Source organism: Platalea leucorodia (genome assembly GCF_965183815.1).
Source record: "Platalea leucorodia genome assembly, chromosome: 3".
Taxonomy (NCBI): Eukaryota; Metazoa; Chordata; class Aves; order Pelecaniformes; family Threskiornithidae; genus Platalea; species Platalea leucorodia.
The window spans coordinates 28,929,570-29,001,658 of NC_138825.1; the positions used below are offsets into that span (position 1 = coordinate 28,929,570).

The window sequence follows — 72,089 nt, forward strand, 5'->3', positions numbered from 1 at the left end:
AGCAACAGATGGACTGTCTATGCAAGACTCTAATAGTAAGGTTAGCACAATCCTAGTAAAATGTAGTAAGTCTATTAAGTATGAGGTGACACAATCTGTATGATTCAGATGGAAAATGGGTGTCCAAATCAGGGTGCAGGTGCACCTTGTATAGAAAGAGCTGTAAAGAAAGTCACGTATATGCACGGAACATGGTTTAGTGCTAGTGTGTTGTCACGGCCATGCATGTCAACAGGAGTGCATTAGGGCACTTGGCAGGCAACATGCCTAACTAAGCCTTTGCCACTGACCTGAGCCTGAAATCCTTCTTTACAAGGCAAGATTAGCACCGGAGTCCCCAGACTATGATCCCAACAACTCTGGTGCCAAAGCATCTACTGAGCTGACCACACGCACACAGAAACAGTGCCTAACAGCTAAATGGACTCCAGGAACCAACCTTGTATCTGGCCAACTTTCTCATAGGCAGAGGAGCATGGGTGCTTCTAATGATAAAAGTACCATTGTTGGGACAGTTTACAATATATAATATGGAGGAAGAATAAAGCACCTGAAAAAGATTTGCTGACTGATCAGGAGCCCCCTGGAACTATTTGAAAACTTGGAAGAAGAAGTTGCAGGTTTCTAAATCACAGTGGTTAAGCACCTTGGAAAGAGTAAATGACAAGTTCTCTATGTGCCTCATTTGTGGCTACCAAATAATTATTGTAGGTGGCGGGGGGGGGGGGGGGGGGGGGGCAGGGGCAGGGGCAGGGTGGTACAGAACAACTGAAACAATTCTCAAAAGAGACACTAGAACATGAAATTCTCTTCTCCCAATACTTGGTATCTAGCTCTTTTTATAAATCTTCTCATACTGGTTTGATCCTGATCCTTAGGCATACTTATGGGACTGGACACCTCTTACCTAATTTTTAGATGACAGCAGCTCCTCAAAAGAAGTTAACTGATGATCTGCTCAGCCCTGGTTTCTGAGCGTGGGCAGTGGCAGAACCGCAGGTGACTGAGGTCTGGCTTAATGCTCCTGCTCTGGTTTTTGCTCTGATTTGAGACACCTAGCACAGGACTTTGGTAGAATTCAGGTGTTCAAGCACAAATTGTCATAATAGGACTTCATCACAAATATAGTTTGAGTGGAGCCTTTATTTTAAATCCTTAAGTCTCTAAAGCTGGGATGTATCTAATCCAGAGATGCCTTAATTTTTATTCTGAAATTTCCATGGCTCACAGTACCTCTGGATGCATGAAGAGCTGTTAGTTATTCTGGACGTTGTTCTATGTGTTGCTATGCTTTATCCACTTATCATTCAGTGCGAAATATAGAAACATTTCTGTGATATGAAGTAAATACCTAAGTAGCACTGCAGTGGTTACCCTTGAACTGGCAGACTAAAAATATAACACTTTGGTACCCTAGATCCTTCAACCATAGATGTTCACTCAGGGAGCAGGCAATTCTGCAGACATGTAGACACACCAATACAAGTGATAATCAGATAAATGACTGCCTTGTTCAAAGGGAGTGTTACAGCTCCTTTTCATGTGTGATAACCCACATCCATAATAGCCTTAGGGACTGGGCTCAATTTCTCAAATTATGTCCCCTGTTATTAGGAGGATGTAGCAAAGTTCTATTGTATGCTTTACTAGAAAAGCTAGTGAACTTAAGTATATGTTATAGATTAAAGCCAAGCCATCAGAAGAATGAACACTTGAATGAAAGACATATGACATCTCAGTTTAACGAGGTTTGTAGGCGATAGATATATTAAAGAAATATTTTCTGAACTTAATTAGAATTACAAAAAAATCAAGAAATGGTAACTTTTTGCTTTCTCAAACATGTAATTGATAATACCTGCAAACATTCAAGCAACCTGTTTTCTGATGCTAATAATGTGAAGGACAATATGTGTTTAAAAAAAAAAAAAAAACAACAAAAAAAAACACAAACCAAAAAAAACAAAAAAAACCCCTAAACCAAAAAAACACCCCACCCCGCCAAACACCCAACCAAAAAACCAAACCAAACCAAACAAAAACCCCTCTGGAGAGTTCCTGGAATAAAAGCAGGAAAAGATAATTTGACATTTGTTATTTCTGTAAGAAACCTCATTGTTCAAAAAGAAGCAGCATTTAGTAGAAACTGATTATAATAATTTTTCTGCTACCTTGTCCCCCAACACACTTCTTAGGCTACTTTGACTTGAGATTTCTGCTGCATAGGAACATCCATGACCTGGATGCTCCTGCATTAGTCATATTGCTGTGCTATTTTCTTGATAGTGTAGTGCATCAATAGCATCCAGCATGGTATGTACGGCATGTTACTGATAACTGTGATTGATACTGCATTGTCAGATTTGGTAAACTGATAATAAGTTACCTGAAGCAAGTACAGTGGTGATCTAGGTAATGCTTGATGTTGTTGCAGGTACTGCTTCCTCCTTTACTAACGCACCTTCCTCTCTTTCACAAGGCACTGAGATCCTTGAGCAGTGTCGCAGTTATTTTGTTTTGTTTTTTAAAGGGCATTTTAGCCAAAGATCTCGGAAGATCTGTGAGCTACTGCCAATTAAAGCTCCCCTACTGTGGGCTGGGTAACTAACATTATGCCCGATTTATTACAAATGACAAAACTGAGACAAAGAAATGAAGACTGTTACCTAAGTAGGCATAACAGTATCTGTCCTATCTCCTTTTCTACATCTTGCAGCAGAGACTTGCATTTGAAAAGCCTTTAACTTATTCTAGATAGTATCATGTATATTATTATATAAGTAATCCTCCTACTTGGATCTGTTTTCCTTGCAGATAAGAACTATTGTTCTGTTTGTTTTTTAAAAAAAATTACTGATTGTAGATTTTGCTGAAACTTTAACTACTTGGGGAAAAAAGATTTAAATGGGCACAGCACTTGACTCCACTTAATTCAGTGTAATCATCGTGTTAGACTATTCGCATTTCCAGGCATTCTGACTAAAAGATCATTAAGATGAGACAAGCAGGTTAAAACTTAGTTATAATCAATGTCAACTGGCACAGGAGCTAGGTATAAGGCTGCTTGCGTTTTGGATCCTGAGCAATGCAGAGAGCAACACATTCTTCTGCTCTCTTCCAGTGGTACCTGGAAAAATAGAAAGAGAGATGATCCAATGTGTATGGGAGGGGAACCATGCACTCAAGCCAACAACTAAAATATTGATGTAGGGGAAAACAAACAGGTTCTGTTCTGAGTATGCTTGTTCTCTTTCCATATTGGTATATCTTGTGATATTTCAGGAATTACTCTTCACTATCATTAGTATAAGCCAAACATCATGACATGGTGGGGAAGAACGTATATCTACTTATGGATGAACCAAGGGGGAAGGCATCTGTTCTGATCTCTGTGACATGAGGATTTGAACAGAAACACCTCAGTACAAATATTATTTTAAGGAAATAAGTATCTCTGAATTCAGTAGTATTTTTCTTGTGGTCATCACTTTTGTATTAGCTATTTCTGTGCCAGTTGCAGAGATCACAGAATCATAGAATGGTTTGGGTTGGAAGGGACCTTAAAGATCATCTAGTTCCAAGCCCCCTGCCATGGGCAGGGACACTTTCCACTACACAAGGTTGCTCACAGCCCCAGCCAACCTGGCCTTGAACACTTCCAGGGATGGGGCATCCACAGCTTCTCTGGGCAACCTGTTCCAGTGCCTCACCACCCTCAGAGTGAAGAATTTCTTCCTTATAGGTAATCTAATCTAAATCTACCCTCTTTCAGTGTAAAGCCATTACCCCTTGTCCTATCGCTACGTGCCCTTGTAAAAAGTCCCTCTCCAGCTTTCTTGTAGGCCCCCTTCAGGTACTGGAAGGCTGCTATGAGGTCTCCCTGGAGCCTCCTCTTCTCCAGGCTGAACAACCCCAACTCTCTCAGCCTTTCCTCATAGGAGAGATGCTTCAGCCCTCTAATCATCTTCCTGGTCCTCCTTTGGACTCGCTCCAACAGGTCCATGTCCTTCTTATGTTGGGGGTCCCAGAGCGGAAAGCAGTAATCCAGGTGGGGCCTCATGAGAGCAGAGTAAAGGGGCAGAATCACCTCCCTCGACCTGCTGGTCACACTTCTTTTGATGCAGCCCAGGATACGGTTGGCTTTCTGGGCTCCAAGCGCACACTGCAGGGTCACGTTGAACTTCTCATTGACCAACACCGCCAAGTCCTTCTCCTCAGGGCTGCTCTCAATCCATTCTCTGCCCAGCCTGTATTTGTGCTTGGGATTGCCCCAACCCATGTGCAGGACCTTGCACTTGGCCTTGTTGAACTTCATGAGGTTCACACGGGCCTACCTCTCAAGCCTGTCAAGGTCCCTCTGGATGGCATCTCTTCCCTCCAGCATGTCGACGGCACCACACAGCTTGGTGGTGTTGGCAAACTTGCTGAGGGTGCACTTGATCCCACTGTCCGTGTTGCTGACAAAGAAAGATGTTAAACAGCGCTGGCCCAATACCGACCCCTGAGGCATGCCGCTTGTCACTGGTCTCCACTTGGATATTGAGCTGTTGACCGCAACTCTTTCAGTGCGACCATCCAGCCAATTCCTTATCCACCGAGTGGTCCATCCGTCAAATCCATGCCTCTCCAATTTAGAGACAAGGATGTCATGTGGGACAGTGTCAAATGCTTTGCACAAGTCCAGGTAGATGATATCAGTTGCTCTTCCCTTATCCACCAAATGGATGGTCAGAAATCAGCGTGCAACAGTGATGCATACAATAAAAGGTGCCTGCTGTACAGATCTGATAAACGTCTTAATCTAATATGAACTGTGCTGGCAGATCTCTACACATGCGTCGTGCCATGATTTTGAAAACACATGCTCATTGATTGGACTGCAGGATTGGGAATTAAGACAAGTGATTTCACAGAAGTGGTAGAAGTAATGGTGAAGGGAGGAGGTGGCTATGCGTTGGAATCACAGGTGCAGAGAACATTTCTGTGCACAGCTGGATGGTTTCAGCTCTTTCAGCAAGTGTTTTCAGTGCTGTACAGAAGGTGCAAATGTCAGCACTATTACTTATTAGATTTTTCCTGTAGGAAAGAAGGCCATTTTTATCATCTGCCTATAATCTGCTGCATTGCATTACCAGTGAGTATAAATCATCCTTCATCTTCTTCATGGTGGGCACTTTATCAGCTTATGACACTCTTCACAAGAGTTGGCAAGTACTCTCCCTTTCCATTCTCTCTGGAAACTATTTTCACTGGGTTTTCCTTTACATATATCCCATGTGTCATGATTATGAAGTAGCCATATGCATCCTACTCCAGGAATAGCACTGTGTTCTTAGTCTGAACCCAAATTCTTGCTGTGTTGATGTTGATTAAGCCTGGTCTGAAGCTTAGAGTATCTGCTGTGATTGCTGATTGGTGTATTCGTGCTGTCTACCTTTATGCATGGTGTTTTGCATGCTGCTTTTTCTTGGTAGTGTTTATTCTTTTTTTATTTTGCCCACCTTTAACCGTAAGAGGTGAACTAGAATGAATGTCTGGCTTTGTTTCCTCCTGAATGCAATTCTGCCCTGAGGAATAATGGAGGCTATTGCAAATCCTGCATTCACAGACACTTGGTGTTTCCGCACCAGCTGATGCCCAGCCTGGTGCGGACCAAATACACAGAATTTTTGTTGGTGGAAGCTGGGAAATCATGCATTGAACCACTGTTCTTCTCTACTCACATAGACTGGGCACGGACAAGCAGGCTGTCACCAGCAGATAGAGTCAGGGTTTTACCATCCATGGTAACAGTAGATGTGCCCTCCTGAAGGGAAAGCACAGATAACCAGCTTTTAATTTTCCATGTGCTGTTACTAGCAGAAAGAAAATGTGGCAGGTAAGTATGGAAATCTTTCCCACTGCAAGAGCACTTCAAACCTGCCCTGTTTCATGAGGCCTAGCTAAATATTCAGCTGATCTTCCCTGCCTGACACTATTAGCATGAATAAGAACATGCTTCATGGTTCATTCTTCTCCATCATAAAGCAGCAACCCATTGCCTCACTCTTGGGGGTACACTGCTACCAATCTAACCTAGCAGCCTGCAAGTTGGTACAGCTCTGGAAATTACAGAGATAACCTCCTGGAGTACTTCAAGCTCCTCTTTTACTTTTCTGATTCCTAATATCTTTTCAAGTCTTGAAAAGCAGTTCACAAGTCAGCAGGGAGCTGACAGAAATTGCTAATAGGAGTCCCTCCACACTGGAATGGACTCGTCATTATCTTGTCAAGCAGAGGAGCCAGGTTCTTGCCAGCAAACAAGGGCTTGATTGCATAGGCTGTTGTAAGCTGCAGTGTAAACAAATGTCTTTCAAGATTATTATGTCTTCAATTAGTATTTGACAGTCCCTGTGAATTTCAACAGAACAGGAACTAATAGAAATATCTGCCTCCCAAGCTAGGTGACTTGTGTAAATGAAAACTAGCTTTTCTCTGTTTTTTCCTTTGGTCTGCAAATGTTTCCTAGAAGCCAGTTGAATGAAGGGCATCTGGATCACCTACTTTAGTATAAACAAGTTCTTTAGTGCTTTAGTATAAACAAGTTCTCAGTTAGATTTTTTTTTTTTAGCTTAGTCTACCTGATTCCAGTTTGACTTCCGTATGAGGACAAATGCTTCACGGCAGAAGTAATAGCTGATGCTTTTTTATCACTCAGAGGCATTCTGATATATTTACAGGATTATACCCTAGGTAGGGGTGTATTAAAATCCCCACGAAGACCTGATGAAGGATGCCAGTATCTCTGTCTTCAACATACAGATAAGACTACTTTTAGGGTGGCAGTAGTTTACAGTTATTTTTCATCATAGTTTAAAGCTGAAGGGTGGTGCCTGTTGATGATCTCTTGTATGAGAAGGAAGGTAATCGTTTTAATTTCTGTTGCTGGTGCTAGAAGGCTTTACTGCTGTTCAGTCTGCTCTGAACTGAAACATGAACTCATCAGTTAACAAGTGTGAATTGTCACGTACCAGCTGCCATATCCAGATATCTGAACTCTTTTTACTTTTCTCAGTACTTCCTGGTCCATAAGCTATAACCTTTAAAAACAAAACAAAAAAAAAGAAACAGGGAAGAAAAGTAACGGATTCATCCTAGTGACCAAAGTGTACATATTCATCTTCCTACAGCATTTAAAACATTCTATTTTTACAGGAAAATGTTCATAGAAGATGACGTTATTTTTAAAGACATTAAAATTCACATTACGTTTGGTATTCTCATATTGATTCCTGCTGATAAAAAGGGAACTGATCACACCTGCCACTCCTTATGCTCCTCTGCATCCTCACTTATCTATTCCTTCTGCCTCCTCCCACTCTCAGCTTTGCATCTATATCCTTCCTGCTTCTGTTCTTGGAACAGGCACTTCCTCCTCATGAACTCTGGGCCCTGTCAAGAGCCTGTTGAAGTAGAAAAGATTCTTCCATTAACATTAAAAAAGCTGCAGACTGGACCTTATTTTTCTCATTAACTGCCCTTTCTCTGTTCTTCCTGACAGTCCCACACTCTCTGTCACTTTGCTGTCAAAGGTATTGGATTCTTCAGAGTGTGATTCCACGTAACCCAGGGAAAGAATGTGTTTTGTAAACTATCGTGCATACAGCGCAGATATCAAATGGTGACAGCTTCATTTACACCCAAACTAGACTGTGTTTGACTAAACCGAGAAGTGCAACACTTTACCACAGCCCAGGCTTTCTAGTGCTGTCCAGTTTTCCTTGTTTCCACTTTATGTAGATTGAGGGTGAGGAAAAAAACAGTGTATTTACACACCCAGATTAGAACCGGCACCAAGAATGCTGTTCAAACATAAAGGGAAGCCGAATGCACTTATTAGTATTTGCACCACGCTGGTGTTTCTGATTTGGAAAATATGGGAGGGTGGGGGGGTGGAGAGAGTGAGCTGTTTTAATCCCAAAGGAAAAGAATGGAAATAAGGTTCAGGTTGATTCCCTGAATGGAAGTATCTGAGCTAGGAAGCCCCTGCCCTAAGCTAGTCAAATCGGTGGACGAAGACAGGCACTTCCAAAGGGCAGGGCAGGCTAAGGCTGAGTTGTTCTGTAGGGGTGTGTAACTTTCTCTGCTGACTACATATTGTTCCCGGGCCTGGATTCACTCAGTCTGAACAGTAGACATCTATTATCTGTACCCTTAAAAATATCCCTCTCTTTCAGAGAAGTTAGACCTCCCTACCTCTGTTTCAAAGTTATCTCCAAACATATTCAAGGATTTCTTCTGTTTTATTTCACCACGATGATCATTTAACCAGCCTTGGAAGGAAAACGGCTCCATAACAGAAGCGGAGTTTAGTGGGAAAGGTGTTTCTTTCAGGAGTTCATCTGTAAGCAAGGCAGAGGGCTATCAGTGACACTTGCTTCCCTTGATCTTTGCAAACATTTCACTGTCGTTTACAGCTTGAAGAGTTCAATTTACAGATATTATCTAGTCAAAAGTCAGTTGTAACAGCAAACAGTGCTATGGTCATTATCAGGACTTCCTACCTGAGGTTGTAAGATGCATGTATTATTTGTGTATCTTTATGGAGTTCCTTCTCTGAAGCTGTTGTCAGAACTGTTGTGCACCCATGCTTGTTAAAAATGCATTCAAACAGTATACAATAGACTACCCAGTTCTTGCTGGCATATTCTTCGTTCTCTTTCAGGCCAGCTTTTGCACTGGTAAAATCTGATGTATCATCTCTGAGCCTTTGCTGAGTTACTGCTTACATATCCCCATGTAAGTGGAATTAGGCCCTTAGAACCAGCTTACTCTACAACTTTCACATAGTTAGTACTGGCTTTTATGTTTCTTCTCCTCTATGTGTTTTTAAATACATTGACCACAGTAGAACAAACCGGTTATCACAACCCTAAATATAATAAAATGCCTTTTTTGTGGTGTTCCTGGAGTTGTAGCTGGATTTAATTTCCCGTAATTCTCCTTCATAACTGATTTGATTTAAAATAGCTGGAGAACCAAATGCAGTTTCAGTGTAGCTAGTGAAATTCAAGATTTGTTCTATGTGTTGCTGGTATATGAAATTAGCTTTAGTTATTTACTAACTCACAGTGCAGAGACAGTGCAATTGCCTTGGTGACCCTGTGTAGTTTGTTCTGAGATGCCATGGGGGAACACCCATAGAGTAATTTCAAGTAATAATGCCAACAAGATGCAGGAAAAACTCACTAGATGGCTGTCTCCCAAATGCATTGAGGTAATAAACTCACAGCCAAATCTTAGTCTCGGTACTAGTAATAGAGTAGGTCTTTTTAAAGTATTATTGTATTCATTATGCAATGTTCTTCTGGTTCTTTTCTAAAGCTGTATTTCACTGCTCTGCAGTATTTTGAATGTATCATTTCAGTTTTTTGTGGAAGGCCATTTTGTATGCAGTCTTTGAACAGTATGTGAGAAGGTCAGTGCATCCAAGGGATAGCAGTGCACTGAATAAGCTGCTGCTGTTTAATGGATCATAATAAGCACTGCATACCTACATCCATCTTCAGACAATCTGGATGGGTTGCTAACCCTTTTATTGTAGAAACAGGTTTTGCCATTCAAATTTCTTCTCTATCATATTAAATTAAATGGAAGAAGTCAACATGTTTTCTGCAAATGATTTGTGTCAGCAATGCCTCTTTCAGGAAATACTGAAAGCAATCTGAAGAAATCTGCAGCAAAAGAAGGAATTTTTTGTTTGAAAGCTTTTTGCCTTCGAGCTTCTTTTTAAAAAAAAAAAATCCTCCTTTTACATTATTTAACTCAAATACTTAACACACTTTTATTGAAAAGCAAAATCCTCCAGAGAAATTAAGAAGCACCAGAAGGAAAAAGAAAATCTTTACATTAGATTTATTTTAATCTGGGCCTGGAAACATTAAGAAGATCTAGTCTGAACATGCTATATTTTATTGCTTGATAGCACTAAAAAGTAATGTTAAGGTCATTGGTGATTTATTTTCACACTGCAATATGTCTGATTTCACCACACACACACCCCCCCCCCCCTTAATTTTCACAGGTTCATCAAACTTGCTTTGGAGGTAATTAGGAATACTTATACACTTTGTCCTTACATTATGGGTATGCTCAACTACAGCTGTATTGGAAAGTCATTTTTTGGCTGGGGCAAGATACCAAATAAAGGTCTAAAATATTATGGTATATATTCACACACAGCAGAGAAGAAGAAAGACATTTTATCAGAAAGTACTCAGTGCAATTAGCATTCCAATAAATTTTTAAATATTTTGTTTTATTAATAGTAGCAATCTTTACCATCTAAAGTAATATGAAGATGATAGAGTTTTTTTCTGTTATCAGAATAAAATGGGTCACTCTTGAATTTAGAAAAGCCTTTTGGAATACAAGTTAGTTACTCATTGGTAGGGCTTTCTACTAAAATGCATGTCCTAGTTGAGATAGTTTAAAAAACAAACAAACAAAAATCACAAAAACAGGGTATATAGCACCAGGTAGGGTAAGAGACGTATACCGAGGAGCCACGGGTGTCCTGCTCAGCTTGAGGGGATACACCTCCACAGGTTAAGAATTCCAGCATCAAGCTAACAATAAGTTCATATGCTGGAGAATGGATAGCAAAAAGCTGACTCCCGAGGGTGGCCACTGTGATGATTTAGGCAAGCAGAACTATGAATGCTCCCCATGAGTTGCAAGGAATTCAGGGTACAAAAAAGCCAAAGTACTTGTGTTCTGACCAAGAAGCAACACAAATCTAACAATGAAAAGTAACTATAAACTTCTAAGTTTGTAGCTTAACTTCTGTCACTTATTCCCCATAAATATAATTTTGCTAGTTTTCCTCTTTCTAGTGATCTCTGACTCCAGCTGTCCTGATCAACAGGGACAACACGCACAGGACAACACTAAACAATGACCTATGCATACTTAGGGCCAATGTAAAGTGTAATACATCCTACACTTAGTGTGGAGCACTGTCCTTTCTTGCTTGTGATGTACAGGCACTTTCTAACAGTTTCATTTACTTCCAAGTAAAGGTGGACTTTTTTTTATTTTTATTTAGACTGTAAGTTCTTCAGGACAAGAGCTGGCTTTTGATACTTGTCTTGTCAGCAGGCCCTGGTCTGTGATGGGGTTTTAGCTTATTACTAATTTTGATGTTAATGACACTTGCCCAATGATAGCATAATGGCCTTTGAAAACTGAGTCTGCATGAAATGAACCTTTAGTGTGGTCCAGTACAATGACTTGATTACCTGTTACTGCAGAACAAATAAGAGAGCTCTGTGATGAAGCACCTGACATATGTCTGACATTACTGATAGCCTACTTGACTGAGTCCTCATTTAACCCTGATACTTATCCCTTGCATGATGCTGAAAGCTGCAGGTGCCCTCCTAGCACTTGTGAACTTGAGCTAACGAGCTACAATGAGGAGGGGATCCAATATTTTGTGATGCCATACATAGGAGAGTTGAAGCCTGGTGCTTCCAAAGGAAATAAGTGTTTATCAGGCTAATGGCTTATATTTAGGTATTGTTGCATATATTTCTGTTTAGCCTGTATGTTAGCTTTCAACAATATCTCAGGAAGTGTGAGTTGGTGTGTTTCCGGAGTTCTTATGTTCTAGTAATACTGTGAGACAAGGAGACAACATGTTTAATGATGGTAAAGGTAAAAATATGCCAGCAAAATGCAAGAAGATGGCAATTCTAAGCTAGTCAGCTAAAAGTGTTGTGTATGTTTCTCCAAGTAATATATCACTAAGTGGAACATCAAATCTAATATTTTCTTACATGTTGGAGATCCATTTAAATAGTTCAATAGTAAAGCCCATTTTTGTAGATAATTACTATTAAATATTCATATCACAGCAATGTGTTCTTTGGGTTTTATAGCTCTTTTCAGCTTTAAATTAGAATGTGATGATATCATGTTAAGCTGAAAAATACATCATGTTTACTGAATGCGTTTGTAAATATTTAAAAAAGGAAATCACAGGGTTTAGAAGAAGTTGATTTCAGTTAAACAATAGAGACTGTACTGAGCCTAAGAATATAAAGCTGTGCAAAAACGGAGAGAACAGCTTGCAAGAAAACAGCCAGTGAATGTCCAGGTAGTTACAGCCTCAACAGAGACCGTCTAAGGAAGAGTTTGAACTTGCTGGGAGGACTGTACTTCTGATAGCAGTAAAAAGGACAGGTAAAAGAGGACTGCCACTGACCTACCAGGTATATGTGGGTGTATTTGCTTACCCCAAATTCACTGTTACATGAAGCTCTCCCTTCCCTACCCCAGTGACATGCCTAAGCTTTCTCATCAAGAAATCAGACCATCTCATTCTCCCAAAGTGTTTCTTGAGCCCTGCTATCCCCAAGCTCTTCCCATAGATCTCTTGCAAACCTTGTTTCTTTGAGATATGTTGCAAAGGAAAAGAGCAATAAAGCACATGAAATACAATATATTGAAATAGTGTCAACTATCAAACTGATTACATGTTGGCTTTATGAGAAACTGTATTTTTCAGTAACATGCCATCCTTCACTTCTAGGCAGCACATTCTAGATGTAACATCTTCAAATCTTTAAATCGCCTTATATGTTCTTATTAATTATGAAAGCCCCTCCATCCTAAGTCACTGTGCTGCTTCAGAAACAGTCTGTTCCTGCATGCTGTGGCCTCATCTCCATGCAAGGACATGAGAAAGTCCCTTACAAATGGTGTCTCCCCCTGTAAAAGCAGAAGACATCCTTATCTAAAGTGGAGCAGTTAGATCCTCTTTGTTTTGTTATCTTATAACTGAGCATAAAATGGTCCAGACTAGGGATAAGGAGCTCGCAAGTTATTTTAGAATTGTGTATTCATTTATTTCTGTCCACTTTCTAATCATCCCTTCCATTTCTTAAAGAGTTCTATATCACAATGAATAGTTCTGATGTGACAGTTTTTTGCAGCATTTTGCGTTTAATTGCCAATGCCAGCAATAATACATACCCTGAGATGTTTTTCCCATATGTTGCCTACCTAATTCCTATGAAAAGTCTGTTTTATTCTCAATGTTAACAGAAACGACAATGAGACTAGTAGGAGTTTAATACCTCTGCAAATAAAACCTGTGGACTGAGGGACGTAATTTCAGGCATCTTGGTTTGAAAAAACAAGTAGTTAGCTCATTCCATATAAAAACTGATGGTGGCTGATTACTTTGGGGGTAGTTGGCTCATTTCGCTGTTGTTGAGTATAGGTGCAGAAACATTTAGCTGAAAATATAGCACTCGCTTGGTGTAATCATACATTTCCCTGTGTAACTGTATTTGTTTTTGTAGCATGCCCTGAGAATTGGCATGACTGCTAATTTATGACTTGTCCCTGTAATTATTTCCAGGCACCTTTTTCTTTGTGTTATTAAATCTATGCTGGAAACTAAACAACATTTTTTTTTTTTCCTCATTGAAACAAAGAAGTTTGATGAGGAAAGCTTTGAAAAATATTTTGATAATAGAGAAATACAGCCTCCTCAAAAGGAGGTATCACCAGCCAGAAGGAAGGGAATAAACTAGAATGACAAAATTGCGAGATTTAGGCCATAATTCTGTTTAAAGGCTCTTCATGATATAGCTAGGTCATTGTAATAAAGAATGATACATTGTATTGAGAAATACTGACCACTCTTCCAATCCTAAAATCAGGAATCTTAATTTTTGTTTCTGAATCTGCCTTTTATATGACTGGGCATTTCATTAATCGTCTTTGTGTGTAACTTCTGCTTCCATAGAAGAGGAATAGGATATTTCATTATAACAAGTGTTGAGACCTCACTACATTTGTGAGACAAGGATTTGTACAGCATATGTGAGCTATTACTGCTAAATAGCCTTAGAAACACTAGTGAAAATGTCAGACTGATTCCATTAATAAGTTTTTTGTTTCAGATGTTGCTGTCTGGGGAGCATTCAGGAGTGTAAGGAAGAAAGAAGCTACATTATTAGAGAAGACATACCTGCTATGAAACTGCTCTGAGCTTTACGGCTCTTAAAAATATTAGATTTTTTTTTTTTTCACTGAAGTCTGAACAGAAAGGAAAACAACTTTATAGGGCATTTATTCCAATTTCCCTGATAGGTTTATTATATACATTATATACTAAAGGTCAGTAGTGGCTTGGTTCCCATGGTGAAGCATTAGGAGAGCTCTTGGAGATTACAGCTTATGTTCTGCCTCTCTTTGAGTAGGCTCAGCTGAGAATATTGTGTGAGAAGCACACTTCTTTCTGGAGACTTTTCTTGGTTTTTGTTTGGTGACTGTTGTCATTAGCAGTTCTGGGCTCTGGGAGTCTAATGAACTTCCCGGAGTCTTCCTGGCTCCAGCGAACGTGCAGCCTGCAGTCCTGGGTTTTGGATGGTACATTATCATTTGGGATTAAAAAGTTTAGCAGAAGTTTTCATATGGCACATTATAGCAGCCATAGTCCAGATGTTGTAATTCTGCTTTATTTGTGTTTTAAAGGTTGCTGACTTAGGTTGGTTCGTCTGAGCTCTTCGTCTCCAGTACTGGCTATATACTCATTGGGGACTGGTGTGGCATGGAAAGTTGTTAAATATGAAGGGAGGGGAAAATGGATGAAGCCAGTGAGAGGTTGCATGGTTATACAGGATTGGAGGTGATGATGATTAGATGATAGAATAGATGATTCTATTCCCTTCTTCCACCTATGTACCCTTTGCAGTTCGGGTGGGCTTCAGAAGAGAGATGAACATGACTTTGAAGTTACTTAAATTATTTAGGTATGATGGGATAAAGATGAACAGTGTATTTATGTGGGCATCTTTGCCAGAACAGAGACGATGAGGATGATAGGAAAAAGGAGTAGATTCAAGCTGTTGATAAAAGTTGTAGAGAAAGCGTCTCAGAGAACTGTACAATTATGGTGGGTCTAGACAGTTTAAAATGATTGACTCTATCAGTTTGAATACTGTTCAGCTCTGGAGACCTCCCGGTGGCTCTTTGCAAAATAAATTCCCTAGAGGAACACTCCTTAATATCTAAATGCTCATATGCTGATTCTTTTAATACAAGTACTCAAAGCAGAAAGAAGTAACATATTTTAGAAGAGAAGGAGCAATCTACCTAGATATGTTGGAAATCCTTAAAAGATGAGAGAAAAAAGAATCAAATATTCAGTTTTCTAAACAGCTTCATAGAAAATAAAAATTATTTCCAAAATCATCATTCTTATTTTAAAATAACCCACAGTGATAGTATCTTTAGAATTATTTCAACACACCTACAACAGAAAGACACAAATATTTACACAGCTATTTTAATTTCAAAAGAGTGGCCCTATATTTGCTCTAGTGTAAATGAAGACAGAATTTCTTCCTCTCCTTGTTTTTATTTTTCTGAGGTAGTTTTAATTGAATTAATATTGCCCACTAGCCAGTTATCATTATTCTTTAGCCTTTTCTTATTTTCAGTTATTAACACTCTTCTCTTTTGATCTGCTTGTTTTTATACACCAGTGAAACAAGACTTAACAGCAAATACTGTCTACAGAGGTTGCACTGGATTAGGTACAGAGGATGACAGTACGGAAGCTCATTTTTACAGAGCTGAGCTCACCCTTATAACTTGCTGAATAGCACTACTGAAACCAGAAAACATTTGTTTATAGACCATGCCCTAAGCTGTATGGTACTCCTACTCCAACAGACTGAAGAAAGCACCCAATTTTTCATACTCATTCAGATCCTTAGGTTTTGTCTGCTCTGAATCATAAGCATGGAACCATGCTGTATTCCAACAATACTAACCAGTTTTCAAGTCCAGACTGTAAATTACCCTAGATATATCTAGAATCAATTAAAGTTTTGCTAGTGAAGTTACTACAGGGCTGGTTTTTGTATTATATATTGTATGTCCACTGCCAATAAAACTTTTATGGGAATTAAAATTTCATTGATAATTAGAAGTGGATTAATTAATTTGGACAAACAAAACCCTGACATTCTACCTACACCACTAATGTTCTTAAAGATCATTTTTAAACAAGCCTAACTTAGGAAAAGTCTTTTTTGCACTTTTCCCCATCAAATTTCGCATAAAAGAAGCCTGGAATATTTCAGTGAGCATGGCAGGATAAACTTTTGAACTTCTGGATACTTTTGAGAACAATATTCAGCCATCACTGTTTATTAGAGCTGGGTTTTTTCTGTCTGAACTGTCTCTTGTCCTCTTGACTATAAAATCAGGATGAAATAAAAACTTTGAGAGAATCTTGCTTCCAGTCTAGTTCAACTGAAAGTAGCAAGAGTTGTTTTGATAACTGTGATTCCTCATGTCAAAAATTGTGTAAAGTAAAGAAAACCAACCTATTTTGAGTGTTCCATATTTAGGCTATATCCTAAATATATTCACCCTTATTGATAAAAGGAGGGGAGAGTTTTCTCAGGCTTTATTTCTACACGTGGTAACAAAAGATGGTACTTGAGTCCCTCTTCTAAAAATGTATTTTTTTTTAATAGCTGCTGCTGTCTCTTCATATATTCTGAGTACCCTGCTTTCAGAGGGATTTGCCCTACTGTTGGCTGAGCCAGAAACCATAAATAAATCAAGAAAAAGTCTGGACTTAAGTTGTTTTGGTTTTGTTTTTTTTTTTTTTTTTTTGGTGTGGTGCTTTTTTTTAAAGCAATTGGAGCTTGATTGATTCCATTTATAGCTTTCCTCTATGAGTGAGCTGCAATCAAGGGTTTCTTTCAAGATGTTTTTCTTCAATTTTATTCCACTTCTCTCTAAAAAGGGCAGGCACTTTTAAACTGAGGGGATTCTGGATTTTCAGAAGAGAAACTGAAAGAAGAGGCTGAAACCCAGCCCTCCGCATAGGCCAGCTTGAATCTTGTTAAAATATGTCTTGAGTGAAACATCATGGGAAACTGGTGGTAGCTTGTTATATGTTACAAGTGTCATGCTGATTGCTGAATTCTACTTCTTGAGGAAAAAAAAAAAAAGAGCTGCTGAGGGAATAATTCCAAAGCATTATTTCTCTATAGGTTGGGTATGCCCCCAGAAGGAACATATTACCAGCTTACTCATATCTCAGTCAAAGTTTGTTTGATTTTTCTTTTTTTTTCTTTTCTTTTCTTTTTTTAAAAAAACAAACAAACAAACAAACAAACAAAACCAAACAAAACCCCACAAGTCTCATTGACAGTTACAGAAGCTAGCTAAACTTCTGTAACTAAAAATCTGGGGTATTTTCCTCATGTATAAGACACTGCTGAGACTTTGAGCTTCTTGTTGTTCATGAGAACTGAAAATTGGAAAAATGGAGCTGTTCCCCAGGCTGAAAGCCTGCCATGTAACTTTGTTGACTGCTTTTTGCTTATAGCAAGAGTTAAGCCAAGAGCATTTCAAATATTTGTTGTCTTGACTTAGCGGCTAATCCAAGAGGAAAATCCATTCAAGGAAAAAGATGTAATGAGATCTGAGCAAAATAACTACATTTACTTGCTTTACTTTTTTTGTCTTGAAAAAAAATTTTTTCAGCTTTAATGGAAGACTTTCATGCCTTTTGGCCTTTTTACAGCTTTTGAATAAATTACAAGGAACAAGCTTCTGTACTGGATTTATCAATAACAATTTCTCAGAGTTCTGTGTTTAAAAAAAAAAAGTGTCAAGATGTATCATATTCTGATTGATTGTCAGGTTTGTTCTTCAGCTCCAATCTGCAAAAATATTAACAATATAAATCTGCAATTTTTTTTTTTTTTTTTTTTTTTTTCACTGATATGATTAATTTGTCACTGGCATACAAGCTCTTAGCTCAGACTGGTGAGGGATGTTATTGGAAATCACTGAACAAGGATAGTATGTGTGAGATGATATTTTTTTTATTACAGCAGCATCTAGAGGCTTCATCTGAAATTATATTTCCTCTGCTACACACTGTATGAACACACAGTGAGAGACAGTACCTGCCCTACCTATCCCCCCATCCAAAAAAAAATACCAACCAAACAAAAAACAAACAAACAAAAAAAACCCAAAAAACCAAACTACCAACACCCAAACATGCCACACAGGTGACATGCTCAAATTAAAATAAACACATTTTGATGGTGCATATAAAGAAAAGTAAGATCTTGGAGATGACAATATTTTGTTTGTAAGAAACACAGAGCCTTTTTCTGAAGAGTACATTTCCTAGTCAGTCAAAGAGCCAATGCCAAAAGCTGGTTCAGCTGCAAAGTCTTGCAGGCAGGGTTTCTGACTGGCTTACCATTTCCTAACTGCAAGGGCTTGTAAGGTTGCTATCCCATACATAGGATTCTTCTGTGAACGTTTCATTTTGGTGACAATGATTTAGTCAACTATTTTTAAGAAAGGTGATGTTCATGCAAGAAACATCTTTCCCCTATTTTAGGATTTGAGTAAGAACTTTGTTCCATTATTGAGACAGTGGGCAGTGACATTTTTATGGTGACTATCAAGCTGAGAAATGAGATAGATGTGGAAATAATGTTTCACTAGAACTTTTGTCTCTATTACACTAATTCATTAAAATCATCTTACTTAAGACATTTGGGAATGAATATGGAGATTAAGGACAACGGGTTCCAAAAACTTCTTAGAGAGGGGAACTAAAATTTATCTTTTACTTGTGGCAAGAGCTATGGAATTTAAGTTATGGGTGTGACCAAAGGATGACATTCAAGTTTGTCATGTCGTTGTAAGGGTAGCATAGTTGGGTATTATGGCTGTGCATGTGTGCAGCGCACGTGAGCCATAGATTTCCTGGTTGGTGCAGGACGTACCCCAGTCAGTCATCTGCATAGATCAGACAACAGACTGACTTGAAACAACAAACCTAGTTGAGCAATGGGATTGACTGAACTGGTGGCCTTCACAACTGCATTTGGCTAACTGGTGCAGGAACTTTCCAGGTGGGAATCTCAGGCTGTCCTGGAGATCCCACAGGCAGCTCCTGCTTTGCTTATCCTGCTTTGTACTTTTCCATGTGTCGATTAAGAACCTGGCAATGTCATGGAGACTCTCCAGGTAGGTCATGCAGCAGAACTGACCAGGTTGCACCTAACTAAAACACTTGCAAATAGTCCATAGAAACTGGTCCTGAAGGTGCAGAAATGGTCACATAGTGTAGTCTTTTGTACGTAGTTGATGCAGGTGGGTGGTATTTTGCACATAGTTTACCGTAATCAATAGCAATGGATCATGCACAGGCAGGATGTTCGTGTAGAGCTGTGGGCCAACGCGATTGTAAGATTTCAGCAAAACAAGTTTCCCACTGAAGTGCTGTTGCAAGTATCCTTGCAATAGAGACTTAAGTTGCCATACAGAAAGCAAGCAACCATCATGTTTGAGAGATCTGATTCCTAAAGATACTAATAAATTAGTTTTCTTTAACAGTCACTTTCTCTGTGTCCTATGTCTCTGTCCAACAGACTCAAGAGTGGAGTTAGGACTGGAGCATCTACTCCAGTGTGGAAGTTGCAATCACTATCCACAAACACAGGCAAAATAAAAAATAGGGCAAGACAGCATGGAAATAAAATGTTAAATGGATCAGACCCAATATGAACTAAAAGTATCTGTCTTTCTCCAGGTGTCCTTATTGCCCAAGAGCAGATCACAGTGTATAGTTTTATAGTTAAAGGAGTACAAGTAGGTATAGGATGTGTAGATTCAGCTCACAAAAATCTCATTCTCTGCAGTCAGAAATGAAATTTTGTTAGTATAAGACTTGAATGGCATGCAAGGATAGAGATACTGAGATTTAGCACTGTACAATTACCTGATAGGTCATTATGATGGCATCACACAAATAATCAAGATGCCACTGGTAATCACGTATATGGATTCTATTTGTGGTTGGGATAATGAAAGGAATTACTTCCCAAAGTAACTTTAATTTACATAATCAGAAAGAAAAACAGAAACTTAGTCATTTTATGTGGAGAGAATCATTGCTGTTCAATCAGATACAATAATTGTTCCAATTCTGAAATTAATTTGCATTACCTGGATTTGGTTTTCCAGTTTGATACTGTCTTGAATTGAAAAACCTGGAATAATAAACATTTAAACACCAGTAAAAAGTCATGTTCATGTTCTGTAGGTTAACAAAGACTAGGCAGTAATACTGGCCGTTAAGCTTTGTGCTGAGAATGGATGTGTCAGATCCTCAGCTACTATCACATGTATTCCACAGGGCTATACCTATTTTATTGAGAGACGGTTTATCTGAAAGTCCTCCAAAATTCATGTCACTAAACAAGTTCTTTGTTCACCTTTAGCAACTGTTTAACAAATTGATTAGTTAACTGATGACATTCACACATTTCCTAGAAAGCAGCTCTCTACCAAATTTGCCAGTCCTGATTATTCATGAACAAGATAGATTAAAAGTACTTAGATTAAAGCAAGAGTGAAAGAAGCCCTAAGGCAATTTAGTGTTTTACCTAGTTAACCTAGCATCAATTCAGTGTTAATTTTTCATTCAATTCTTTTTGCACTTAGCAGCAGTGTGCTTTTACTTGTTCAAAAAGTATGTTCCAGATAGATGTGAGGAACACTTGATTTTCATATTTTTTACAATCTGATTTAATGAGTTTGGGGTATACAAGACATAATTAAAAATTTGTAGAGCAGCAATGAACTTTTAACAAGTCTATGTAAAATGCAGCATAAATAGAAAATTAACTGTGTAAGTCACAGACTGATGAAGATCTATGAGATCATTTTAACTGTTCTTTTAAAATTTACACAGAAAAAAGCTTACTCTTGAATTATTGGTATAAGTTGAGTGCCGAGATCTTCACAGTGAAACCATTTTTCAAAGAGGACATTAGTTGATTCTCCAACATAGTATCTGACAAAGTAAAAACATTAGTCAATCCTTTTATTAACTAACTGATCAGGCAATTTCAGTCTTTTCAAGAAAATAGCCACTTGATGTTGTGTAAAAGCGTGTTATTCTCAAGCATGCTGTACTTTGTTCTGAAGAATGGTTATTTAGGGAAGCTTTCTGTTTCCCTGGTTAGCTGACTTGGTGGATGGGATGCTCAGACTTCTATGGAGGGCCTTGTAGTTCTGCTGATCAACCACAGATAAGTCACCAAATTCCTTTAGCAAACTTTCCAGATTTAATCCTGGAAATGACTGATGCCATAGTCCCTTGGGACCAATAATTCTCACTTTGGATGTTGTTACTGCAAAAATAACTGTTTCCAGTAACTGTAACAAAAAATAACCATTTCCAGTAACTGTTTTCATGCAGCTATGAGATAAATGCTCATATTTAAGAGAGTCCACTGGCTTATTGCACATGCATGGACTGATAAAAAAACAAGGTGGCTTATGGATTTGTTTGCAAAAAATAGATGATTGTCAGCTGTGTAAATTTGGAAGGTATTTATGTCACCCCTCTGAAGAGTAACTTAGTGCTGCACTTGCATTATTTGATGTCTTAACAAATAAATAAATTGTGCTGAGATCAACAGGTCAGGGTTGCTGTAATCTTTGGAATGGCAAATATAGAATTTACCTACAGATTTAAAAAAGACTGCATGGACTGGCAAGGGAGTGATGCTCCAGTGCAGTCACTCATATTGCAACTGATTGTAAATAGGTCCTATGTGTCCTTTGGGTTAAAGTCACTGGAATGTGTGTTTGAAGGGCAAAACAAGGCTTATCTAATTATACTGTGCATATTTGTGTATTCATGTCTGTCTTATGTATCTATATACATATTGTCCAGAAACCTTCTAAGAGCTCCCCGGCTTCACAAGGTTTGCAAAAACAGGGTACTTGGAAGAGAGTAACATTATTAATGTCTCCAATATGGAAAAAAGCTGTGCTAGGAGCACAAATTTTGAACACGGAGAATCTATGGAGAAGAGAGATGTTACAAATGTCTCGGCTGGGAAAAGGCTTTGCACCTGGGAAAGACTTTGCACCTTACTAGGTGTTAAAGAATCCAACCACACAAATAGCATCAAACTTAGTTTTTTCTGTACTTTTTTGCCACGGGATTAAGATTAGCTAGTGTGTTTTTCTTATAGTACAAAGCATGTAATCATTACTTAGGCTGGGGCAGGCTACTTATTCTTCGCTTGTACACTAATTGGCATGCTGGGGCTCTGATTTATGACTGAGGCTTGTAGGCATGATAAATAATGGAACAGTAACATAATATTAGACCTTGAGTCAGCATACTTCAAAGTTTATTATGACTTCCTCTTGTACACTCTTTGCTGCAGGTGGCTGGGACTGAAAAAAGTTTGAGAAGATTAGAGGTTCTGGTTGTAAATCCCCATCTCTCCCAGGAGCACACAGAGAGACAGTGTAGGTTCAAAAGTATGACATGATTGTTCATTTCCAAAACTTCAGGTGTCTTTGTTCATCATGCCAGTGTGAAAACAAGGGCACTAAGAACCTAAAAGTGATTTATTTTCAGGCACCTGATTAGATATTTGTAATTAAGAGTGTGCTTTGTTAAGCCAATTATTTTTTTCCACCTGCAAACCATATGGTAGCTTTTAGTTTCATTTCTCCACAAGAGCATGACTATATTGGAGTGTGAATCTCTAGATCTACCTGGGATCCCTAAAAAGGCATTCAACATCTCTCTAACTCATACCATTCACAGACTTGATGTACAAGGTAGGTTATTTACTTAAATTTACCTAAAGCTACTTATATTCCTTTATTACAAATAAACATTGTTATCTGAATCACTGGCCAATTGTTTCTAGCTCAAAATATCTTTGTAATAATATAAGTGCTCACAATCCATAGACCTGCAACGAAAGGAATAAAAGGGACAAGTGCATAGATGAACAATGTTTTAAGTGAACTGGATTTGTCTTTAGCTTGGAATCCAATCAGGTGTTTTTTTGAATGGTTCCTTTCTGAGTTTCTTATTTCTTTCTTTAGCCTTTTTTGTTTGAATGAAAAAGTATATCTTTCTAGTTCCGCATATTCGCAGTCTTCCTGCTGTGACACTGCCCATGCAACAGTCAAAACTGTAGGCAAAATAACAGAAACAGTACATTACAGGTATTACCGCAGTTTTAAATCTTTATAAATTACATGAATTACCTGTAAACTCTCTTTGCTCAGTTGTATCTGGTCAATAGCAAAGCAGCTTTTCTAATTTAGCTAATGTTACTGCTGTGAGTTGCCTTCTTAGACTTATGAATTCTGTATGACCACAGGACAATGCTTAGTCCTGCTCCCACTAGAATACAAAGTAAACCTCTCATTTCTTTGCAGATGTTGTTCTCATAAGGCAATAAAAGCTAGGCAGAGGTGTATGTAGGTAGAGGTACCATGTAGAGGGGTTCGTGTTAAGAAAATTGACTTTTGTTTCCAGCTTCCCACACACTTGCCAAGAAAGCTGCTCTTCATCTTTTTGCTTCCAGTGCTTACAAAGGAATTAATGTTCTGCTTGCCAGAGTTGATATTAAAAAAATCTTTTTTGATTTGTGTTGTTACAGAGCTCTGATATTTTAAAACTTAAGGTAATAGTTGTAGGCAATACATAAGTAGATCGCTATAACCACAACATGCGTTTAAGACATTTCAACATGTTCCTTGTTTAACTAAATCAAATGCTAAATGAAATCTCTGTTTATATGTGTGTAGATAAATAGATGTGTGGATAAAATTAGTACAAAATTGCCAGCGTGAATCTGATAAATTATCAAGAAAGTAAAATACAGTATTGTATTCATATGAGAAATTAGCTTATATTACAAATCCTAACAGATCAGCCAACAGTTTATACTTCACCTGAGCCCATCAATTTCTGTCTTTAATCTTTCCCTCTCAATCACAAGACCCACAGTGTTTGCATATCTCTGAGGAGAATGAGGTATCCTAGCAGGTAGGAGGAACATCTGTTCAAAGAAATGGGAAAGCATCAGTGTCAAGAAGTTTTTGGTTTTTGTGTTGTCCTTCCCCTGCCCCCCAGCCCGCAAAATCCTCTGCTCCTTGCCCCACTTTTTCCCTACTCTTTTTTGATCCTGTCTTGCTCCTTTGCAGCTGTACCCACTTTGGTACCAACAGCCGGGCAGATACTGTTTCTTGCTTTCTCAGTGAATGATGACCATTGACTCTGCAATCAGCACTGCCTTTAGGGCAGTCAGGTGCTGTCCTCCCAGTTTGATCATCATTGCTAGACACAATTGAAACGAAAATCTCACCAGCTACGCATCTGGAATTTATAAATTTACTGCAATTTCTGAGTAGCAGAAATGGAAATAAAAAGCAAGTTTGTTGTCAGCTCAAGAAAATATCTAAACTAATCAACAACGTGTATCTCTCCAACACAGTGAGCACCTGTGATTGCATGACATGGAGTGTTATTCTCTCCAGAAGTAATTAACAAATACGAGGGGCTACTTACTCATGCAAGTGACAAAGTGAATAGGCAACATTTGGTTGGGAGAAGTCTATTACTGAAGTTTGAGAATAAACCTTATTCCAGCAGCTGTCTGACTACGTAGGAAGGTCGTAAGCCTGTACTGTACTGTTCTTCAGATTTCTTAGCCAGGTTTGGGCAAGTCATTACAATTTCACTGTCTGCAAAGCAGAGCTAATGATAGTGCCTCACCAGGACTAGTGTCAGTCTTCCCACTAAGGACATTGTGTGCTCCTTTTCATTAATGCTTCTGCTACATGCCAAGATCTCAGCTGGATGTACTTCTCCAGTGTGAAGTGTATTACCAGAATCTCACCGTCTCTAGGTTTGAAAACGTAGATCCGTTTCTTCATTGAAAATGTCATAATACTTTTAATGACATCAAGCTATCGGGTCTAATATATGTCTTCCATTTTAAAGGCTGGCCCCACTAGATCTAATAATACTTTTAAAGACTGAGTGCAGTTCAAGCTTGTGGCAGTTGTAGCACATCTAATAACTTGTACTAACACCAAGTAAAATATCTAGTCATGCTCTCATTAAGAGCACTGCAATCTATGCTTTAGCAAGTCCACTACTATAAGGAAGAACAACTGAGTGCAGCTGGATACATTTTATCCATAAATTGCTCTTTTAAAACTGTTCTCATATTGTGATGGTTGCAAAGGCTAGCTGTGAGGACTAAAGAAGGCTGAAAATAGCTGAATCTCTTCACTTTCTAAGTTCTAGGCAGTTCGCTTACTGGCATACTTGGGTGGGTGGGCAATATGTACCTGACAATGTGTTAATAAAAGACTGACCCACTTGAATTCACACGACGGATTCCATGCCATGCAGCTGAATAAGAACTCCTCTCAGTAGATTCCTGACTATCTGAATGGGTATCCCAAATGCCCAGAGAGATTTTTATCTGTTATTGAAATCATGAAATGTTGAACACAGTGTATTGTAGTTTGCTGTTAATTACATGGAATTTGCTATACTGCATTGATTCTTTTTTTTTTTTTTTTTTTTTTTTTTAATTCTGATGCCACGTCTTGTGCAGCAGGGATAAATTGATTTTTAAATACTTCATAAAAATATTCATTTAACATACCTATGTACAACAATAACAGAAAAACAATCCTGTTTTACCTCTCCTTCTCGGATGACAATGTCTTTTTGTTTCCCCTTTTCAATTATCTTCAAACACATATCTCCTTTAACCTGGTAAAAAAGCTGAAAGAATAGGAAAATAACATTAAGGCAACTACTCCAAAACATTCTGTACTTCATATTCTGTATATAAAGGGTACATTTACAAATACATTCAATCTGTAATTGCAAATATTTACAGATTTTTTCCTAACAATAAATAACAGACTTCCAAGCTTTGTTGCTTTTGAAAATGTTACTAAATATGTATTATTTCCATTATCTTACATACATTTGACAATCTATCTAAGAAGTCTGTAACTGCTTATAGAGCTGTTCTGTGAACCCAGTGGAATTCCATTGCACTGCCTTTACTCCTGGGAATTACTCTTTTTAGGGCTGGGACGTTATGGTTCAGACATCCATCAATTACACTGTGTATAAAGCTTCATTTCAGATGTAGCAGGGTCTTCAGTATTACATTCAGTCAAATTAAATGTCACTTTTCCAAATAAGCTCCAAATATGCATGCACAGGTTTTTTGGGTGTGGGTTTTTTTTCATTTTTAATGGAGATTTCTCATATGGGAATAATTGCCCATTTGGAAGCTGTTCTGCTTTATTTCTGTGGATACCCTCAAAGCCCAGCAACAGCTGCTCCTCTTCCTACTGTGTATGTAAAAGGATTACATTCGTAGCATGTAGAAGGACAGAACCACTGAACCTATAATTCTGTCTTCAGTGACCTTTCCACAGCTCTGTTTTCCGAGTAGCTTTGTGTGGCTCTGAGGTGTTCAGACCTAGCCTCATGTTTCATGGCAGAACTGTGCTATGATCTGTACGCAGATCTCTCTTTGACCTGGAATAATAGGCACATTTTTCCTTGTTTTATATAATACAGAGCAATAATACTTCAAAAAGTCAACTTTAATTTTCTGCTACTCTCTGCCAAGCTTCTATGTGCTTTCCATGTTCTGTTTGCCATATCTAGAAACCAATCAGATTAATTCATATAATTGCTAGTGCAGCTGAAATTGTCTGAAACCTGATCAAAAGTTAGAACTATAATGAAAATAATTTTATTTATAGTAATTCACTACAATTTTAGCAAAATGGAAAATAAATAGGGGAAATAAGAAACCAGCGAAGTATATAAAAACCCCAAACTAAACCCTTTCCAACATTAGAAAAGCTTAATCAATTTTTTTAATCAGGATTATTTCCAAAACAGTTTTGAAATACTAATACATGCCCCTGAGAATTCAAGAAACATAAGAAAGAATAAATATGCTGCCAATGGAATGACACAGTAGAGAGAACGGAAGATGTACTGGGAAAACGAGCTCATGCTGAGAGCTCTTACACAAGTGAAAAGTTCACCTTGTGCCAGGGACATCACCGTGGATAAATTATAACTCCTGTCTAGATGGCCACAGTGCCAGGCTACTTATCCTCCTTGCACTCCATCTCCCCGTGTTCTTTTCCTGTCATTTTCTTTGGTGTTACTGAATGACCGTATAAAATGCTATAGCAGCCCTCATTACAGAGCACATCGGGCAAGGCTAACTGCTCTTTGTGCAACATAAAGTGATTTGAGTGGGGAAATGATCTCTCCTTCATTTCAAAAAAAGACTTATCTAAGACCTTAAGATCCTGATGGATTATCACACAGGCCATTAGTAATATGGCACTCGTAATGCTGAAATTGAAAGATCCTTTTTGAAATGTTGAGCTTTGGAGTGTTATCTTCCCTATAACTGCTGAGGGAGCTATTACTGAACGCATGTACAGGACATGTAGAAGAGAGAAAGGACAACAGAGGCAGAGGCTTCTTCTGCTTGTGACCACAAATCCCATGGCTAAGCAACTTTCTGGTAATGAGAGACTGGGGAGGGGAAAGGGGCCATCCAGTTCAATAGCCAAGCATCGCAGTCATAAGGAAAGATTCTGAACACTGAATTTTGAAATAAAAGAATAGTTTTGCAATGGGAAAGGAGGAATGAGGTGGGTTACACATTGTCAACAAAAGTGTTTTACTGACTGAATTTCAGTAGTACCTTTCACTATAAATTATGGTCTATTCTTCAAAACTTTTTTGAAAAATGTGTGAGTGCTTCCGTCATCCATAAATCATCCGATGTAACTGTGATTAATACAAGTGGCAGTAATTATTGATTCTGCTGCTGTGCTTATATTACACCCTGAACTTTTTTCAAGACGACTGTCAGCTGTTTCCTCAGTGAGTTACAGTCCATGCCCATTTCACAGGACAGGTTGGCAATACAGTATTGTACTGTCTTTTTGCTGGAATGTTATTTTTTCTAAATGCTGACTGAACTTTGCATCCTGGGCAAATCTAACCTCTTCCTAAGTATCTCCTGGAGAAATCAAGGCCTGAGTAAGGAAGTACTGGTGTGTGTGTGGGTGTGCACACAAGTGTATGTATATGTATGTGTATACACAAATACGTATGCATATATAGATGGAGAGGAAGTCAGTAGAGTTCATGCTACCTGAAAATATAAGCATTCCTCATTGGTCTGTTTTTACTGGGATAATCTGGTATCCATTCTCCACAGTAATATTTTCACTCTTTTAGCATCTTATTAATGATGAGGTCTCTTACACATAAAAAAAAATATATATCCTTGCAAAAAAGCCTAGATTTGTACATTGCTACTGCATAATGGGTTAAAATCAGACATGGATTTGTCTTTCTGGGTGAAGAATGTGGCTCAAGGAAGAAACACACGGTGTTCACCATTCTTTTTATCCCTCATATTACTAAATGTGCTTATTTGGGGGGTTTTATTTTATTATTTTTGTACCTCCTCCTTTTCCTCCTTTCATTCCTCCAGACTTTTGCCTTTCATTTAGCTTTCCTGCTTACTATGTGGCCTCTTCTCGTTACAATTACACTAAACTATTAATTCTCACTTTACCTCTAGAAGTTGAGCCACCTAGAAGTCATTCTTTGTCCTAAGCATAACGTTTTTTCATGAAATTGCTCAATATGATCATTAAAACTGCAGTTATACCTATGGTGAAAGCCCTTTCAGGTTAAGAGTTTATTTTTTGACTCATTTAATTTTCTGTAAGTTCTCTTTACTGTAGAATTACATCCTGCTACCTTAGTCTGCTTCACCCTTTTTGATCATGCTTCAAACCTGATAGCATTGTGTTAAGCTGCAGTGAAAGGCAGCGTGACCAGTGCTGAATCATTGTCAAGTCTGTAAAGGGGTATTTCACTCAATTATGCAGACTCATAAAATACATTATGCAGGCATTTCTGGAGAAAATAGGTGGAGATGCAGAGAGGCAGGAGTTCACTGTTGCTGTCAGTGGAAGCATGACTGAAGCTACTTGACTTGGTAGGAATTCATTTCAACAGGGCAGTAGAAAGTGTGGATACTACCTTAAAAAGAGCACTATCATCCCCACCATATTAATGTGGTGAGAATTGTATTGCTCCTTCATCCAGGTATGCGTGTCCTAGCACAGTAAAGAAGGAAGCATGTAGTAGAGGAAAAACACAGTATTTCTAATTGGTTTGCATAGGCCAATTAAAAAACAAGTCTATTTTATGTACAGCAATGTATGCAATTTAATTTGGATCCACCTTTGATACCAAACTCTGCCTAGATGTAGGAGCCCAAAGCTCTGTGAGGGCTTTTGTAGCTGAGAGCTTATTCACAGACCTCTAAAGATATCTGCAATTTGCAGTGTACTTTGAGTACTGACTGCTTCTGAAAGTGGAATTTGGGATTGTTCAGCCACTTCTGGGATTAGGCTCTGACTTGGCATATCCCGGCTTCTATTGCTTGTCAGATTGCTAAGTACTAAATTAATTTGCAGAGCAAATCAAATTCTGATGTGGGAGTAGAGCCTGGGTGTTCTCCAGACTTCAGCGGTGATTGATCTACTTGAGCACAGAAAAACAATTTTCTCCCTCTCTCATCACAAGGTTTTTCAGCCATCAGAAGTCTGGGAGGCAAACAGATGAGGAAGGTAGAGAAAACTATTTTGTGGGTTTGTGTTTTTTGTTGGTTTTGGTTTTTTTTTTCCCCTCTGCTCATTTACATGTCATCTGTGAAACCTGAATACTAGCCAAGACTCATCCCAATGATTTTATGCAGCAAACTTATTTCTGAAGACACAATCTCTTTCTGATGCAAAAGGATCGTCACTCTTATTACTTTGTAATAGGAGTTTTGTTTCTTATTAAAATATTCAAAGAGTTTTCACCAGATAAATGTGTGGGTTTTTTAAATACAAAGAAGCAAAAATGTTTCTCTTGCTTTGCTGCAACTCATGTTCTGTTTTATTTGGGAGATAAGCACCACAATACCACCCACTGGAATGCTCACCTAGCCCCTCTTTCCCCTCCTTAGGCATCCAGTATCCCCATACAATGCAAACGGAGAATTAAGCTGCTTGGGAAGAGTTTCTCAAAAGCATGCTGCCTAGAGAGCAGCACATGCTAGCAGGAGGGGTCAGGCTTCATTTAAGCAGACAATTTGAAACTGGAGCCAAGTCTTACTTGTGGTGTGTGTGTGAGAGGGAGAAAAAGAGAAATGGAAACTCAGGTTAGAAAACTCAGGTGAGCTGTGGCAGATGTCACCTCAAATCTGTACCACGTTTCAGAGCAAGACGTTACTATATCTCAATCAGACTGTGTAAATATGCTAGAAGAAGCTGAAGAGATTGGCCAAGATGCTCAAAGGAGAGGGAATTTCTGTTCTGAGAGTCCTCTTTAGGGCTGCAGTGTAAGGGCTCTGGTCTGTGGGGCTGCATCAGTACTTAGGTGATACGAAACAACCCAGATGTTGAGTGCAGAAACTTAGGGTAAAATACACCATAGTGAGAAGCAGGGCTTTTAAAACCAAGCAGAATACTGTGCCAATGCAAATGTGTTGCAGGTGGTAGATGAAAGGCTGATTTGAATTTCTCTGCATGGAACTACACTGTTTTATGTAGACTCAACATCAGAATATAAATTGTTAAGAAATCAAAGTCAGCTAGTTGAGATTCATTGTGTTTAAGTGGTGGACTGAAGTGAGCAAAGAGACAAGAGCCTACCTACTTTTGTGATCCTAGATTTAGCTGTTAGCATCTCACTTTCCCTCAAAGCAGCTCACACAATGCAGTAAATAAAATCCGAAGTTGGTTTTACTATAGCTAAGCTTTGTTATGATCATGGTTTTTATCTGCCATTAACTTCCTCCAAAACATACAGTCCCCTTCAGTTTTCACTTACCTTATTTGTTGAAAGTTATATGATGAATTTATAAGATAAGACTAGAGGTGTCCCCCCGCCCCCAGGCTTTGCAATGCCAAAACTCACAAATGCTACCGTATGATGGAAAGTTCAAGAAACAAAGGTACATCCAGGACTGCTTCCTGGTACCTGGAATGCAGCTGTTACCCCACAGCCATGACAGGCTGAGCATCATGTCAGGGCCACCACAGAAGCTTTCAGTGGTCTCATCCAGCTGACTACACAAGAATTGTAGTCACTAGTCCATGTAATCCAAAGCTGTCTTGACAAGTGAGGTACATTGGAATAATGATTCCCGTGAAAACTCACAAAACTAGCTATATAGCACAAACACTTTCTTTTTAGTGCATATTAAGAAAGTTTTGCCTATATAGCTATATAGGTGCATTCTTACAGCAGTTTTTTTGCCATGTTTCAACAGAAGATGTATTTCCCAAAGCAATTCAGTTTCATTTTGAGAATGCATCTGATCTAGAGGCAGAGAATGTCCGAGTAGACGTTTGCTGACTCTGTGTCTGTTCTGATGGACAAGGGAGCAAGGGAGAACCTAACATTTACAAAGAGGAAAAAGAATAAATATGGTATAGTGGTAAAGTCAAGCCAAAGAATGCAAATGGTTTATCTCTTGTAAGGTATAGCTTGATTTGGCTTCTTATAAAACCTGTCCAATGGAAAACAATGTCTCAGGTATGAGGCAGTACTTCTGTGCAGAAGGATGGCAAATAAGCAGTGCACAGAAAATTAAGAAGGAGGCGAAGCAGTATAGAGAACTAAGAAGGAAGAAAATGTTGAGTTACATATTTAGGAAACTCCTGCTTGCCGAGAGGAGGAAAAAAATTGTGCAAGACTAGCTGCTGTTTTAGCCTAAATAAATGTTCAGGAGACAATCCTAAAAGGCTTTGAAGAGAGTCCAAATCGAGCCTCCAGTTTTTCTCACAATTAGCCAGTCGCAACTCATCTTCCCAACTGACCTGCACATTAACAGCACCAGCAGAGACCAGCTCGGCAGCAGGAGGATGCTCCGAAGCCCTCATCCCTGCATGTCAACCCCTTGCTGCTGTGAACTGCAGGCTGACAAGCACAAGTTGTGCCACAGGACACACTATAAGCTGTGTGTCCTATATGCTAACAGGTATAAAGTAATGAGTGAACAGATATAAACAATCCTAAATTTAAATTTATTTTCTAAACTGACACTTCTTTGCTATCAGAATAATACTAGTAGAGTAGCATCAGCTAAATTTGCGTAAAAGATTTGTGCATTTTCGCATTCATGATCTGGCCTGTTAAACAGTATGCCTATATAGTTTGTCTTTCAAATTACCACTTAGAACTATAAATGACCTTTTACCTGCCAAAATAATGAGCTGAACATGGTTTTGAATGTTTTTTTTAATCCCAAATCTAATTTAGGAGTATGCCTTTTTAGTAGGATACTCTCTGCCTCACAATTCTTCTCTAATGAAAAACATGGATCTAAGGGCTTAATTAGATCACAGGAAAGTACAAATGTGTCTGATAAAAAGCTATGGTAAAATGCAACGTATGAGTATACTGTAGCTCCATAAAAGCAGATAAAATTGGCCCATATGTTAAACTGATATGTAACTGATAACGCTTCTGATGTGTATATTGCTGATTTTCCTATCTGATAGGAATTTTATGTTTCCATTTTTGGTTGCTGAGTAATTGTGGGAAATTTGCTATGTAAATGAGGATGTAGTGATACCTAAAAAATGTTGTATCCGGTTGAATTAGCAATAATTTACCATACTGTTGCATACTGATTTAAATTATGCCTTTATAGATACAGCTAACTTTTTATACCTTTGGAAAGTCACATAATGGGATTAGGCTTATTAAAGGTAGGCCAAATTCTTTTCAAACACAAGAATATCTTGCAAAATAAAAAAAAAAAAAGGTAAATTATATTAATCTAAGTTTCATTTTAAGGGAAGGGGAGGAGGAGATAAATTAAAAAAAAAAAAGAAACAGCACAGGAATGGGTTGGGGACCCAGGATAATCCAGTATGAACTGGGAGATGCAGGAAGAGAGAAAATCATAAAGCAAAGAAAAAAAAATACAACATATTTAATATTGTAGTGCAGGCTATTGCACTAGTTAAACTTCAGCTTGTTTTTGTGTGTTCCTCGCTTAGTGTACAGCTCTAATGTATTCTTCAGAGCAAGAAAGTAAATTAATTGTATAAAACCAAAAAGGTTAAGTTACAGAAAAAATTATTTGGAATCATTGACTTCCATATGTACCTTCACATACCTTCATTTTATGTTTTGCCAAACCTTGATATTGTTGACCTTGATAACAAAATTCACTCATTCTTTTGTAATCTAACATATAATACTTAACAATATGCCATAACAGCAGTGTACAGATAAGATATTCTTCTCAGTGCTTTCTCAGCAGTCAGTACAGATGTGATTGCTCCTTTCCCAGGGACATAATCATGTTGACGAAACGACATTTTGTTTTCCCCACTTAAGTATCTCTGGAATTTCCTTGTAAATATATGATGGATGCTAAATTCCTCTGGTGAGCAACAACCACTTCACACGCGCTGCCCTGAGACCTGGCTTGCCTCCTTCCCAGCCCAAGCAACCTGCCGGCGTGGTCCCGGGTGTTGCCGGAGCTCCCCCCGAGCAGCCGATGAGGGGAGACATACCTGAGCGTGCTGGGTAACCTGGTACCTGACCAGAGGTGCCTGTGCCCACAGCCACGCGTGGGCTGCGAGACCGTGGTGGCAATGCAAAGCAGGCAGGAGTCTGACAGTGATAAGGTAGCCACCGCTCTTTCAGAGCTCTTTTCAGCGGTACGGTTATAATGACTATGAACATCTGCATGGCACAATTATACCAGAAAATTAATGAAGGCTGTTGTGAAATGCTTGGGTTGGTTTTGTGAGAAATGATTCAATGACAAGTAAACACAAATTTTTGTTTCGTTTTAAAAGGATTTATTGAACTTGACTCACTTCTGCCTTGAACTATGCAGATGCTTAGGCTTGGGTTTCCAAAGGTACTTAAAATTAGGTGGCCAAATTTTATTGGAATGACGTGAAATTAAATTACTCTGCTGGGAAGCAAGGCAAATTGTCTCCCATCCTGAAATCCTTACTGCCAGGCCTCTAGTGTCCCCTTTCCCTCAGGGTTCCTCCAGAGCCAGCTGTGATACTTCTGACTCAGAGGAGTCCTTAGGCCAAGCAGACAATTCCATGAAAAAGGCAGTAAACAAAGTAGACGTAAATTGTTACAATGTTGATAGGCTTCTACTCTTTCTTCCTATATTCTGCATTTGGCACAATGGCTACTCAAAACTCAGAGCAGTGGGACGGCTTTCCTTTGATACAGAAGATGTGCAGTGAAGGGGACTGATTTGAAAAATATTTAGAGACTCTATTCTTTAACCTTTCAAACCTGAATGAAAGCCGAAAATGCTGGTATTTTTCACGAAGTCCAAAAAATATAATTTCAAGCCAATCAAAATATTTAATTTTGATTTCTGAATTTCAAAGTTACTTTCGAAATATAGATTGATCTTCTGCAACAAAACACCACTTTAAAAATATCGTTACCTTTCCAAAGCTTTGTTCCAAAATGTTGAAATGAGACATTTTGATGTGTCAGAACACTTTCTCTAGTTTCCTGTAGGAAATAAATTATAGCAAAACAGATCTGATCTCATGTGCTTGTTTCAAAGGAAATGCACAGATGGTGCATGGTTCTGGTGAATGATTCTGTTTAAGTCTTTGAATAGATCTAATAAATACAACATCAGTGAGCCTGGCATTGCTAATCTGTAGCTGTAGCTTCAAAAGTAGCTACATTTTAATCATTATAGATCAATTAAGACAGCAAAATATAAACAACCTATACAGGTTACCTCTTCTCCTTCTTCAATATGATAATCCTTCCTTTCATTTGGCCCTCCAACAAACATCACATTCAATTGATAGCGATGCCTAGAAAAGAAAGTGACATTTTAAAGCTACCTCCACTCACAGCGTTCTTTATTTAATTTTTTTTTTTTTAATTCTTTGAGGACAGTGAGTCAATGAAACAATACTGAGTGACAAGCAACATCCAGAATGAGAACTCAAAGGACCCTGGATGCATCTCTTCGCTCTGCCACTGTCCTGCTGCGTGACCAGCTACCTCCCTCCTGCTGTTTCAGTGCCTCCAGCTATGAAAAGGGGACAAGGACAGTTACCAACTGTGGAAAGAGCTTTGAACTGTAAAGATTGCTACATAAGAGACAGGAACACAGGAAAATGTCTTTTCAACGTGAGCTGATTACATCAGGATTCTGTAAAGGTAACACACTTTTTAAGGTTAAAGGTAAAAACATACTTTTTTCCCATTGGTACAATTTACTAGAGATACTGATGGTAGAAATTATCAGCTAATTTCTCTTCTATTTATACTGGTTTTGCTAAGGTGGAACAACATAACAACGGTTTCATCGTGGTTGTGGTTGATTCAGAAAAGAAGATTCAGGCCCTTTATCTCAACTCTGCCCCTTGTAAGAGCTCCAATGAGCACTTTTCTCAGCTGGCACAAAGAATAGATATCATCCCAATTATCTATCAGTCCACTTACACTAACAAAGCGGTAAGGTAGCCGGTTTTCATTTGCTAAAAAAACCCCTGTAAATCAGGCCTGTTAGCCGTGATTCAAAATTTGTCCTTAAGCTCTTTTTGACATGTGAACTGGGGGGTGTTGAATCTTGGTGTGGAGATTCTGGGCAATACTTGGGCTAACGGGAGATTCTAGTAACACAGAACCAGCAGAGCCACAGTCATCTGCAACAGGGGGAAGAATGATGTGCCTCTGTGTCAGCGCCTCGTAAGCCTTAACTGAGAGAAGCTATTCTGAACTGCTGAACACATACATTTCATCTGCTACTATTGCCATGTTTACTTTCAAAAGTATTTAAATGATAATGAACAACACAGTAGGGATTAATAAAGCAGAAATAACAAGTAACAGCAACAAATTTTTTGGTCAAATTAAAGTCTAAAGAATTAAATTAGATTACAATTCTTAAATTGACTATTTTCACCATAGGAAGCTGTATACATTATAGCACTTGGCTTCATGCCCGTATCCTAAAATAAGGAACTGAAATCAGAACTGTTTGTACCATGCAGATTTAATATTTGTTTTCAAGAACACACTGTAATACTTCTGCATTAATGAACCCTTCTAGTAAAGAAGGGCAGGAAGACCAAAACGGTAAGAACACAGCTAATAATTAGTGAAATAAATTAAAATCAACCCTGGAGAATAAAATAAGAGAATATGGGTACCTTGTAGCCTACGTTTAAGGTGAGTTAATTTTTTACAGAAACCCATACAGTTTCATTATTAGTTCAATAACTAAAAGTGAAAATATTGCTCTAAAAATCACTGTTGCTTAACTTTTTGTTTGGCAAATCTATCATGAATTCTGTTACCCTATGGATTTAGCTGGGTTTTACATAATAAACAGGCAATCATGGGATAATCACTCCTATCATTAACAATTATATAATGACACCAACAAAAAATTCCAGCTATCAAATACAGACAGGAACTCCAATAGGCTTGTTTGTCCATAGTGCTAAATAAGCAGACTAAACTGTCTGGTTAATATAGTTGCATTAAGTTAAGAAGAAAAATCATAAGGAAGGAAAGCAGTTTCAGTTAAGGCTGCCAAAATGAAGTTGAGAGTATCATAAAGGTTTCAGGGGTGTGAAAATTACTTGATTGCACTATTTTTAGAATGAGGTGCTAATCAATGACCTATTAAGTTTCACATACTCTTATAGTTCTCTTCTTAATCACATAAAGAAAATCGTACCAGCAGGCAACCTTTTAAAAAGTCTCAAGACCATGAAGAATCAGATAGTCCATAACCACAGTTAGGTGTCCTTATGGTAAGTATCATATTCTGAGCTCAAAGAAGAGCTTTAAAAGTCCCATAGCTACCCCGTAAAAATCAGCTATGTCAAGGGTTCTGATTTGGCAAAAATTGCTCATTATTGAGGTTAAAAAGCATTTAAACTTGCAAGATAGTGTCATTAAAATACATCTAATTAAATTGCAGGTCTTACATTGTATCCTTTTATTGACTCTGGTAAAACTCTAAACAGGTGGTGATTCAGGAATTGAGGTTTTGTTTTGAAATCCCAAAGCGGTATTTAAAACTTTTGATCCTCTCAAGTGTATGGAACACAACTGAATAAAAGCTTGAAAGACATAATAAATTTAGACACCAAAAGTCCTACTGATCTGCTGTAAGACCTAGATTTTAACCGTTAATTCTCTTTTGAAACACAGGATCATAAGTTACTTAAACGTTTTGAGGTGGTTGCCTTCCAGTGATGTAGAAGGCAGTGAGAAAATTGCCTTATACATCTCTACTCAGCACATAAAGGATCAAAGCCTTTTGAAAAATGTTGGAAATCTATTAGTTACTTCTTGGAAAATCACCTAAAACCTTTTTGGAAAATCCTGAAAACATTTAGATAGCACCAGGAGCAGGTGGTGAGAGACTCAGAATCCATACAGTAGATGTCTTTCCTCTCCTTCACAGGCTGAAGCTACGTTGGAAAATGGATTATATTTTTTAATCTATGCAATTTTTATCACAAAAAATGTTCCTTGTTTCACTGTGGCTTCTTGCAATGTTTATGGGGAAGACTTGTCAACGCCGAGTATTTAGGGATGTATGTGACTGTCTGACTTCTGACAGATGTCACGCTCCAGAGTTACTTCAGGATAACACAGAACTGCTGGTAGGGGGTGCAGAACAGTGCAGTAATGACAAAAAGGTTCATCTTACTGATGAAGAAAGAAAACCTTGAATATTCCATATACTGTAAAATACTAAAATTTTACCACCATCATTGGTAAGCTTTAGAAATGGCTATGCTTTACAAAATGCTTCCTAAATCCATTTTGAAAATGAAAGAAATGAAAACACTCATAAGGAGAAGACACTTTCCTCATTCTCTCCCACTATGAAACTATTGTAGTGATTCAAGCTTCATAATTTCTCAGTTAAATGTACAACTGTAGTTTCAACACAGTCATCTCAGTAAGGATGTGCCCTTGACCTTGTTTTTGTCTTGCAACCATTACTTTGAAAGTAACCCTTGAACCTGCGAATGGAAATTAGTATCCCTGCTACAGTACTGCCCATTCAGCTTTTGATTAGTGGTCGCACTTCAGGTGCACATTCTTTGGTGCTTTTTTAATGATTAAAGTTGCAAAGCAAGATTTAAAAAAAAAAAAAAAGGCAAGAAAAATGCTTTTTATTTTCTATATAAAACTTGGGTCTATATCACTCTTTACAGAGAATTCCTTCTTATGAAAGCCTTCTGGATATACAATTTTGGACAAAATATATTGTCCTTAACTTCACTGACAAAAGAAATCCTTGCTAATATTGTGACTAGCAGGTGCCACATGCTCACCCATTTACACTGGAATTTGCTCATGAGTTTTGACACTGAGAATATGCATGCTACACAACTGCATAATACCCCCACTTTTTTCTTGTATCAGCTGTCTCATTCAGAATATGGTTCATAGCTCTAAGGTGCCAGTCAGTGCTCTGAAACACTGCCTCTTCAGCCTCCTGCTGAACAGAGGGTTCTACCCTGACTTGACAGCTCTGGAAATGTCCTGGAAACCTGCTCCTCCAGTGCCCCTGCCCTTCCTTTCTCCTTATCTTTCGGTGCTATGTCCCACTGGTTTTGATTGCTCCTGCAGCTTTGGCTCCTCTGCAATGTTGGACTGACTCTCAGCAGCTCTATCAGCTGTTTCAGGTTGTAATTTGACAGCACTAATCTGTTAGCTAAATCTTATCATTTGTGGATGTGATGCCATCTCCTATGATTTTTATGAGTTTATTGTCACAGGGCCTGACACAAATTCCCTTAACTCAGTCTAACCGCCTAGAAGAGACTTGGAGTTGAGGTAAATATCTTGTATTCAAGTTGATCATTACAGCTTCTGCAGACTTACTGCAAAACAGATTTCAGTCACTTTCTGTTCTTCGAAACAGCACTCTGAAAGAAACTACAGTTCCTTACTAATCTTCACCATGTATGCATTTTAGCAGCTTCCTCTTATAGCTAAGAATATTTATATATCTAAGAACTGAGTAAAAAAAAATAAATCTTCATTTACTTACATAAGCTTATTGCACACAGGTGGCAAAAAGGCAGCTTTGTTTTCTTCTATCCATTTTCTTACATTTACAAGAAGCTCCATGGTCTACCAGCTATGAAACTTTTGACAGAGATATTAGAGTTTTGCAGAGGGCTCTTTCTGTGAGCAAACTGCAGATGACTCCATCCCCAGAGCTCAGGGGATTGGTTGGTAGAAGAGGTGTCTTCAGGCCTGAGTGTCAAAGGGGACAGGTCCATCAGCCAAAGGTTACTTCTGCCGCTCCAGCAGCTTAGCTAATAATTGACTAGTGTTTTTAAAATATATATTTTCATCGGAGTCTCAGTCTGCCCACAGGAGGTTTCTTAATTCTCTTTACTGCATCAACTGGAGTGCGTGTTACCTCTCTACAGATATTGCCTTGTTACGTAGACAAGCTGAGAGTTAGGAAAATGGGCAAGACTTGGGCATACATACCCTTCAAGTCTAATATAGGTTTCAAAGCTAAAGGCAAGTTGAGAGCAGTTGCTCAAATTTTAGTTACATATACATAAAAAGCTTTTTTATACATGCATAACCACATATAGGTGTTTCAGGCTTGATAATAGAGCCCCATTTCCTTTTCCTACTTCCTCTGAGCCTTGTTAGGCTGAATGTTTGGGGGGTGTATTGGAAAATATTGGGATCTTCTTCTGCTAGACAATAAAAATAAAGATGTCTCTTGCATTTGTAAGACCAAAAGCAGTTGTCCTGAGATGCTCATTTTAATCTGATCCACCCTTTGCCAATGTTATAGCAGGGCTTGTTGGAGAGCCGAACGTGGTTCTGTGATGCCCTTTGGGAAAGTGGAGCATATTGCCATCACATTATCAGGCAAACAAGAAACTGAGAACTGCCAGGCATTCCAAATCTGTATTAGTCTTTATTCCCTCACTAGTTACTGTTCAACATCTACATAGTTCCTACAGGATTGCTCGCTCTGTTCCCTGCAAGCCCTATTTTTTAATAAGAAAATGTATAAATGTTTATTTTCAGACTTGAAATACATGAAATGGGTGGTAAACAAAAAAACCCTAAGACATTACAAAATTCCAGCATTTTTCAATTGCTCTTGACATAGCTTAGTCTTCTCATTATATCTACACTGTGCTTAGTGGGTGCGTGTGTTTGGGTATAAGGTTATAATACGAGTTGTTTAAAAGTGAGTGGTACATCCTCATGGCTTGCACATATGAGCAGTGCAGCTGCTGGACTGAAGAGTCAGTATGCTGGGACAGTACAAATTCGGGAGCTCTTTAGCTTATATCATTATAATTTTGCAATGGAAAAAAGCAATGCAGTGTGAGTTTGAACTGATACCATGTTCTTATTCCAGTATGTGTAAAGATGACTCTGTTTTGCCTTCATCTCTATCACTTCTTTGCGGTTTAGTTTAAACTAATTACATAATTGATCAAAAAAAATCCATTTATTTTGGGACAAAGAGATCCACATGTAGATTACAGTTCCGCTATACTAGTACAATCACAATGGGACTGGCAATAATTTCCTCTGAAATAAGCCCAAAGTAGTTATTATTTCACTCAAATAATGTAGGGGTTTTTTTTTTGGTTTTGTTTTTGTTTTTTTTTTTAAAGTTATTTAGTACATGAAATTTCTACCATTAGAATGGCTGTGGTGAGACACCAGTGCATAGCAAAGCCATTAGGCCTGTTTTTGGACCTACAGACAGGAACATTTTGGTGCTTTTTGTACCGTAGGCTGCTGGCACACTATTTAGCCACAAAGGAAAGGGATCATCTGCCTAAAATGCACTTTCACTTAGGGGATGGTGACCCAGCCTGGTGAGACCGGGAGAACTGAAGACACTCTATTTTAATGCCCACAGTTTTGTAAAGCTCCACGTCGTCATTACTACCATGTATTGCAGAGCATGAAAACCCAGAGATTGTACAAAGCCACAGTAGGAAAAAACACAGATCCTGGAACTGATAGAGCCAAGCCTTGCTCATCACAATATTAATGTGCCAGTTTTAACTGCAGGGCTATTGTCCGCAACCCGTACTCTAATCCCTAGTCTCCACTTTTTTCCGCTAGGCAGAATACAAGGTACTATTACCTGCAGAGAAAACTATCTCAGTTGCAGGCTGATAAATCCATTTTGTGGCTAGAGTGAGGTATGAAAACCTGATAGCTAGACCTACTCAGGGAGGAAACAAATGAAGTTCACTTATAAAATTCACCATTAGTATGAAGCTGAGGTTACTATCACAGGGTAACATTTTCTGCAACCTTCTGAAATCAAGAGGTTTTGAAAAACGCAGCTAATGGCCTCTCAATGTGTGTAACAGGTATAAGGGAACATTGCTGGGGTTTTTTGGGGGTTTTTTTGGGGTTTTTTTTGAGGAGGGCTAAGAAATGGTCTGCATGGCCTGGAAGTGCTGGGCCATGAAACCCTATTTCTGTGAAGTGTATTGCAGAGGCAAAGAAAAGAGCCAGCGTTGCAGTCTCTGTGAGACTCAAGTAAATACGCACGCCTCGTGACCTGCCTGGGGCCTGGATGTTGCTTGCTAGTCTACTTCACAATGACTCTTCACATCCATCAAAGCCTGTTCCAGCAGCTGGGGTTTCTGCTTTCACTTTCGGCTCAGATCCTTCCCTTTATGCAAAGGTAAGGCCGCGATTTGTCAGCTTTTGCTGCCAGAGAAGTGCAAGACTACTGAAGCACAAAACTGCTACACAAAAATAATCAATCTTTTGCATTGAGGGTGCAGGAAAGAAGTGGTAGTGGAAAAAATTGAGTTTAGGACAGCACTTACTCTATTTTTCTACTTTCCTCAACCACCAGACCTATTAGAGACTTAAATTTACTAGCTGGTGTCCAGCAAGCAGCACATGTTAACAAAAAGCACATAAGCTAAATCTTGTGTTTCTAATTAGAAGAGGCATTCAGGTTCGTTGGCCAGGATTTTTAGCTGTATGAAAGTGATATTTGGTCATTTTTCCGTTACACCCTATATTAATTTTTTTTCACCTAAAGAACTGATGATAAAGACCTAGAATGGTTTAGAGCCCCTGGGAAGGGGAGAGGAAAACAGAGCATAAAGCCAGCAAGCATGGATGCTGCCTGCTCCGCTCTGCCCATTCTGCTCTTGAAAGCAAGCAGCATTTAGAAAACTGGCCCTTAAGCCTTGGTTTTTTTCGTACTTAGTGCTAAGAAGTATTCTGAAAAATCTTCACTGGGAGAGGTTTGCATTCACCAGCAATTTGAGGACAAAATCCTTTTAGTAGCATTTCAACTTTGCCTTTCTGCCCCTATGCAATACAGAGACTGATTTATCTACATTGGTGTTAAAATAATGGAGCTACACTGAAGTGATAATCTGGAGATTCTGCAAGCAGCAGGAAGCAAGTAACTTTCTGCAGCATTAGGGTAGCTTTAACTTCTGCTTTTCTCTTTTTCTTTTCTTTTTTTTTTTTTTAATATTGTGAAGAAATGAAAAAAGGAAGACAGATATGACTAAGTAATACATTTCACCCGGTTGAACACGCTTCCTATTTTTGGTCAATTCTGTGCTTTTTCTGTTTGTTCTTTGAGAACAAATACAAATGAAGTACTTTGTTTAAAAAATGAAAAATTGTTTATATTAGAAACCCCTACACAGTTGCTGCAAACAAAAATTCAAATCAGTAAAAAACCTACTGCTTGAACCCAAGTGCAGTTATGTTCCCACAAATGAATTCATGTGGCCAAATCTCACTGCTATATTCATAAATATACTATCAAGGGCCTCAGTCTCTGTGGGGACAAACATTAAGAAGTGAATCACACAGCACAATAGAAGAGTTAAAGACCCCACAAAAACTACTAGAATCTTCCCCATTATCACTGTTACTTTTATGGGAAGGCTCATTAAAATACAACAAGCAGTGATTATCATCTATATAAACACCAAAATTAGACTCACTGAGTCCTCCCTCTTGACTGAGTCTAAGGTTAAATCTGCAATAAACAGCTTGTCTGTACGTTCACAGCTTCAGCTTTGATTCTTCCCGACATTCTTGTATTTGCCAAAAAATGTTTGGATGAAATTATGTTCACAGCAATCTTTGCGTGGTATAGAATATTTTATTTTCTAGTGTAATGAAGGCAGCTGCTGTTTTCTGGTATGCCAACTAAAGCTATATGATAATGGAAAATTTCACTAAGGAAATGAACTGTCAGTTTTCTGTTTTTCTCCATGCCAGCCACCTTCATCAATGGTCAGATACAGCAATTGCATGTTACTTCACCCGTCAATGGTGTACACCACTGAAACGCATTCTAAGTAATGCCCGCAGTAATAGTACCAACAGCAGAACTTTATTGACAAGCGAGAAGCACCTCGTCTCCATTCAAAACAGTCTCAGAAGGTTTCAGCTCATTTACGGATCGGAGCAGGTAATGAAGTCACACGTAACCGCCACTCAATCTGCCAAAAGTAGTTGGGAGATCAGTGCTATTTACTTAAAACTGGCTGAGTGCCTGTCACCTGCTGCTGGGCCACCAACAGTTCATTTTTAGAGGCCATGGAAATCCAAGCGCTGTGTAGCACGCCCTACAACCATCCACTCTGTAGTGAAATGCCCAGAGCTTGTTGCTTTGCACACAGTAAATCCGCTGTAGAAGGAAAAATGCTTTCTAGTACTTATGTCAGTAACCCAACAGAGCTGTCCAGGAAAGTAAGTATGGTGACAATGCCTGACCACAGGTGGAAAAAAACCAAAGAGTATGTCTCTGTCTCAACTGTGTAACAGTGTTGGAGCATTGCTTGGGTTTAAGCATCTACTGATGCCAATTATGTTTACCATCTTCCTGCCACATAAAGGTACGACAGATCTGACTGCAGAATAAATCATGTTAGAAGTACACTTGACAATAAACATGTGCGTAAGGCTGTGTGTTTTCTTCTAATAACTGTTTCTAAGCATGTAGTACATCATATATACACCGCGTTGCTTCTGTGTATAAGTAATGTTAGCTTTTTAGATCTATTCAGCATCGTCGTATCAGAGCACCTGATTCCACTCTTGGATTTAAGGAAAAGGCAAGACAAAACCTTCAGGTATTGAAACAAGCAGTTTAGACCCTGTATATGTGACGTCTTTATATCACGGATGCTCTGTAAAGTACTTGTAGTAAAGTTAAGTAAGACGGAAGTCCGTCCTGAGGTAAAGTAAGCCCTCAGTGAATCATCCATATGGGATAAACCCCAATATTTTTGGCTATTTCTTTTAAGCATCATTCAAAAATAATTTTATATGATTCCTTTTAACCTGTACTATTTGTTTTGAAGGTGCCGGGGCACCCCTCGTGTTGCACACAACAGCGGCGGTGCAAACAGTGGACTGCAAGCCCAGGGGTGTGCGGCTAGCGATACAGGGATCGTAATTTGGTTAGCACGTAGTTGCTCTTCTCTCTGGCTTGGACCCGAGCGCAACAGACGGGAGCGTTATTCCCCCACCACGGACTGGCGTGAGGATGACCTTCGTTCGCCTAGAGGCCAGTGCCTTTTACCACAGGCCGCCAGGAGGCTTGGTCCCGCACGGGCCGGGGCCGGGGCCGGGCCCCGTATGCCTCCCCTCCGGAGCACGGCGCTGCGGGGCCGCCGCTGCCGGCAGCCATGCCTGGGGGCGGCAGGAGGCCCGCCCGCCCCCTGCAGCGGCCCTGCCCGCCCGCCCGCGGCCGCCCCCACCGGCGGAGACCGGAGGGTGCGCAGGGGCGGCGCGGAGCCCAGCCAGCCGCGGAGCCCAGCCAGCCGCGCTCCCCGCCCGGCCCGGCCCGGCAGGCCCCGCCCGCACGGCGGAGGGGGCCGGGCTCTCGCCGCCGCCGCGGCCGCCGCCGCCGCGGCAGCCCGCCGTGCCTGCGGCCGCCCGTCCGGCGGGGAGGCAGGGGGCGGGACGGCTTTGTCCCGAGCACGGCAGCCGCCCGCCCCGAGGGGCGCAGCGCCCACCAACTCCCTTCTCCCCGCCCCCCGCGCCGCTGATAACGGGCGCTAGCGAGGAGAGCGCAGCCCGGGCAGGGAACCGGGGCGGCCGCGGGCCGCTGCCCAGCGCGGGGCGCGGGCGGGCGTCCCGCGCCTTTCCCCCGGCGGGGCAGGGCGAGCCCTTGATAAACCGTTCGGGAGGAGTTGGTGTCAGGGCTCCAGTGGCGCAATCGGTTAGCGCGCGGTACTTATACAGCAGTACAAAGCCGAGCAATGCCGAGGTTGTGAGTTCGAGCCTCACCTGGAGCACACAGCTTTTTGGGAGGGAAAAGCGGCTTTTTTGGGACTCGGCCGCGCTCCGGAGGAAGAAAGAAAAAAGTTCACGGAAAAATTATGCAGCCGTGGCGGCAGCGTGGGCCCGCGCGCCTGCACCTTCCCGCGCCCACGGGCCTCTGCCTGCCGGGCCGGGCCGCGCCGCGTGGGTGTTTGGTGTGCGGGAGAGGTGGGGCAGGCCTCCCCGCCACGCGGGGCCGGCGGCCCTCAGGGCAGGGCACCCACGGAGCGCTGGCGGGGGGCTTTTTAGTGTCAAAGTTCGCATGTATGCGTTTGGTTATAGGGCTGCGTGCTCACGTACCAACAAGGCTGGTGTGTCCAGAGCAGCCTGTCAGCGGGGAATACCGACCCCGTTCCTGGTGAGAGCTGCTTGTGTGAACTTGCAGGAAATAAAGGTTATTTTATACTGTGTTGTTTAATGCAACAAGCATTGCGCAAGTGCAAGTAAATATTGACTGGTGTGGTCGCAGCAACTGAGGGGTAACAAAGTCTCCCCCCTTACTTTGCCTCCTTTGGCAGTGACAGTCTTTGTAACTGCTCATTACCGTGGTAATGCTTTACAAATGTGTGAGCCGTAGCAGGAAGGAAAATAGTTCAAATAATTTCAGATTTCTTTGCACAAGTTGAGAGGCGGCAGGGCCACAGGAAAACTGCAGCTTCCTGAAAAAGAAAGCTGGGGGACGCTGCCTGAATGTCGAGGCCTGGATCTTGTGAAGGCACCTCCATGCTAACATCTAGTCTACTACTTTCACAGTGCAATTTATATCAAAAAGTTCCATGAGACCCTCAAGATAATGAAGCCAGAGGCACCTTTATTGCTCAAATCAGCCCATTAGTGTCTGTACTGCAGGTGTTGACTCCCCGAAGTGCCACTTTAAGGGTTTTAATTACCACTTCTTCCCTATTCTAGCTACTGCTCTGTCCCCTCTGAATTTTGCATTAACTTTCCCACTGATTTCAGTGACAGTGCGGCCATGCCTGAAGCGTGCGCCATATTAGTATAAGAAAGCCTAAATCAACCAGAAAGATCTGTAATACATTGAAGGGTAAATAAAATTTATCCTTTGCTTGCAGTGAGTTTAGCATTTTCTCCTTTATGCAGGAGTGCCACATCCCAGTGCTGAGGAGTACTGACAGTAAAGAGGAGTATTTGCAGAGGTACTGGAAATACTAAAAAATTAAAATGCTGTTTTTGCATAACTAGAAAAAAACCCAAAAACTAGCAGAGGGAGCAGGATTCCATTCCCTGGACAGAGACCATTTTTTTCAGAAATGGAGGGGGCAGGGTGCTGCTCCCTCTTCCCCTTCCCTGTGTCCCTGCTTGCCGCCAGGCACAGGCGCTGGCCCCTCAGCTCCCTCACCAGGGAGGACCCACTGGTTTGCATTTGGGTCCTCGCTTGGGTGTGCTGGGTTGGTGATGGTGCAATTTTTGCCAAATTCGAGGTGCACGAAACAGATGCTGTTCGTTGCATTCACAGCTTTTTTGCGATGCCTCTGCGGTGCCAGAGAGCAGCTGGGACAAGCAGCAAGAGCTGCACGGGGCCGTGGCCTTCTCCACAAGACCTCCTTCGTCCCCTTGGTCCTACCTTGGCTTTTACTCTGGCTCCAGGATGATTTTTGTCTTGTCTCTGGGGGAAAAAAAAAAAAAAAAAAAGAAGGACCAAAATCACTATGTGAGGCGACTTGTTTGCATTCCCGCAGCAGAGGCCTCACCTCCTGACTGACTCCTATGCCTGACACCTGAGGGAAACGTGTTCTGAGTTGGGGATTTCACACTGAAAATCGTGCTAAATCAGGACAATTTATGGAGATTTACTAGAAATCCCTGTACAATGAAAGAATGTTATTTATCTCACGGGTATTTACAAAATAAAGTAAAGCACTGCTAAATCGTGAGGCAGGGCTGTGAAATAAGATGGAATAACCCCCCGCAGAGCGGTGCAGCTCGTTGTGGCCTGGCCGTGGGCACCTGGGCAGGGGCTGGGGCGGCCTCGCGGAGCCTGAGGAGGAAGGGCGCCATGTTGGGGCCGAGGTGAGCGAGTCTGTGTTTTGTTTACTTCTCCAGGGGGCTGCTGTGGGGAGGAGGTGAGTCTGGCTGCCCCTGGGGGGAGCAGCCATGGCCGGGGAGGGGGATGAGGTCTGGGCCTCGGGGCGGTTTCTCGAGGGCGTGTGAGGAGCCGGTCCTCAGGCAACCTCAGGTGGGGCAGCCATGGTGCTGCCATCATGGCCTCGCCAGCTCTGATGGGGTGACGTGTGGAGTGACCTGGGCTGCCGCTTGCGTTTACAACCTTGTCCTGAAAATTAGGTCTCTTGCAGGCATATGAAAAGAAAGTATATGTTTTTGTTTACACTAAGGTGTTTTGCTGTTGAGCGTTTTGGTCCTGAGTTGTTGGTTAATGCTTTAATGCTAGTTGGCAGTGTATATAAAAATATATGGCAGTATATATAATATGGCAGTATATATATAAATATACACGTTTTTATATCTATGTATGTATGTCGGTATATGTATGTGTAAAGATACCTTTACGCCATTATGGGAGAGCTCCCAATGTTTGTGTGAGTGCTATCCTATTTTCTAAACCTTTAATATATGCAGATGATGTGTTTAGAAAACACCTGTGTGTGAGGGATGCAAAGTGCCAGCTGTACTAATGTGATCTAGAGAGAGTTAATCCCTCCTTCCCCCTCCCACCCATTCCCCAAGTAATAATGTGGTTCACCTGTGCCTCATTTTCCCTTTGAAAACCAACTGCCAGACCACCTTCTCCCCCCTCTGAGCCCCAGCCCAGCGTCCATCCCTGTCCTTGCAGGCAGTGGCCAGAGGAGCCCTGGCCTCAGCCTCGGGGCTGCTGTCAGCTGGCAAAGGGCTTGGACAGGCCATAGGAGCTCCTGGAAGCGCCCTCGGGAGGAAAGGTTTCCCCATGGTGAGTCTTCCATGTTGCCTGGTTTATCTGGGGGCCTGCCTCTTCTAACCTATGCTATGCTCTTTATTTCTGTTAGTTTGCCTGGTGTGGATGGCATGCCTGCAGGCCAGCATCTCCCCAGCTTCTCTGAAATCCTTCCAGGGTCCCTTTTCAAAAGGTCTCTCTTCTCTAAAATTTATGTTACTCTTCATTTAACGTTGAGTGTGGACCATGCATACTCTACAGGCCTGTTCTGACTGCTCTGAGTTCCCACTGACTGTGGAAAGAAAAAAGGGCTCACTTACAGATGCAGATAAACTTTATATGCCTGTTGCTTATTGCTGGAGGGAGAATTTACACAGATCTAGCTATTGCCTGATTCTGGAGAATTAATAGCAATTTGGGTTAGGGAGCAGGCTTTGTGTTTATCCCTATACAATCTTGCTCAAACAGGGAGTCCCACTGGAACGGGAGATGCAGGATCTAGGAGCAGGAGGAAAGGCTTGTGCAGGATAGCCCTTCTGACGTTTATTTCTAAAAGTGGCAACTTTTGTTTCTAGTATGTTAGTACAGCTTTGGTGTTTGTGAGGCTTTTAAGGGTTTGCTTAACTTAAATTTCTTTGGATGTATCAGTCAGGAACTTTCCATAATATTAAGGCTTGCATATCCTGAGAAATGTCTGTAAAAGCCTACGATAAAGACTTGGCCCATCTAATTGTTTTTGAAACCAAAGTAATAAATATTTTTAGTCTCAACTTTACAAATAGTAAACAGCGAATGAGAGTGTGTTCTTCATAACTTTTCCAATAGATGGCGCTGTGGTCCCACAAAGTGAAAAAGAAAAACCAAAGCAAAACATTCCCAGACATTCTAAAAATAGCAATCACTTGCCAAATGCTCCGTTGTGCACAGCAGAGAACAATAAGCAAAAATTCCAAGGTTTGCTTAGAAAACAAAGTCCACTGGAGGTATAGATGCGTTTGGGTTTTGTTTTGGGTCCGTGGCACGTGTCCTGCCTCTGTATGTAACACCTTGAGGACCCTTCTGAAAGTAAAACCTATTGATTGGTTGTGTTTGGAGTAACAGAGGTGGTTGGGGTGTATTATGTTTTTTAAGTGTATATGAATTCAGTGCTATGTCAAGGTGCCAGCATAGCAGGCCTGGCTTAGATTCTTTTGAACAATTTTTTTTAAAGAATAGCTGGTGTTAGAGGCTTTCGTGCAGTGCTGCTTAAAGTCCAGGCAGCTGCTTCTCACTGAGGGTGCCCATGCTATGGAGGTATTAAGCTTGGAAGCAGCAGCTGGGAGGATAGGAACAAAATATAGGTGTTTGCAAACCATGGGGAAGGACTCTCTTAAACCAAATAGAAATATGTTTCTTTTGCAAGGGGAAAGCTAATGGGGGATGGAAGTCAGATGGTTACATGGAAGCTACCTTGATGAAGAGAAGGGCTGAGAGATGAGGGGGATAGTTGGGCTCATACAGGCTGATAGAAGGACGAGAAGTGAGAAGAACTTGTAAGATCGGTAGAAAAGCAAGCTCAGAGAAAGAATTTGTGCATTGCTCTCTGAAACCAGGAAAGTGGATGTTACAAGGAGAGAACAAGAGCAAAAGAGAAAGGGGAGGGAGGCAAAGAAAGAAAAGGAGGAGGGAACAGGTAGAAGAACATAGGTAAGGAAGCTTTTTTTAAAAAAAAAAAAAAAGAGAGGAAATTGAGTTGTCTGGCTATAGCTATATGAATGTGCTGCCTAGGGCAGTGAAAAACAAATGAGTGTTAGCCAGTCAAGCCAACCTAAGATGGAGTTGCTGTAGAAAGCAAATTTGCCTGTACATTTTGCGTGAGCAAAGAGTGATCTCAAGAGGCAGCTTTTTCTTCTCTGTGTGTTTTGAGTGGTTACTTTAGTGTGGCAATATAAGAGACCCCTTGGTCTCTCTAGGGATTGAAGCCAGTGTTGGGATGGCTAAAGAGCTCAGCTTTCTGGTTTGGAAAAGGAAGGAAATGGACAATCAGGACTGGATTTTGTGCCCATTTAATTTTCTTGCTTATGCTGAGTTTGCTGTGTTAGGCTCTGCTTTTAAGGTGGAAAAAGACTCTTGGTTTCTTCAAATAGTTTTGGTGCAGCCTAAATATTTGAAACCTTGGAAAAGTCTCAAAATACAGCAAAACAAACTAAACCAGACCCAGAGAAAGAACAAGCTGGGGAAGTGGCTGAAATGGCAGGGGATAGTCAGAGAGTCTGTAATTAAAAATTTTGGAGGAGGGATGCTCCCTTGAAGGAGGCAATTGAGCCTGTACTGCCTGCTTTAGTTAAGAAATCTTTGTACATGGGATAGCAGATCTATGGTAGTGCTAAGAAATACTTCTAGAAATTTTACTATGAAGTTATACGTATGAAAATTGTGGGGGAGGATAAAGCAACAATTTTTAAACATTTGTCTTCTGAAAAGACTGTATAAAATTCTTAACAGGCAATTGTGCTGCAGGTCTTGTGGCTATAAGGCGTGACTTAGATGTTTTTTTGGTTTTGTGAGGAGAGGCTGTCAAATTAATCATAAACAAGAACTTGCAAAATTATTTGCAAGGTCTCAGAGTCAGTTAACTTCACTGCTTGCATTTATTTTCCATGTATCCTACCCATTGAAATGGGGATGAGAGTTGTTTAACTGTACATCTTAATTTTAAGCACTATTTATATGCTATTTAAAGGAAGAGTTTAAAGAAGGATATATATCTATCGTTAAGGAAAGTCACATCAGACTTGGGCCAGCATGTATGAAGGCCATTTAATATTAAAAAGCTGTTAATAATGCAAATTTATGTAGCTCTGTCAGTGAGCTGCATCCTGGAAAATGGCTCTGTCACTTTTGCAAAAAACTCATACATTGTTGCAGCAATCTGAAAATGTCTTAGAAGTAAAAATATGCCTGTCTCACTTAGGGTTTAGGGGAGTTTTGTAGGAAACTGATGCTGGATTTGAGGGTCCTTTCAGCCCAGGTGAGTGAGGGGTGTCTGTAATAAGTGCCCAGATGCAGGGTTGGGGAGTTACTCTTTTGCATGCTCTGGGCTGCTCTGCCTTTCTCTCCACTGACCTTGCTTCTGCCTCACCTTCCCCCTGCTGCAGGGGCTCAGTCTCAATAGATAGAGGGTTGCCTTGAAACTGGCACCATTTTAGGGAAGGCAGGAAGCACCCATGCAGATGCTTCCCTCCCCACCCGCATTTCCCCATACTCCCAACTGCCTTCTGAGGGGCTCAACTTGTTTCCCACTTTGGTCACGTGCCCTAAGAGTTTGACACTGCAAGGTGAGGTCCACGCTGGTTGCCTTGGCTCAGTGCAGCTGCAAATGCGTTCCTGTAAGTCCCTGTGGAGTGGCAGGAGGTGCTGCACTTCCCGGAGTGGCTCAGGAGGGGCTGCCTGGACACGGGTGGCTGTAGGGTGGTAGCAGCTTGGGCCAACTTGGTGGCCAAGTCCTTTGTTGGATCCAGCCCTAATGCCTCAGGAGTACTTGTTCCTTCTTGAGACTTGCAAAGTCAATTAAGGTTGGTGGCTGTGTCCCATTGAAATCAATGACAGTAAAAAATGTCTATGTTCAGATCTCTTGAGATTTTTGGTGCTGGCATATGTTTTTAAGACCCAAATAGCTTTGAAAATTTGACCGCTAATAGTGAACTGTTTGCAAGGCCTATAGTAGCCTACATCTGTTTAAAATACTGCTGTGACTGATGGGTGTATCTGATTGTGTCTGTCATTCTCATTTAGCTATTCTGTGCCTGCAGTGTAACCTAGCCAAAAAAATACTTACCGCTATTTATTATGATAAAGGAAATGTTTGGTGTGGCTCTGCTGTTTCTTAAGTTCTTAACATATAGTATATTTGAAAATACAATTTTTTCTGGAGTTAGAGACTGTGTTTCATTGGGGTCCTAGGAGTGCTATGGTGTGTCTTTGTGTTTGAAAGCAAATTTGTTAGTAAAGAATTAGGGTACTTGCCCCATTGTCTTTAGGTTCCTAATAACCTTAGCCCTTTGACAGGATTCTTACACTTGGACAAATTTTCAGAGCTGTTTAGGGATGCCTGCCTGATGTTGATGTTTGTCTGCCTGCTTCTAAGTAGTAAAGGACATCTAGCAAACAGACTTCTTATTGCAAATGTAATGTATTTGAAGTATTCTTGCAGGAGTAGCCTCTGTCATCTCAATAGCTCTGAAAGTGAAAGCCAGACTGTCAAGAAATCAAGATTGAGGTGACTGTTTTTGAAAAGTAGTATTAATGTATAATACAAATGGGTGCATTTTCACTGATGTCAGTGAATTTGCTTCATGTTCTGTAAGAGGATAAAGATTGGCCCAAGGTAATGGGAAGCTTATGTCTGGCTGCAAGGCAACCAGGAAATTCATGGGGCTTTAAAGTATGACCCACTGCAATATTCAGTATGTGTGATTTTTGGCATGATTCAGCAGTAAATACTAGTTGAAAACAGAAGCACAAATTATAGGGTAAATAATTCAGGCCAAAGAGAGGCCTCCTGCTTATGCATACATAGTAAAGGAAATGGAAGTAGAACCACAAAATACAATTGCTGGGAAGAACAGCAGCAGTTTTGGAACATTCACTGCTAAAACTGTGGAAACGATCCTCCTGGATGACACCTGAAATCAGAAAAGGGCATAATCATCTCTTTTGTATGTATTTGTGTGCACCAACCAGTAAATCGCGTGAAGACTGCTGCGCTTGGCAGGCATCATTTTGGAGGGGACTTTCTGTTCTGCGGCTGCTGGGTTGGAGGATATAATCAGCATAATGCTCCTTTGGTAGATGATCTAATAAACGTCTGTGACTTGACTTTTAAAACCTTTTTTTTCTTTTTTTCTTTTTTTTTTTTTTGGTCATTGGGCTAGATGCATCATGCACTGGAAGAAGAGAACTTTATACTAAATTGTTTTGTCTTGTCTTTCACTTTGTATTTTATTTAGTATTTAAATAGATAACTTTGGTTGCTGACATAAGGCAGTGCTTGTCTTCTACTCTATACGTAGAGAGCCACCTAAGCAATGTTCTTACATGTCATTTGATATGATAATGTTTTTACCTTCTGGCAAAAAACAGAGCCAAGGTAGTCCCAACAGATGTGTTTGGTTAGCACTGTGGCTGAGTGATCTGGCTTTCATTTGCTTCATTTGGGATGAGGAGGACCTTCAGAAATCAACAGGTCCCTTCCACAAGTGAGGTGCAAATTAAGGCAAATAGCAGAATGAACTGTTAGCACAGTAAATTCTCTAGCTTGGGCATCTTTTAGTTGCTCGTGGAGCTTAGATTGCCTGGCGTAATGTGTACGAGGCTTTTCACAACAGGGAGGGGTATTACTGGTGTGTGACCTCTGTAGAGCCAGGAGTTGAGGAAGATGGCTAGCGGCGTTGATCAGATGTGACCCATGGTGAGCTGTTGCTTCAAGATTGCTTCCTTGTGCAGTGTGATAATTGGAAAACTACAATTCCTTGATGTCTCAAGTGAATGCTGGTTTGAAAGACAAATTGGACTATTTAATTTTTATATGGAATATTTCTACTTATTAAGTTGCTTGTTTTCTCTGGAAGCTAATCCATGGGATAATGGGGTGAAAATTCCTGTAGCTTACTCTATTAAATGACTGCTGGACAATATAAGAAAGTAGGGTTTAAGGGACAATTTGGAAGGTAACTTAGACCAGAAGTTTCCAATAACAATTGTGGTTTGGATACAGTTGAAATAAGAACAACACATCTAAATTCAATTGTACTTGCGTTGGCTAAGTAATAATCTTAGAGTAGATGTGAACAATATGCGCTGGAGACTAACAGGCCATATCCTGAAAGAAAATTATAACTGATACAAACTGGGGAAAAAAAACTGGTAGTGATTACAAGCTATGAAAGTGCTGGTCTTAGCTGTCCCACTCAATAAATAACCCTGAAGGGGTATTAGCAGCATTACTAGTAGCAGTGTTTAGCCATCTGGCTTGGCTTCTGTGGGAGGTTTTTTTAAAAAAAAAAAAACAAAAAAACAAAAAAACACACACACACAAAAAACCCCAAACCATTCTTAGTGGAACTGCATCCATTGAAATCGTAGGAGAACTTGGCCCTGCCTTTTAATGTTTGTTCCTTGTTTGCTGCACATCCTGCACTTGAATCTCATGTGATCATTTGATTTGATAGGGCAGATGTTTTCTTGATGTTCATGGACTACCAGTGGTCCATGAAGTCGTAGTTAGTGATCAGTTCAAGTTATCATGCATCAGTCTAACCACGCTGGTGGTCTGCAAGAAACCTTGAGGTGACTTCAAACTTACAAACCTTTGTCTTGTAGCATTGGTGGCTGCAACTCCAAGCTTGTGTTGCCCATTGCACTGTGGACAAAACAAAACAAAAAAGCCCAAGCTGTTTCTGTCTCTTGTGTAATCAAATCTGCTGTCTTTACTGTTTCCTTGACTTGAAATTGTAAACATGAGTGTTGATCTGGCAAAAATGCTTCTTTCTCATTCTTTACTGAGTGGGTATTTATGAGCTACTCTGAGTAAATGAGTCTTTGCTGTAGCTTAGTGTCGCTGTGACTGCGTTTCCCACGCATTATGTTTGTGTCTTGTTTTACTGATAAACTGTTTTCATCTTGTGTCTGTGTTAAACAATGTCATGTTCACAAATTATCAACCTAAATGTAAAATGTCAGCTTACTACCTCTAATTTTTTTTGACTGACATTTGATTTTTTTTTTCTTAAAATTTGACTTTCTTCATCCTAGAAGAAAATGAAGCTAAGGATGAATGTTTTAATCTCTGAGCAAAGGCTTTTTTGCCTTTTCTTTGTGCTACTGCTAGAACTAAAACTGCCTTGAAATACATAGTTGATAGTATTTCTTGGCATGTGATTCATACCGTAATCAAAGTGACAGACATCAATGGAGCACTTAGGAGTTTATGCTTGGAATTAAGTCCAGTAAAATGTTTCTCGAATCTCCTGGTAATTTCCTTTTATCAATGTAAGTGATGCAGCATGAATCCATCATAATTACTGTGGAGCTGCACCAAATTATATGATATGATTGAGGCTGAATTTTTCCAATGGATTTTTTTGAAGAAATGAGAGATGGTAACACAGGGGCAGGCTGTGTAACATTCATCATTTGATGACTTTGTTTGTCCTCCTGTATATAGGAGACCTATTTCTTCTGTTCAGTGTTTCCCATTAGATTGCTTACAATCTCTTCAAAGTGATTATCAACTACTATTCTAATACAGTAGTGGTATATTATAATTCTATTCTTGTTTCCTTCAGTGCAAGGCATAGACAAATCAGGTTTGTACTGTTAAGCTTCTGTATGTGGTAAAGCCATGTGTGACGAAACTTGGTGCAGTGGCTCACATCCTTGGTTTGTTTACACTGATAGAAATTGAGGTCCATGTTCACTCAGCTAAGCTGAGTTATTTCAGATTTATACTGGTGAAATGGCAACAAAAATATCTGGCATCTGCTATAAGTGTTGTACTAGGATAAACTCCTTAGTCTCATTTATCTGAGAAGTGCCAATCAAACAGTAGAGGACAAAGCATGAATGTCAGACTGCTTCATGGGTAACAGTTGTGCAAAACGGATCATACTACGTGAGAGCTCTGTATGGGTACCTAAATTTAGTTACCACAGCTAATCTAGAGCACAGTGAAAATGATGTTGTGGTACTTTCATGTGAGCACGTGAGTTCTATGTTTTGTTTTTTGGTTGTTTTTTTTTTTGTTTTTTTTTTTTCCCCCCTGTAGCAGCTTTTGCTAGGTGGACGACTTTGGTTTGGCCCGCAGATGAAAAATGTTGTCTCTTGGCAAATTGGATATGAATTTTGGCAGTTACAGCAGGCCATATCCATCACTTAGAGAGGACAACTCATTGTTCCATGACTAGATAAGGGGAAATAAAAATCAATTAAAAATATGGACTCTTAAGTCTACCACCCTTGGGTGCAGCCCTGGTAACTGGAACACCAGCCCAAGCTGCTGGAGGGGATGGTGTCCACACTGATGTGCAGCTTTCCTTTGTGCATAGCCAGAGGAACCTGCAGGCTTGGATGTCCTATTCCAGAGCTGTCACTATGCATGAAACATTACTTTTGAGGCCTGCTGCTGACAGGGGGAACCTTCTGCAAGGCTATGGTGCTGCATTGTAAGCAACACATGGAAACGTGGGTTGTTACCAAGTAATGGATGGCCGTCCCATTAGAAATAAGTAGAGCTACTGTACTTGACTACAGTTGACCTTGTATCTGTATGCAGAAATGCTTGATCCAAAAATATTTGTTACTCTTCCTCAAGTTGATCAAATTAAATAGGTCTAAATAGCTTTGAATGTTCAAAATTCTGTAACAGAATCTTTAGAAATAGTAATTAGAGCATTAAGACAACCAATTTTCAGCAGGTGGCAGCATTGCACTCTGTAACTTCATTTTTCTGGCAGTGGTTTTGCAACGCTTCACTACTTAGGCTGGTAGGAGGCTGCCAGCTAAGTAATCCAAAACCACTTCTAAAATGTTTTGAAATACAGGTCTTAGTAGATTATGATAATTGGTTATTGTTTCAGACTCGGGGCTTTCATATGGAAAATACCACTGTGCTGCATAAGAAAATATTATACTAAAAAGCAATACTATACACCTAAATCTTTTTATGTTAACTCTTTAAGTAGTTGCTTTGAGACAGAGGAAGGCTGTTTGATAAAAGTGTTCTTATTTGTAAAAATATTAGCAAATCACTTAAAGATGCAAGAGTTCAAACTGGAACCATGTGTGTAGAGCTGTAAGTGACTTCCTGCGTATTATGTCTTTAAGACTACAACACTCCCTCATTCCTCCTTTAGAAAAAAACATTCTGACTTTCCTAGTCCTTTTGTACTGTACCTTTTAAACAACATGCAGCCTGATCATCAGGGTCCATACCTAGGCAGATGTACGAGTGGACATACCCTCATTAAAAGTTATGAACTCTTTGACAGTGTTCAAAGGTTCAGATGCAATAACTTTTGTCTGCGAGAGCTCAACTAAGAATATTGCATTGTATACAAAGCACATGATTGTACATTCAATCTGGTCAATTTATAGCAATTATGGCAAAATTGGAGAGGTTCTCCCCCCTGCCCCACCTCCCCCATTGATTCATGGGAGTTCCAGTAAGACAGTGGAAGAAATGAAAGCTGTTCCTGCTACTAAAGGAAAGGGCTGACTTCAGAGACCTCTTCAGAAAAAAACCTTCTAGTTCCAGATGGACATCTGTCTGTGATGTACTACCATATACATAATCCTAAACTGCATAAGGGATTTCATTTTTGTGTATCCTCTTAGGGGGAATATAAGGCTATTCTTAGGTTTGGCACAAGATGCACTTTGAGAGTACTGCATTACAACCAGCTAGCACTGATGTAAATGGCAACACAAAACACAAGGCAATAATAAATGGAAACTAGGTCAACCATTGCAGCCATTCAGAAGGAGGTTAAAAACCATACTTCTCTTGCAGATTATGCCCCTGCAACTGTTGAGTAGAAACAAGTATATTGATATCAATTAAATTAGCAGTCTCTTTAGGAAGCTTTATGCACCTGCTTCAGAGTTTGGCTTCAGAGTGAACTGAAGAAACCTTCATCGTTTCTCTCTCATTTCTTTTTTTTTTTTTCCTGCAGGACAAAATAATAGTATAAGTAAAACCAAAGTTCAGGCTGAATCATTTGGGTTGCACTCTGGTACAAGTCTGCCTTTTGTCACACAAGTGAATCACAATGAAAATTTTGCATTATTCTGGTTTTTGCAGTCAAAGTATAATACTGCAGGTGTCAGACTGTTTTGCCGAGATGAATGGACAGTTCTTCAGCTATATGCTGTCAGGTTGTGACTATGTCAGTATTCTGGAACAAATTAAGCATATGCAAATTTTACTTGAATGAGAGAATTTCAGTAATATCAGCAGCATGGGAATTGGTATTTTGAATTGAGAGGGCTCCTCGTACTAGTCACATCCTTGGAACATGGTCTGGTGGTGGTCAGAGCAGTCTAACACATGCTTTTTTTTTTTTTTTTTTTTTTTTTTTTTTTTTTTGCTTAAACTGCATAAAGGCATTAGTGAACAGAAGTTTTGTGTGTTATGTAGTAGAAATCTGTGGCAAGGGACTTCTTGGCCTACCTGGACTTCTGTTGCAACTTGAGCAGAGTAATAAGAATTGGAATTTATTTCCTGTCTTCATCAACAGTTAAATGGATCTTGCATAAGCCTGTTTAAAACAAAAAGCAAAAACAAAACAAAAAAAAAGCTTGGTTAATGTTGCAGGAGGAAGTACTTTGAAAAGATTAGCAAACTTAATATTTTATCCTTTAAAGGTGTATTGAGAAACTGGGATTCACTGCCCTATGTGCATATAATGTGAAAGGTTATTATTAATTATCTTTCATCTTGGTCACATGTTAAACCTTTGGCATGAAGATTTTGGATACTTTGAGTAGAGCCATCCTTTACTTTCTGCTCTCTACAGTTAAAGGCATAGTATTGTTATATTCTCATGCAAGGGAGTGATGTGTGCTTTGTAAAAAGCAGCCAGTATTGTTTCTCTTCTGTAGTAACATCCCTCTCCCTCAAAGCGGGGGGGGGGGAATAGCTCTCAACTATATCTGCCCTTCCAAAGATCTTTCAGAAAGCCAAATAAATGTCAGGAGTTTTTTTTTTGGTCTTGGAATTAAATCAGGCAATCCATCTCCCATGTCTCTTTGGGTATTAAGTTTGTGAGATAAGTCCCTCTTTCTAAAACAGCATTCACATATCATTTCAGAGTGTTGCACAAAATATTTAAAAAAAAAGACACAAAAACTCTTAAAAAAACCACAAAACCCCCAAACAATAAAAAACAATCCACGTAACCAAAAAAAAAAAGACCCCAACCAGCCACAGGAGTCAGGTCTCACTTTGAGAGACTTGTCCTTCCAGCTCTGTGGACTCTCTTCCTTTGCTGTGTTGGAGTGAGCGGTTGTGGGGAGGGCAGCTGCTTTGGGTGGCTTCTGCTGCTGGAATTTTGTCTGGAAGAATATCTTCGACTGTATATTGCTCTGGTTTTGCAACAGCATTTTATATCAAGGAAAGTTGCACCACAGTAACAAGAGGCCTGATGGTGCATTAATTCCTGGTGTCACTTCAGTAACGCTATAGAGTGTATCCTGAATTTGAGATAAAATCTTAAAGATGAAAATAATCTTCCTCATCTGTAATAGGCACTCATCTGTGCTTTTTCAGGATTGAATTTGCTTCTGATCTGCTTCAATGACCATGTTTTCGTATTTTAATGAAACACTGGATTTTGTGACTCTGGTCTTCCAGAGGATATTATAAACTGCTTAAATAATCTGGTTTGTCTTTGAGATACTGAGCATCGCTTAATATGTGAAAATGAGTGGAATGTGTGGATATCTGTCAGTTTCCCAAGTCCCCGTTGCAGTTGACGTGGTTGAGGTGGTAATTAAGGACTGATCCAGATGAATTTAGATGATACTCATCATACCGTGGGGGGAGTTCTGGGTGTGTAACCAAATGTGAAACATCGGTAGTTCAGTATTTAGGGGTTATATACTCAGTATGACAGGAGATGCCATCAGTTTCATCTTTAATACTCCTAATGAATTAATTTTTAGGTTTTTTTTTATAGCAAATAAGCCTGCAATTTTGAAGGCAATGAGTTTGATCTTTGTTTGCTAAATACTTTCTTTCTTAGCTGATTATATGTCATTGTTGCCTACATTTCCTGAATACAAAGTAAGTGTTCTTCATTTACATGTTCAAGAAAAGAGAATAAAAGATGTTTTTTCATGTGTTACAGCTCTGTAACAGTTATTTGCATATTGTATACATTTTAGAAGGAATCTATTCAAATAGCTATGTAAACCATTCAGAAAGACTCCCTTGGGCTCTGTTGTTTGCTTTTATAGGGTGGATAATTTAAGAATTGTTTCTTTTTAAAGGATTAACAGCTTTAAGAAAGTGCTTTCTAAAGAGTTGCTTTTGTTTTCAAAGTGGGACAGAGTCGGCTGGCAGACAGGCTTTCAAAGCATCTCAGTCCTGGTGTACTTTGGAACTTGCCTAAAGAAATTGTTTTCCTGACCTGTATAGCCAACATTTCTTCTTCAGAATAAGACTTTTAAAAGCCTGCTAGGAAGACTCTCTCCAGTGTTTGGAAAAAGGAGAGATCCTTATAGCTGCTAAACCCATGAACTGGGCTGGTAATTTTACGTATGTTTAACATGCTGAAATTGGACAAATATATTCACAAAACTCAATCTGTTTTATCTTTCCAGAGAGAGTAAATCGTAGCGTTCTGGGATTTCTTGTTGTTATGTGGTGTGTTGTGTGTTTGGCAAAAACTGTTTAAGGACATGAGGAAGAAAGACAAGATTTGTCGACAGAGGTTATGTCTCAGTAGTTGGCCTGGTACAGCTGGTAACAGCAGCCAAGCTTTCAGGTACTCAAGGCCGGGCGCCTGCGTGTGTGCGAGAAGCTTTAGGCTTCAGAGCTAAATACGAGGGGAAATGTGACTGATTAGATTACCTCTGTGAGAGGGGCCATCTCGTACCTCTGGAGCAGAGATGACACTTGACAGAGGGGTGGTAATAAGGAGGTAGCTGTTTCGGTGTGGGAAAGGGTTCTGACACATGAAAAGGTGTACAATTTCTGTTTGGGAATGGGGGAGAGGCTGTATGGGGGAAAGCTGAGGAGACATGTCACGCCTTGATCGAGTGGGATGTGTAGTGTCCAGTGCAGCTGTGACTTTCACTTTCCAGGATTACTGTTCAGTGTAATAGCATGAAGTCATGATGGAATATAATATATGAATCTATGTTATTTATCTATTATAGAATGAGGAAAACTAAAGGATTTTTAGAACATCTATATTTGACTCTTAAGTTTGGTGGAATCAAAGAAACGACTTATTCTGTTTCATCTGCAGCAAGAAAACCATTTCACTCTCAATGAGATGCAGTATAGGAGTGTTTCATTTCTCAAATGGGAAAAGGGATAACCACATGGAGAGGATCAACTTTTAAGTGTTAGCTTTCAGCTAAAGCAGCAGGTCAGGCTTGTTTCTGTGGTCCTCTCGTCTTACCTGCAGACGTTTTCTATGTGTTGGCTCTGTTAGCTCACTGCTGTAACATCCCACAAGTATTTAACAGATTTCTCTTATAGCATCCCTTCAAAATAAAGACATAATATTCCCTTCTTACTGATAGGTGGAAAAAAAAAAGGGATCCTTGCCTCTTTGGAGTCAGATATTTAGCACATTAAACTTTCCTGGGCAAGAACAGAACAAGCGTTATAACATATGGTATTTGATTCAATGCAGGATTTTTTTCTTGTTACAATTTTTAGATCTTTTGATTTTGTTATGGTGCGGCCTGCAGTTGTACATAAAAGTTGCAGTGGAAATAAGAATAACAAAAGTAATATTTATCACTCTAGAAACATAGGTTTTCAAAGTTGTACTTGGATGACTGCTTGTATCTTCTGAAACATCCCAGTTACCAGCAGGAAAGCATCTTTATGGCAAAGACTCAGCTTCTAAATGAGAAAATGGAACACTCTATCTCAGTTGTGTAGCATGAAAGCAGGGAGCACGCATTTAAAGTGAATTGCTCTGGAATTTGTTTAGCCCTGTGTTTTAATGGCGTGCTTTTAATATCTAGACTATTTGTTTTAAAATCTTAATAAAGCCACGTGTCTCATATCTAAATTCAGGCAATCTGAAACTCTTATCATTAGGACTCTAGAAATATGAGGCTATGCTTACACTGTTATCCTTGCAGGATATGAGAACTGAAAAGCTTATCTTAACAGTGAAATTGTAAATTGGGATGGTGAATTTGTAATATCAGATACTACCCTGTGGCTGATTTCCTCCCCCCCCCGCCCCCCCAATGTCCTGGAGTTGCATCAGAGTAAATCGTTGTATAGAGATCCATGTTAAAATTGTACTACTTTCAACCCTCATTGCAATTAATACCTGTATTCCTTTTTCACGCGCATGAAATTTTAAGCCATTGCCATCTGATAGCTGCTTGGGATAGCACCCATTTCACCTTTCCCTTTAATTGAAAACAACAGCAACAAAACCCCTTTGTAAACCTTAACGAATATGTTCCCTGACAAACAAAAGAGCATTATGCCACCCCCCTTGGCAGTTTTGATGTTTAGTTCTGACATTTAATTCAGAAATGGACAAGGGGAAGTGCTGCTATGGAAAGATATGCAGATCTGAAGCCCCAACAAATCTTGTGGCTGCACACATCTACAGAGCCAAGGGTTTCTCAGAAATAGGAGTAGGGACTCTCTTCTGCTTAGTGAAGCAGGCAGATCCAGCTGGCCTTCAGAGAAGCTGTGGAGTTTTTCTGTTACGAGTTTCACTCTTTTCCTGCAGTTAGAAATCAAAGTGAATGCAACAGTGATTGATGTGTAATTCCTTCATTTGCCACAGGCCTCTGCTGCAGATAGGGAAACGTATAAGAGGGCTAACCTACTTTTTGTTTTGGGTTTTTTTTTTGTTTGGTTGGTTGGGTTTTTTACCATATAGCTTTAAGAGGAAAATTAGATCTTCTTATTTGACTGGCATTATTGTTACACTTTTTTTTTTTTTTTTCTTCCAAATGAATTACAGCAGCTTCCCAAGATCCAGTCATTCTATTGTTTCCAAGTCACATTTTTCCCTTCTTCTGGTAGAGAATCTTAAACAGCATACAGCTGTTTTTATACTCTCAATGCATGCTACTGTATTTGCTGATAGAGGTGCTCTGCAACCTGGTGCATGGTGGTCTTAAGCTATGTCTTTTCTGTGTGTTTGCTTTGTGGTTCTTTTTGTCAGCCAGTTCAGGTATACTGATATATAGTTTGAAATTCAGAAATGGAAACACAGCTTTAACGATTCATAGAATCATTACGGTTGGAAAAGACCCTTAAGATCGAGTCCAACCGATTCAGATTCTATCATACTGCTTAATTTTAGTCTAAATCAGTGGGGGTGTAATATATATATAAATCCATATAGATTTTTGTGTGTGTGTGTGCACCAGTCAACTTAGCAAACAGAAGAATCCATCTGAAAAGTGGAGCCCGCTATTATACAAGTTTAGTATTCTAGGTAATCCATAATACAGCTTTGATAAATCTAATGCTCGCTCATCTGTTCTGTGGACAGTGGTACTCGTTGCAAGACTTATTACTCTAAAACATTTAGATTTATGTTGGGATTTCATCAATGTAAAAAGCTCTTAAAAAGCTAATAAATCATGATTTGAGGTAATGGTCTGTCCAAAAGATTAGAAATGAAATTTGTAGATTTCCAGTCTCTCTGAGAACTGATAATCATTTTCTCGACACTATCTCGTATGTACTAGAAGAAAATCTTTAAAAGGTCAGTTATCCTCTGGCAGAGGAGTTGGTAAGATATTAAAATAGGCTAACATAAGCCAGAGCTGGCAGTGATTTAGACTTGTGGTAGGTAATATTTATGAGAGTTCACAAATGTCTAAGCAGTCCTGCCAACTTATTACTTATCCTTTCAGTCCTTACAAAATTAAAGTTGTTTCTTCAATGTTCTGGCATTTACGGCCTATACAGAAATGTTCATTTCTGTTTATTTTTACAGAAAGCAATTTCTTCAGCTTCTATGAGAGAATGATCATGATGGGATTAGAGTTTCTTTTCCGAATTGTTTTCTTTCCAAAATCCTCCAGTTACAATTACAGAATGTTCTGGGTTTTAGTCTTTTTTTTTTTTTTTTCCTCCCTTTTCTCCTTCCCTCGTATGACTCCAAGCAAAACTTATTTTCGCATTTCTGTTTTATGGTAATACCAATACTGTACAGTCTTTCTGGCTAGTATCTTTTCAGTAATGAGCCTAGTGATGTCTAAAACCCAAATTCATGGAAAATTCTGCTGGAAAGCCTGAGAAAGGTCATGTTTCTGGTTTCTGCATCTACTGGAGATATTCTGTGGAAAGCTCAACAGAGCATCTAACGAACTGCTTTACTGAGAAGAAATAGAGGTAATAGGATGTTGGCCTCGCTAATAACACTGTCGTCTTCATTACCCTAAGCTATTAATTTGGATTTATTTTATAAACTCTGCAAGCTAGTTAATGGTCCTGTGTTGAAGGCCTAAGGGTTGGCAAGGAACTGCCACATGGCTATTCACACTGGCTTTGGACTTCAATCCCTGGTCCTCCTACAGAGCTGATTCCCTTAGTATAGCCTCTCTTAACAGCAGAATAAGCACAGTACACTGATGCTGTGCTGGTGGGTCAGTGAGCTACTAGTCAGATATCCTTAAGAGAGAGACCCAGCAGCATGGTTGAATGTATGTGGCTAATGTTCCTGGCGTCAGCTGGACGCAAGTGCTGCTCCTTCAGTCTGTGTTCTTCCCATGTGTGTGCCATAGTCCAAGAGCGGTGGCACCAATCCAAGTCACCTCCACAGACGTAAGATGGTAGTTCTTGTAATTGCAAGTGAAGGCACATCTCCAATACAAGATCTCTGAAGTCTCAAAGTTTGTAAAAGTTGAAGGTGCTCTGAGCAGTGGACAGCATCGACATTTGAAGTTTTTTAGTACCATTTGGAATATCTGGCACTTGTCTAGTAGTTGTCAATGCTGGATATAGATAGGCAGGTGGCTTAAGAAAGAAAACATAAATGAAGCAAAAATGTGAAACTGTCTTTTGGAGAATGGTCTGATACTGTGTTTTGATGCAATAAAGTAGTGAGTAACATCTCTGAATTTATTAAATATATATGTGTGTGTGTATAAAAATAAAGCCTGTAATGATATGGACAAGAAAGAGCTTTCTGACTTGCAGTGTTTCTAGTCATGTCAGCTGTGCATTGGGTTGTTTCCAGTACTGCTGTACTGTTATCTTTTTAGGGCTGGGAAGAAATGAAAGTGATGCTCGTTACAGACAACTTGGTCTAACCAAAGCAGAGCAAGCTGGTTTAGCTTCAAATTTTACTTTCTTATCTTCTTTCAGAGCATCATATTCTGAAATACATTCAATATTTGTGGAAAACTGGTGCTTCTCTTTCTCTGGCACAACCCCGTTGACCATAATGCAGTTATCCCAGAGAAATTATGGACAATACAGACTCTAACTCAGTCAGACTTGCTGCTAATCTTGATGGAAAACAGAGGGGCAGACAATAAGCCCTTTCTTAGCCTGTAATATTAATTTTCTTACGCATTTCAACATAAAAAAAGCTTTTCACTGGAGTGATTGGCTTTGCTATGAGAGTCAGACAAAGTTGTAGTTGTATATCTGTTTTACTTTAAAAAGTGAAGTGTTGAAAATACAGTTTTGCATTAATTTATGCCACAAGCACTGTGGTAGTTTCTTTTGTAATATTTCTCTATATTGGATGCAGATGCCAAAGAAGGAAGCAAAATGAAGACCAAATATTTTATCAACTTGGATGTAGGATTGATGCAAGGAGGAGACTGGCTTAAGGTAGCTGGGGGAATTAAAAGAATTAGTGATATCTAGTCAAAACTTGGTGCTCAGATAAACCCCAGTGTCTGTTCTAATGAAGCCTAAGGGAAATGAAATTATACAGGTATTTCTCAATATCTTGGGCAAAGGGAGAAAAACCAGACTGTTATTGGATTCTTTATTTTCTGTGTGTACACACTTAAATGTCTCCTTAAATTTATTTTTATTATGCAGGAGAGTCATGAGTGGCACTTGAGCTGGACAGGAAATGATTTTCCCCTTTAATGAAATTTTGAATCTGTAAATGTTTAAATGTCTTGGTCTACTTCACTTATTCCCAAGGCCTTCTGTTTCATTTAGTGATTTTTATTCTTATCACTTACTACAATGTTTAAACTTGGAAGTCATGTAAATAAGGATTTGTTTGAAAATGATGAATCAATCGTCATGACTTTTTTCCCCAATTTGATTAAGTCAGACTTTTCACATACAGACTCTCTTGATGAAAACTATTTTATCCTGGTTTGCAATAAATCAGCAGTTTGGGGAAGCAGAGAAAGACTCTTGTATTCACCTTAAACTATTAAATCTAGTTTGGATACCAGCGAACAGTATTTAACAGATCTATGAATTACAGGTTTAGTTCAGTTCCTTTTTTTCTTTCTTCCTCCTCGGCTGTAGTCATAATGACAAACAGTGTTATTTCCCTTCTCGGCATATGCCACATGCTGCTGGAAAATATGCAACAAACTGTAACATTAACATTTCCCTGACACTTCTAAAATTAAACAAAACCTTCAGGGGAAGGAAGCTTCATGTTAACTTATGTATTCCTCAGCTTTCAGGCTAGGGAGTGAGGGTGGACGCCACCCATAGCAACTGCTTAAGCCAAAGTTATTTCTAGTTTAATACAAGTACAAAGTCAAACCTGATGAGCAGGAGGCTTGAATGGTGATTTTTAAAACATGGTAAATATGCATTTGTCTCCATGTATTGACTATGTTCTCAAGTATTCTGTACTTTTAATATAATGAGCCTCTGGAATTAGTATTTTAAACACTGGTAGTCTATGGATTATGAAACACAAATCTCATTTGTGTTTCTTAATAGGAGTAACTGCCAGTGAGACTCTGGATATTCCTCAGATAGCTAGGCAACTCAAAGCCTGTAATTTTCCTTATTTGATCAGGGTGACTGGTTTGTATTTTCTCAGCCTGGGAGGGTGCACTTCGAGGTTTGCTGGCGGTAGAGCAAGACATATAGTGGGTCACCTTGAAAGGGAGGTAGCCAGGAGAAAGTCTCAGAGCATATTGGTCAGTGCTGGTTTTTTGGTTGTTTTTTGGGGGAGGAGAGGGTGTGTGTGTGTGTGTCCAATTTATTAGCTCTCATGTCTGCTGGAGTAGGTCTGTCCAGAAAGCGATCTGCAATTCATCTTGTACTTAGACCTTATTACATGTCTGGACCGAAGACACCACAGAGCTGAAGCTCCATTTTAAAGATACTAGATAGGTGGAAAAAGTAGTCATTCTACATAATAAATTTATGATTTGGCTAATACGGTAAACCCTGGGCTATTATGTTTCACTCTGAGAAATATTGTGCTGTCTTACTCCTTTGTACCAACCTCTACTGGCATGCATTCATTTAATATGAAATTTTATATTTTAGTGTGTCTTTTATGTTTACTGAAGATAGACCCTTGCGTGAGCAAAGGTACCTGGCTGTGTCAGAAGGCTGTCAATGAAGGTTCCTTCGTGATCTCTTCAGTAGTGGCCCACCCCTTCTTGTGGTCTCAAACAGTGACTTAATGGAGGTTGCAAGGTTTTCTGAAGCAGTGATAGTTCTCACTAGAACAGAACAGATGTATCTTCCTCCCTTCCCCCCCTTAATAGCATGTATCAGCAAGAAACTAGACTGTCTTGAGGGTGGAGGGGGTATTCCCTGGAAATACAAGCCAGTCACCATGGCAGAATAAGGGAAGTTATAGAATTTGAGCAGCCCAATGATTTGAAGCACATCCAGATTTCACTCCTGTGAACTCTCCTGTTAATGTAAATGTTCTGTATAAGGAAGAAACTCCAAGCTGCGTACATTTTGTTGAGACCCTAGCACAAAATTCCTCTTTGTGGATTTTACCGCTATGTACAGTAACATGATATCCATGCTACCACTTTCTGACTTCTAATCCCCTTTCCCATGATTTTTCTGTTTTTGTGGTTTGTTTTTTTTTTTTAATCGGGGTAGTCTTTAAATGTACACTACATGAAGGTAAGGTCTAAAATATTGTATCTTGCTCCTCCTGGCCAAACACATTCATAAGGAAGATGTTGAACTTCAAGTTTGTTCAAGTCTGCAGAGACATACAAGGTACTTTATGTCACAGCTACTATTCACGTTTCATCTTTTCCTCCAGAATAAATTTGCTTTAGGCTGCACGCGTGTCTGGCATACTTTCCTTTAGGCATTGATTTCTTTGAAGATATTATCACAAGGTTTTGGATAGTGAGCCTATTCTTTGTGTAGAGATCACACCTTGTTGATTAGATGCTAAAATCTTCGCTGTTCTTCATAGTGCATGAAGGGAACTTTTGCTTGCGAGGTGTGTAACCTAATGGTATATTTTGTGTCCTTCCTTAATTTTAGTCTCTTTGGGAAAACTCTTTCATGAATTAATCCTATGAAACAGCCAAGAATCATAAATTACCTCAAAGGAATCACGGAGCACCATGGTACATCAAACAAATTTTCAGTCAACTCTCTCTTTGTATAAGCAATAGTGGGTGTTTCCTCTCCAGCATACTTTTGTTCTAAATTTAGGGATATATGCTCTCATTGGTATATGTGGAAATTTTTCATATAATTTCTGTTAACATTAATGGATGTCAGGTGGGGTCCAGTAATTCCATGGCACAGCTAAGAAAGAATAGATCCCTTTAGTTTCTTTACTTGAATGTTGAATTTTAGCAATAGTCATTGCATACTGTGTCAACCAATTTCAGTGCCAATGCCAAAGGTTTTCAACCACAGAGGTAGCCTTGAAGATGACTTTCCTGAAGTTCAAAGCTCCTGAAATGTTAAAAATAACTTTCCAAGCAAATTATACAGTAATGGCAACCTTCCACTATCTCTCTTGTCATTCACTAGTTACCCAAATGAAAGAGGAAGAGGGTGGTATGGAGACAACCACAGTCCCACAGCAGCACACAGTGTGTCTACCCGTAGCTTTTCCATTCAGAGCGGTATTGGCTCTCCTGAACTTGCAACGTGCTAACAGTATGTGCTTCTGGTCTGGCGTGCTTTGTGAAGGGATGTGGCAGAGTACCTCAGGGGAAGATGCCTTCTGCTAGAATTACTTGTGCCTTATGGGCTGCCAGAGAAGCAACTTGTGAAAGCAAGCCTCTTGCAAATTGGTAGTGAGTCATGTAATGGCAGAATGCTCATGTGCTTTGTGATTCAAGTGTTTCAGGCAGACACAGTAAACATCTGCCTTGCTTGCTGAAATATCTTAGTGGTATGTGACAGTCCAGGTACAGAGTTACTCACACTTGGGAAAATTGGCATTTGTGATGAAATATATGTTTAATATATTCAGGCAATTACTTAACATAAATGTGCTGCTTTAAGCTGCTCCATACCTTGGAAAGAGCAGTAGTGTCTGTGAATTTGCTCTATATCCAGACCAGCAGTGCTGCTAACGCTCTACGAGCTCACCAAGTGCCATCACTGTGGAATAAAAACACCAGAACTGAACGTACCCATGAAGAGAGACTTCCCTTTATTCTGTTTGTGAAAGTCAGGCCCCTGTCCTCCCTGCGCTGCGTAAATGTGAACCTTTGGAGGCAAGAATTAGGAAATGAATTCTAGAGAAGATCAGGGAGACATTAGTCAATGATTGAATTAATGTGTGCCTCAGGGCTGCAAGAGATAACGTGTGGAAAATCTACCCATCAACTTTGTAAGAGCAAGCGTAATTAAAAGGAGAGTGTTTGGTACGTTGCCCAAGCTTGACAGAAATTTTTGGAAGAGGTAGCTAGTGAATAGAGTGGATACAGCAGTTAAGTCTCTACATAGTAATTACTTTATAACTTACAATTCTGCAACTTACAGTGTGTATTCAATTAAAAGGGGAAGAAGACAGTAGAACCAAGTGAAGGGTAAGGGCTGTGAAACAACTTCTGCAAAATATTCAAATAGGTTAAAAAATGAAGCACACAATGGTGCTGAAACATCTTCAGAATGTAGCCAATGTATTTTTAAGTCCTTTGACAAGATTTGTAACTGTAAATCTGCATAAATTATATCATTCTTTAAGTGTTTACAGGCTGTCTGTGGCTCTAATTATTAACCTCACTGTGAAACTAGTTTGGTTTTAATGCTATATCATGGTCTAGACTGGGTCTCATATATCAGTACATTGCAAATACTGTGGAGATCTTGATAAAATGAACCATCAAAGTTACTCAGATGTTATAATATGCATTTATGGCTACAAATGAAAACTGAGTTTGGGTTGTGCAAGATTTGCTGAAGGCTTGCATGTTGGCACTCACTCAGTACATTAACATAAATACGTTAGCTGCAGTATTTTCAGTTTAAGATCACGGTTGCACGAATTATTTACAGACTTCTCTGTCTCTTGAAGGGGGCGGGGGGCCAGCAGTTTCAGTGTTCTTACTCACTAGGCTTCATGTCACAAAGAGTATGATGTATCGAGAGTATATGGCTTCCACTGTAGCAATGTAGAATAAGATTAAAGACCTGCACAAAACATGCTCAAAATCGTTATTTTCACTTGAAAAGATATTTTCCACGAGCATGATCATACTTGTATGCAAATTAATGACGAGGCTTCTGTTTTGTGTCTGTGAACAATGCTGGGGCTTCAGGAACAGCTTCAAATCTTAAAATGAGTTAAAATCTAAATTAAATATAGACAATGAAGGGAAGAATGACCTTTTTAAATATAACTTCACTGACTTCAGGTTAACCTCTTTAAGTCTGCTGTTCATGCTGAAGTCATTAGAATTTTGTTGGATGAATTTTTGTTTCATATAAACCTAGTAATAACTCCCCTTGCTCACTCCACCTCCTGAAAACAAAACACAACTAAAACTGTAAGGCACACAATGACCACCTGAAGATTTCTTTTATGAGTTGATTCCAGCTGTGCTTTTCAGACTCCTTTTTTGCCAGTGTGCATGTGAGACTAGGACTCGACCAAAAAGTCATTCTACAATAGGAGACTTTCAGTGAGAGTGTTTGCTGAAAGCTGCGCTATATTTATAGATATTGGTGAATAGGGAGGTGAGAAAAACCCTGAAAAAGTACTATGCCACTGCGAGAAAAAAAATTTGGTGTGATAGAGAAATCTTAGAGGCAGTCTTTTAGCATCTTGAATTGGCAATAAGCACAATTCACCTATAGTAAACTAACCTGACGGGTCAGGAAACCTGAAGGCTTCTAATGCTCATAGCATAGACTTTTCCAATCTTAAGCTTTTTTCAGTTCTGTAGAAGAAGATTTCAAATGAGAACACAAAGAATATGTTGCTCTGAAGCATGATTGGATTAGAGATTTCCATCTTGTAGATCTTTGTGTGGAGCTTTGAATGGCCATTGCTTTCCCAGCTTGTTTGATACTTCTGTCTTACTCTGAGAAGTTTTGTTCAGCTGAGGAATAGATTTGGGACAATTATAAAGTACCTTTCTTAAATGCAAGAAAGACTTGTTCTGTTTTCTATTCTCTGTATGGTTAAGCGGGAGTTAATTTGGTTTTAGATACAAATGGCACCTGGATTGTAATGGGCAGGCACTTAGACTTAAGCATGACAGAAACCTGTTATTTACTTTTCTAAGAGTACTTTGTGTTCATAAGGGCATACTTACACACTAGAATTTTTTCATAGAGAGCGCATCAAGCACACAGATAATGCTAATGCTGAGGGGTGACCTGCAACGCTGTCCCCCACCTAACAATGAAAGAAGATGGATGTGAAGTGTATAAGGCGTGCCACGTTTCTAAGTAAGTTTAAGATTGAACTCCATGAAAGCTGTGCAAGCACATAAATATATGCTACAATTAATTTGTTAAAAAAATAAAAGGCAAACAACTTGCTGCTGTGTATTTAAACCAAGGTTCAATAGGATTTCTAAAGGTATTTAGCACTTTAAAATCAGCAGCCTTTATATTTAGGCTCCTTAAACTTGTTTTATAAGTGTCTTAGAATGAATTTGTTAATTGTTTTAGTTCATCTTTGGTAGCACTAAATCTTTTATGCTTGAAGTAACTTCTACTTTTCCTGTAAGAAGATGAATTATCTTTTGTGA

General features: G+C 39.6%; 1 protein-coding gene across 1 annotated transcript; it reads right to left on the bottom strand.

Annotated features, from left to right (window-relative positions):
• Positions 1–3,048: 3,048 nt before the first annotated feature.
• HAAO (3-hydroxyanthranilate 3,4-dioxygenase) lies at positions 3,049–39,151 on the bottom strand (the record flags this gene model as incomplete). Its single annotated transcript, XM_082305606.1, has 10 exons — positions 3,049–3,127; positions 5,724–5,806; positions 7,011–7,079; positions 8,236–8,381; positions 20,059–20,102; positions 20,819–20,908; positions 23,833–23,939; positions 25,598–25,681; positions 34,773–34,851; positions 39,072–39,151. The coding sequence occupies 10 exons, from the start codon at positions 39,149–39,151 to the stop codon at positions 3,049–3,051; spliced, it is 861 nt and encodes a 286-aa protein (XP_082161732.1).
• Between the last annotated feature and the right edge of the window lie 32,938 nt (positions 39,152–72,089).